Raw genomic sequence first — 63186 nt, 5'->3', positions numbered from 1 at the left:
TATGGTATTCTAAGAATAATTTTTTCGAGTCTTTCCTGCTATCATTCTTAATGTCTTCGTCTCGGAATTCCTTAATACTGGTTCAGTTCGGAAAGAAATAATGATGCTGAGGACATCGCGAAATAAAATAGACGGTGAAGTAGGAACTTGCATGGTCATATACAAAAAAATGGTCACCACCAGACTCCCTTTTCTTCATAATCAGCTTCATGGAATTTGCTCTCGTGGAAGAAGATAGAAGAGCAGCTAGGAATTCACCTTGCAGCAGGAGGAATCCTCTGGAGAACAGACTACATAATTCTGTAGCACAGAAGATACCATAATACGATAGTATTTCTTTGAAATCGGTCCGTAGTGTAGTGGTCAGCGCATTCACCTACCATGCAAGAGGTCTCAGGTTTGATTCCTGATATGGTTGGCATGAAACATTTATTTAAAAGGTGTTTTTTTCACTAGAATATTTCGTAGTCCCTGGACTGGCACCTGAAATGTAAGACTGATCATCATACCTTCGTTTGAAAAATGATCAAGATACGCTGCGATTTATATTCCAATGCAGTGCCCTATGCACCATTGGATTCGGAAAAGGAATGATGATGATGAATTAAAAAAAAAAAAAACTCTTTTTTAAATTATGATTTAGACTGCTACGGATGTTTATTTACTAAATAAAATAAATTTAATCAAATGTTTATTATTGCATTTTGCCTATTTTTGAACATCCATATTTGTGAAACCTTTTTTGTTGTGAAGAGATTTATCTAATCTAATTATTTCACATACTAGGCATCGCCAAAAAGCAGTTTTCTATTTTTTTAACTTCTTCCTGGATTATTGATTAGATTTTAAATTTTTTGACGTGTCTATTTTTCTATTTTTTACCATTTTTCGTATACCTGGTTGGTTTTTTAGCCATAAATATTTTAGAATCATTGTTTTACATCTCTAAAGTTTCTTTACTATCTTTTTGCCCGTTTTGGTGGCATAAAAAGGCTCTTAAAATACTAATTTCGTCTCGCCTCGTCCACCCCCAGTAACATTAAACCCAGGTGAAATAATGGCAAAATGCGCGCTTTCTATATACCTTACACCCTCCCTGTACATTAATTGCACCTGCGGTCACGGACATGTCCCTCGAAATGCAAAAAACCTAACCTATTTTGAATATATAACTACTTATTTAAGTCAATGTCGAGAAGGGGCCCTAGCCGTGTAACGGCTGTAGATTTTTCTTAATTTTAAAGTTGGTGTAAGTTATTTTCTGATTCTTGGAGTTTGGTCAAATTTAATTGAAACGGGACCCTTAGATTATTTAAAATTCAGTTTGGGAAAAGAAGTTATTGATTTTCAAAGTAGATATTTAAATATATTAAACGTTTTTTGCAGGTTGCTCATTTATGTTAAGAAGGGAAGATACACAGTAGTAATTATTTATAAACACTTTATTTTTTTTATTTTTTATTATCAAATCATCATCATTCCCATTCCGCACATAATGGTGCCTAGGGCACTGCATAAGTATATACATCGCAGCGTAACTTGATCATTCTTTGTTATATGAAGGTAAGGTGACCAGACTTACGATTCAGGTACCAGTTTAGGGACTATGAAATATTCTAGTGTAAAAACACCCTTCAAAATAATATTTCATATCAAGCATGTGTCGGGTATCGAACCCGAGACCTCCCGCATGGTGGAGAAATGCGCTGACCATTATAGCGAAAAGCATAGTTAAATACATAATAAAAACATACTAAAAAATGTAGTAAAAATATAGTAAAAAACATAGTTGAAAACTCAGTAAAATATGTTGCAAAAAATAATACATAGTAAGAAACATAGTAAAAGACATAGTTAAAAACATATTTAAAAAAACAATAAAATACGCACTAAACACAAAATACATTGTTAGAAACATAGTAAAAGACATATTTAAAATATTTTTTAAATATATTTAAATATATTTATATATACATATATAGCAAAAAACATAAATATAAAAAATACTTTTTTTAAAATATAAAACAAGATACGAAGTTAAAAAAAAAACAAAGTAAATGATACAGTAAAAAAATGTTTGTTTATTGTAAAAAAATTTTTTTTTAAAAACTTTCTAAAAACACAGTAAATATATCAGTCACCATCAACCCCTTAGATTATCTGCGACCAATTTCACTGAGGAAAATAGTCAGTAAATTATTTAGCTTGTGTCTCTTACAACATTTCCATAGTTTTAGCATTATATTATAATGTTTTTGTCCTACGTAAGAATATTGTCTCTGTGCCAAAGAAGTTCTAACCATTTTAATGTTTAGATGTTGATGTGATTGAATTTTGTAAAGAAAACGTCGTATTCCATGAACGTTTTGCTCAATAAACCACTCGCACCACTACGTCCCACTCTCCTGTCAAAGATGTCCAGCATTTCAGCAAACTTTGCTTCTAGTGTTCATTCCTCACATCGGTACGATATATTCGTTCTGATGATGGATTTATATAGGGTGCGAAATGCCTTGGCAAATATTTCATGCATTTCCTCATTAAGAATGTTTTCCTTCTGTGTTGCAACAAGTTTCAATATTATGTTACTTCAATTAAGAATATTAATTTTAGCTTTTCCTCCTGTTTCCTAAAAATACATGTTTCAGAAAAAGTTTGCGTCTTAACCAGCTTTACCAATGGTTTTCTCTAAGATTGTATTTTTCCTTCCAGATCACACCCTTTGATGGACGCTGCTGTTACCCATGAGAGTGAGAAGCCAGTTTATTACAAGAGGGACCTGTTCTTCATGAGGCTGGTGGTTGACAGATTTAAAGTGGACATGCTAGGGAACGATCTTGAGTACACCGTTTATTATGCTGGCACAAGTAAGTCATACTTTTATATTCCAGTATAAAGTCTCAGAAACAATAATTATTAATTTGGGGAAATAAACAATCCTGCTATATCCCCGTAAGAGTTAGCGGAGAAGATAAAACACCACATGACTTAATATTAAGTTACGGACCTAGCTTTCTATACATTAATCCATTTTCTAATGAACGCACCCCGATTATTGACTTGACATATCCATCTTCGAATATTTGTTGGATTTTGTCTTACCATGTCTTTCTCGGTCTTCCTTGTTGCTTGTATCTTAAGACAATTAAATTAATTTTCCTAGTTATTACTATAGATTTATCAAGTTACAATGTGAAATTATGGTTTCTATAAGGGAAGCCAAATAATGTTTTTATGAAATCGTAGTCTTTAACAATATACAAAGTCTAGAATAACAATTTAAAGAAATAACGCCAATTAATAACGTTTATATATTTATTATGGATGCAGGAGAAAAAAAAAGTAATGTCTCAGAAAATAAAAAAAATTGTCCCCTAATTTTTTCAATGCCGTAAATTATTTGAGTGAAAACAATGAATAAAAATAATCTTAATACGATGTTTTCGTTAATAGTTACTACAAATATTAAATAGGATATTCAATATTACAATTTGTAATAAAGTTTTTTATGAAAGTTACGTTATGTATTATAAATATTTCCATATATTTTGTTCGCAAACAAACTTGTTATTTCAAACAATTTTATTACTTTGTTTGTCTTTGCAATCTAGTTTTTTATTATTTTTGAGCAGTTTCTAGTACATTTGTTTCTTCACATAACTGCTGTTGTACAGTTTAGGCCGTAAATAATAAATAATATAAAACTAACATCGGATTCTTTTCCTATTCTTGCACAAATTAATATCGAACTGTATAGATGCCCATGATAACCTTAATGTACCTCGCCGTAACTTACGTACCAATCTGGTCTTTGCTGTGGGAAATTATAAAACTAACATCGAATTCTTTTTCCCTCTGCCAAGGATCCTCGGAACAGTGAACGAAATCTCACTAAACGGTACTGTCGATGTGTTCCTACAGCAAAGGCAGGCATTTAAGAAGCACGCGGTGTTGTGTCTCCTGACTCGCGATGTCGCACTTGCCATTTCCGCCTAGATTATGCTATGTTAATTATACACTTTGTTAATTTAAGCAGATTTTAAGAATATTTAGATTAAGTACTACTCATTAATGCCAATCTATTAAGGCTTACTTAAGCCTGTTGGTTGGCTTTAAAAAAAAATATGCTTAGACTTACACATTTGAGTAATCTTCGTTTAAGTATCTATCTATACGTAAATAATACACATTTATAAAAAGAGATATCTGTATACTACAATACTTCCATAAATATGCTATAGGTGAAAAAAAAGGCGCTATCTCGCACGACAAAAAACACATGCGACCAATTAAATGTAAATTTCTTACTTTGTACTTACAAGTTCACCCGTTTACACTGTAGGAAGTTAAGGCGTGTTTTTTCCTATCGCCCATCAATGTTCATGGTATGCAAAACGCGGGTCGCGGTCAGTTGCAAGCGGTCTGCTGATGCCTAATCAATCTTCATGTCAGATAATTATTTACGTATTAAACCTATTTCCGTGCTCCTACTGCCGGGTTGGGGTGTAATCCGACTCGTGTATCAGAGCGCTTAAAGTGCCATTAGTGATAATTATGGTACTGACAGAATAGCGTATTTAGATCAGTTCCGTCATTGTTAAACCCCCTTTGTGAGACAATAAAAAAATTGAATTAGAATTCGTATTCTATTTTGTTATTTTGAATAAATGTAAGAAATAGAATATCAGGATATTTGTTTCTGACAGTCCATTCTCTCTGCCTAATCTAATGGCGTAATGAAGTAGCGAGCGGTGTATTTTTATGTAGGTAATCGTCAAAAAATTAACCTAAATTTGTACTTATAGTAGGGCCAATTTAATAGGTCACATTTGACATTTGTCAGTTCTAGCTTTATAGTGAGGTTATCTGCTTAAAAACATCGATTAAAGTGAATGAATCGATTCAGACTTCAAACATAATATATGTGAATTGAATTCAGTTACTATGGAAGAAGTACTTATAGGTACTGTTATTTTATTTTAAAAATTATACGTCGAATCCCTGTCCCATTATTATTTTCTATACTAAATTTAAGGAACAAAATAAGATAAGTACAAAATTTAACAAAATTATCAACATTCGATTTTTCTGGGTAACATCCCTAGTGTTTTAAAAGAAAAAGGGTTCACTGATGCAACATTGTATCGACGTTTAGAACAGAAAAAGTTAACTGTCATAAAAAGTCAACTGTATAATATTTTTGAAAAATAGGTCTTAAAAAATCATGTTTGTAATACTGTTCATGAAACAGATAGTCTTTTAATAACATCTGTAATCTGACTGAGTTTATTTTAGGAAAAAATAACAGCGACTGGGTTTTACGAATTTAAAAACAGGCAGTTACATATTTCCATGAAGAAATAAGCTGAAATAATCTGGTAGTTTCTTCATTCACTGTGAACGGGCTTGGGCGCATTTTATTAATATTTATTTTTTGGGAAATAAATAAACGGTGACAGTTATTTATTTATGTGTGAGTGAGATTCAATCGGCCAAACGTTTTCACCTGCTAGGCAAAGCCTGAAAACATATTTTCAATTTTTATCCTCCATCAACAATGTTTTGAGTATGTCTTAACGTAGCAAAAATTTATACAAACTCAAAAAATTGTTGATTCAATTATATTTATTTATTTACTAACAGCCGTTACCAAATTGTGTGACGTAGTTTAAAAGTAGTATAATATTTAATACATATTCAGTTTATAAATCTTACATACATATTATGATGTACACATGGGGACATTATGCATGTTGTATACGTTAGTTTAAATAAATTGACTGTTAAATATTTGTAAACAGATTGATTATTGGTTTATTGGTTATTGTAGTAATAATCTCCTTATTTAGATAATGTAAAAATGGATTATATCTTAACAATCTTTGCAAAATAAATAGCATAATGAGTTCTTATAATTTTTCCTTTATGGTAGCATTTATTTTTATAATTTACAGTCGTCAACATATGATTTAATACGTTATTTAAATTGCGCGATAATTTGAAGGATTCGTGAATTTTAACTGTACTTAATCGAAGTTAGAGTCCCTCCCACGTACCTCGTATAAAATTATGTTAAATTATTAATCCCAGCTTAAACAAGCGACAAAAATTGAAATATTGGACTTTTAAGTATGTGGGTGTCCCCCATATTTTAGATACGCTGACAACATAATTCCATACTTATTGTTTTCCGCCTGAGATTAACCCTTGAAAATTCATGTGATTATTAAAGTCGTACGCCCATTTAAATCATTCGCTTATTCCAACAATTAAAATCATAATATATTATCATACAATTGTCTTTTCTATGTGTGTAACCAAAAATGTATTTAATAAGCTAAAATATTCTTTGTTTTAGTGTTTAACGATTTTTCGCGATAGTTGAAATAGGTATAATTCATTTTAAGAGCACATTGTGATGATTATACTTTGAATATGTCGATAGAAAATATCTTGTATTTCTTAATATTTACTCGTACATTAATATATTTTAAAACCAATAAATTTTATGCCGAAATTTGTAAAATATGCATTTTAAAACACTATTTCTTTTTAAAAAAGTATTAAGCTTAAAATGTCGTTTGTTCTTTTTGCCAGCCACGCAGGCAAATATATTTATATTTATTTATAAATATATTTTTCAAAATTAAACCTTATGTATGTGGCACCTACTTGTAGTTTAATGGTTAAAATGTTATATGTTATACGATAGTTATATGAAAAAAAACAAAATATGCATAAGAAACTGAATAAAAATAACATAAAACTATGTAGCAAAGACAAACAAGGGCTTTAAAATAATGGTAAACAATATATTTATAAACACGATCGACATGTAAGACTTTGAGCTAAGCCATATCCATCTTCATCTTACGCTGTTTTAGTGGCAAAGAGATCTACGAAAAGCCGGAAGATCTATCCTTAAAACATTCAAGTTGTGTGACGAATCGACTAATCTACACGTTCTGAACATTGGGGCATAAAAACTAAAATTTCTCTTAGAAGATTTGATAAATAACAGATTTCGACTTCTGGTGTCACGGTTGGGAACATGAAAAAAATTATAACAACAGAGATGGGACATCACTTATAGTATAAAGTGTTTTAAAATGCATATAAGGTCTATCTGAGTTCAACGTTTCTCCAATAAAGACTGATTGAGAGCTCTATTTCAAAATAGGAATAATTACCCCTTTGCGATCCGAGCAACCATGCCACTTTTTTAGAAAACGGTTTTGGTCAGACTCGAGATAGGTATTAGTCCAATAGAATGAAGATTTAATTTAAGAAGAATATTCTAGATGGTGTCGAACCTAGTGGGCAGTAAAGAATTTTGATGATATTAATATGTTTTAAATCCGTGGTCATGCAAATGTATTCCAGGTCAGAAATCCTGAAAGATCCAAATACTTATATGATAATTATTAATATGAAACTTGAAAGTTGTAATCCATCATTCATCATTTTTCTATCCGTACCCAGTGATGCATATGGCACTGAATTGGTATTTGAATTGCAGCGAATTGTAATTATTTTTTAAATAGAGGGTAAGTCTTAAGGCGCCAGTTTATGAACACTGAAATATTGCTGTGCAGAATCACTTTTAAAATCAAAATTACTATACCTGGATACTATCTTGTCAGGAATCGAAACTAGTACCTCGAGCGTGGTAAACGAGTGCGGCAACCATTACACTACGAGGCAGACTTATCTTCACTTTAGCCATAGATTCTAAAACATTCATCCAGGGTTCCGCTTCTATTTCACTCTAACTCTATTATTTATCTGCCTGAATAGAGAGATATTCAATTAATATCCACTATCATTTCAGAAAAATAAGCTTTATTATGATCCGTTTTAGAAAAAATATGTGTTTTTTTTTTTTTTTTTTTTTATACAAAAATTAAATATTATACTCCCTTAAAGAAACTCATTTGGGACCGTACATAAGAAAAATCATTTTTTTGACAATACATAATATCATACAAATGAATACATCCGAAATAAAAAGAAAACATTATTGTATAAGAAACATAAAATACCATCTTATATAAACTACATTAATAATTATCACTATCAAAAAGATTTAAGAAATATTTTTTAATTGCGACACTTCTGAATTTTTTATTCAGTTTTTCGTGTCTTAGCTCATCAGGCAATGTATTATATTCGGAATGGCCAATATTTTCCAAGGACCTACTGTCAAACTTTGTTGAGCGAAACTTAGATACATGAAGATTCAACGCGTATTGTAATTATGAATATATTACGACCAAATGTGTATTTTAAATTTGAGTGAGCAGAAAAGTTGATGATTTTCAAAATAGTATTGGTTATTGAATACCTAACTCAAAGTTAAACGTGTGAAATGTTTTTATGAATAATTTAGGCATTCAAATATCTACTTATAGCTGTGTTTTAGCTTAACTTGTAAAAGTTTAAAAAATCCATGTGGTTGTTTTTAAAAGTTTGTTTGTTAAACTGTTTTTAAGTTTTTAGCTTAGCGTCTTTTGAGGAGTCGAATAGACCCCGGTCGGCCATTTTATGGTTTGCCATGGTCGGTCAGGTCGGCTATGCTAACTCGGACCTGTGGAATTATCAAGACACCCTAGAATTAATGTAATAAATTATGTCGACCGTCTGGGAAATATTTAGTTGTAATTAATTCGGGTCCAACAGAATTTCCCTCGCATTATTTAGTTCATAGAAATTATACAAAACACATTTTACCGAAAGGCTATGTAACAGTTTGGATACTTACAGCTTAAATAGTTTCCATAGTTCTAAAAAATCATTTAAAAGGTAAATTTAGTGTATCGCTTATTAAATGCAACATTAGGATATTTTGTTGTAATGAAATTGTAAAATTTATGGTCAAACAAACAAACAAACCTTTACGCAGTTTTCCCGTAAACGTAGAAAGAGGATAGATCGCCTCTTTCATATATCTCATCCACACAGACCTCGCTTTTTCTATAATCATACACAATTATTTTACTTTTGACTTTTCAAAATGCAATTTCTCTTTAGCAGAGACGTCGACATCCATTAGGCTAAGACAAACACTAACGACAAAATCAAGTGAGGAGTTTCTGCTTTGGTTTGGACATGCAGAGCGAATGAACATTTTAAAGTATTTACAATGTAAATGCTGATGGATGCAGTATTTTAAAAAGAGACGGAAGAAGATATAGCATCACTAAATTCATCAAAATTGTTTTCCATCTAATAATTACCGAGTGGAACATATTTTGACTAATGTGAAACGTTTCATAGAAAGAAAGAGAACAAAGCAGTTTTTTTTTGTTTTTGGGGAATAACACGCCAAGCATCTGTTTAAGAATTATGTAAGCAAGTAAGGTTAAGAGGATAAAGAAGGAAGTTATTTAAAATACACTACAACAACGTTTATAATAATTAATTAACAGGATGATTAACACTTCAATGTATTTACCAAAATAATCCGATTTCAGGGCCATTTTCAAATTATTACTTTGGTGAATTACAGGACATTCTCAATTGAGGATGGTTTTTTTCAAAACTCGATTTTCACCCCGTATGGCGATAGAGTTTTTTTTTTTTATTATTTTAAATTTGTAATTTTGAATTCCCGCAAAAACGGTCATTCCATTGGCCACGCCCCTAATACGTAACGGTTTATGATTATTTATTCCTGACCATTCAAATTTGTTTATAACATTGTCTCAAATCTTGACGTCACAACTATCAAGGCCAAACATGTCGCGTTTTTCTAGTGACGTATTTTTAAAAAAAAGAAAAAAAAATTAACCATGAAAACATTTCTCAACAATATCCAAATTAATTTTGAGAATGTAATTTTTTATTTTATATCCATAATGTATACTTTTATTGGTATTCGTAATATATGATATTTCCCTATTACACTAGATCTCCTAAGAATCGAACCCGAAACTACTGTGTGTAAGGCAAACGTCGTTTTAAAAAAATAATCAGTATGAGTTATCAAATTATTGTAAAGCGGGGTATCTTTCGACTTCTGATACGTGATTTTATGACCACGGCCCCTACCCGATTGAAGATATTTGGTGATGTACCGCTAAAACAGTATGTTCATGCATTGAACTATTTTTTTAAATCAGTATTACCATCTGAATATATAATGCGACACTTGAAATATCATGTATTCTGCTATGTTGCCAGTAGGCTGAGAATCCCTTTTTCAATCCGGCTTTGAATATTTTTTCCTTGATATTTTGCGACAGGTATGAGAAAACGTTAGATACGATGAATAATAATTATTGTATTCACTCATGTACACATTGCTTTGAATTATTCTACTTTTCTTTTCCTATGAATAAAACGTAACCTACCAAGTTTACAGTATACGTACAAAAGTAGAATGATCGCATCAAGTTAAGCCTGTGGAACTCTACAATGTACGTAGGCAACAACGCGAAGAACTCCAAGCATGTTTATTTGTATTCAGATCATGTCTACATACGAGGAGTAACTTAGACAGGATGTTTCCTAATAGAATTAGCTCAGACTGTTTAGATGGCTAATGAGGCGGTGGAGTGATGTGAATTAATGCCTGAATACAATATGTCATGCTGTATTGCTAAAGATGCATTGTCTTATGTAAATTTATTTGTTACGTATTCAAGTAGGACTGAGTCCTCTTGTTTTTGTAAAATTAAATATCGCGCAACTCGGCCTATCGTGTTGAATGTGATGTTTATTTACAAAATTGTAAATCATCTTGTTGAAAGCCTACGAAATTCCGGATCAAGCCTCTATCCATAAAACTCATAATTTTGCACTCCTCGGCATTCGACTTATTACATTAAATATGAAGAAAACAGACTACCTACAATGATAATTTTAGTGCCATTGATATATTACACTGTAAATACAATAGTTTTTGCAGGTCTCTTAAAGACATCCTTGATTTACCTTCTGCTTAATATTTACATACGAAGGTTACAGGATATGAAGGGTGAATGCCAAAACAGGAAGTTTTGAGATATAACGTTTTTTAGCCGTCAAACCTCTGGGATATTAAAATACATCGCAACTCCATTTATCTAACAAAAATTGCTTGTCCCAATGATTGTCTTATTTTTCAACATGTTATCAATTGTTTTAATGAATGGTGCGACATCAATTGTCTTCAACTTAACATTGACAAATGTAAAATAATATCTTTCTCGCGACAAAAAAACCTATACAATTCAACAACAAACTAAATAATACTTCTCTTTCAATGGTTTCTTCAATAAAGGATCTTGGCATTACTTTAAATAGTAAACTCTCCTATCGTGAACACATTGATAATATTGTAAACAAATTTCTCAAACTTCTCGGTTTTATCAATAGAGTAAATATTAATACCATCAAAACTCTTTATTGCTCACTAGTTTGACCCCATCTAGAATACGCTTCTCCTATTTGGTCTCTATTCTACAGGACTCATATTGACCATATCGAGTCTGTCCAACACCGTTTTCTAAGAAAAGTGGCATGGTTGCTCGGATTACAAAGAGGTAATTATTCCTATTTTGAAATAGAGCAATCTCTTAATCTGTCTTCATTGGAGTGACGTAGAACTGTGATGGACCTTATATGCATTTTCAAAATACTTAATGCTATAAGTGATGTCCCATCTCTGTTGCAATCAATTTCTTTTCATGTTCCCAACCGTATCACCAGAAGTCAAAATCTGCTATTTATAAAATATTCTAAAGGCAACTTTGGTTTTATGCCCCAATGTCCAGAATGTGTAGATTAGTCCATTCATCACACGACTTGGAATTCTTTGGGATAGATCTTCCGGCTTTTTGTCGATCTCTTCGCGACTAAACAGTGTGGGATGAAGTTGGATTAGCATGGTTTAGCTCGAAGTCTTAGGTCTTTCGTTTTTATGAATATATTGTATATAATTATTGTTTTGCCCTTGTTTGTCTTTGCTAAATAGTTTTATCTTCTTTTTGTTCAGTTTCTTGCATTTATGTTTTTTCATGTAACTGTTGTAATTGGCTTAGGCCGTATATATTATAACTAAATAAATAAATAAATTGCAATTAAGATTTGCAATTAAATTTTATAAATCATTTGTTCGTAGTTTGCATGAATTTAATTATATAATATGGTCTCCTATAACGCGGATTGAATCAGTGCAACATATTTTTTAAAATCGTTAATATTTAGAATCGGATCAAATATTTTTATAATAAACTATTATGATCGTCTAGAGTACTTTCATATCTTTAGTTTAGAATTCAGAAGGGTTTTGGCTGATTTTATATGCTTGCACAAATTAATATCGAACTGTATAGATGCCCATGATAACCTTAATGTACCTCGCCGTAACTTGCGTACCAATCTTGTCTTTGCTGTGGGAAATTATAAAACTAACATCGAATTATTTTCCCCTCTGCCAAGGATCCTCAGAACAGTGAGCAAATTTTATTAAACGGTAATGTCAATGTGTTCCTACAGCAAGGGCAGGCATTCAAGAAGCAAACGGTGTTGTCGCTCCTGACTCGCGATGACACACTCGTCAGGTCCGCCTAGATTATGCCATATTTACCTTTTGTAAATTTAAATAGATTTCAAGACTGTTTAGATTAAGTATTACTCATTAATGCCAATCTGTTAAGGCCTAGTTAAGCTTATTGATTGGCTTTAAAAAAAAACAGTTAACCGTCATGCCGTTTTACCATAAAGGTAGGCAGAGAGGATATAACGCCATATTACTCTCTCTTCAAATGCCTGTCTCTCTACATTCATACATCTTCTCATGCACACGAGCCGATTATTCCAACTTTTGACATGTCCATCTTAAAGTATTTGTTAGATTTGGTCTCGCCATGTCTTTTTGTGTCTTCCTCTATTTTTGCATTCGTCAATATTCGCATTGTTAATATTTTTATCCTTCTTTCTCTGTCCATTCGCTCTACGTGTCCGAATTAACGCAGAGCTTCCTTCTTGATTTTGTCAATGATGCTCATCTCAACCTTACATAATGTACGTTTATCCGAACTCCAGTACCTAATCCAAATAGCCAAATAACCGGAAAAAAAGCAAGTGTTATTATAACAAATAACAAAAGAACTAACTTTGCCTGACTTATTTGAGTAAGTTTTTTATGTGATTCCAATAAATTCTAAATTTGTTGCAGCAGAGAGACAACATTTTTGAGAAGGAAATATGGAAGTCTAAGCCTTTACTAGGCATGACCTGCCATTGGCTGGTTTATGAGGCCACTTTACACTTTATTGTGTTTCAGGTCATGATACAGGTTTCACCTCTTTTACTTAACAAAAGTCAACATCTGGAAAGTTGAGAAAATTTTGTATGTTTAAACACAGGCAGAATAGCTAAAGTTACACAGTGTGTAAAGTAGCTACTTAAATCAGCCAACGACACGTCATAAGCCTTGCAAATACCTAGACTTCCATATTCCCTTCTCAAAAATATTTTTCCTCGGTTGCAACAAATTTAGATCTGAATAACATAAAAATTAAAATATCAAGATGCGATTATGGGTTGTGACAATATATATAATCTATTCAGTGGTTGTAACGCATTATTATTAAAATTAAAATCAACGACTCTAAAAAAATTAAGATTCCAACTCCACATAATTAATTATATATAATATTTAATCTTCAGAAATGTTCATTCCTGGGCCGCGATAACAAGCACTATCTCTTCATCGGTGCATATCGAGACGGTATAAAAGAAAATCTATGTTGATGTACGAAAATATGTTTTTTTAATGAAAATTCAAAGTATCTTCACCGGTAACCTTTGATTGAACATGCTTTAAAAAAAACTTGTCAACATCAAATATTTTTCATACAGAAAACTTAATTTTACTTTGTAGATAAATTAACTTAAATAATTTGTTTATAAGGTGGTTTTATACTGCATTATTTAACTGTCTTTAAACTGCCCTATGTACCACCGGGTGTGGATAAGGGATTAATGGTGATGGTGATGCACCTTTAGGCGTCACTAGAAATTATATGCGTTTGTGTATTATTTCTCTGTTTTAAGGTATTTATACCAATGTTATTGACAAATTGCCGCGTTGACATTTCTAGAATATTTTTTTGATCCAATAAAATCAACAATAATATAATTTCGCAGTAAAAAAATAGCAGTAAAACAGACATGTTACTAGATGAATCCAATCGCTTAAGAGGTAAATTAATACTGAATCAACCCTTGAATTGAGAATCACCCCTGTCAGTTCATGTCACATCCACAAACAATTTTAGAGTACTCAACCTGTCAGAAGCAACATTGCAGTAAAAGTTTAACTGTACCTCCACTGCTAAAGTCAAAATCTCCCTCTTACGGAGTGAGTCTTGATGATCCTAAACTTCCGTTAAATAATATACATAACGTACTGTCAAACAGGGTTATTCTGCCTACCAAGTGGTTATTATGCCTAGTTAATTAATTTAGTTTAAGTAGCTATCTGGAGCATATTATTGTTGCCAAGCAGAAGACGAAATATTTTTTTATAGTTTTAAATTATTAAAACGGTATTAACATCATTTTGATTAAATACATTTGACAATACTTTATTGATGCAAAACTATTTTAAATTGAATAATCGTCGTTAATTTTGACATCAGATTTAAATTTATTGCAACAGAGAGGGAAAATATTTTTCAGAAGGGAATATGGAAGTCAAGCCCTGTACTGGGCTTAAGGTCTGTCATTGATTGGTTCACGTGGCCACTTAAACCAGCCAAGGACAGGTCGTTAGCTCTGCAAATGCCTATACTTTTAATTGCCCCTTTTTTTTTTTTTTTGACAGCTCCCTTGGGGCGAAATCTTACAAACGAGTAGAAACAATTTATATTTTTAAAAATCTAAGGTGTCCAGATATGTATTAAAACTTTTGGACATACTCCAAATATTATTTACTACGTTATATATTCAGTTTATTCCGTATTACAAAAAGATTTTATTTATTCAAAAAATTTAATATTCATTATCGGACATATCGCGTTAAAATGTGGCTAAAATATCTTTTTTTTTTGTTGTGTAAAATGAATTGAATACAATTTACTAAAGGGGATTAATAATTTGTACATAACCACTTACCGACTTTTCTATGTCTACCGGTTTCGAATGTTGTAAAATTAACAGTTCAACTATGAGTAATTTTGCTTCTTTTGAAATGATGTATTTTTTGTAATCTTCAAACAGACACTTTCACACCAGGTTCAGAAAGTAAGGTTTGTATAAATATAAAGGATTTTAATAAAACAGATATTTATCCTTGCAATGCAAGAAACGAATATGACGCCAATACAGGAATAAATCTGTATCAGAAGGAGCTCAAAGATAGACAGAGACGCTGTTTTATGATCGGTGTTTGGGGGAAACAAATTCAGTCGGTAATTGGCAGTGCGCGGAGGTGCGCGCATATAATTATGATTTAAAATGAAGTTTGCTATAGCAGGGCCATATTTGTTGGCCTCGTTGTGTAATGGTCAGCACTTTTGCCTACCATTCAAGTTTGATTCCCGACATAGTTGATATGAAATATTTATTTGTTTTAGAATATTTCACAGACCCTGGACTGGTACCTGAAGCCTAAAACTAATCATCTTACCTTCATGTAACAAAAATGATTGAGATACTCTGCGACTGGTGTACAAATACAGTGTCCTATGTACCATTAGGTGCAAAAAGGGAATGATGATGATAACAGGGCTAATTTTAATTTATTTTTTTAAATTATAGAAAAGTAATTATTAAACAGTGTGTGTCTATGTTTTTTTTTCAATGTCTTAACTTCAGAATATTATTTTTTTTATTTAATTTTACAATACTCCCAAGGGGCATTTACAAAAAATATACAGGTAAGTACAAACAAAGTAAGTAATAATTTTAAAAATAAACAACACTTTTTTTTGTATTCATGTAGAATAGAAAAAGCATGCTGCAATGCAAAAAAAAGTGAAACTTTGCATAATACAAAATAAAAAAAAATGGATATAAGAAAATTGCAAATTTTAAATAACTTGTAAAGAATTTAAACAAAAAAAATAGTATTGACAAATTAATGTTAAAAACAAATAAAAAAAATCAATTTACAATATATATATAAGATAATAATATAATGTACTGTACACAAAAATATTTGATAAATTAATTTCAGTCATTTATGTCTTTTGCTTGAGGTAACACAATGTTACATCACCGCGTGCAATGGATTTTTTTACCACAGCCTCAAGAGTTGAGATGGTACATGGGTAATTTCACATTAGCGAAAATACAATATGAATATTTGTATTGTGGGTACACTCCCATCTTAACATTAACATCTCCCTCGCAACCTGTTCTATGGAACATTCTCATGTCTTCCTTCCTGCATCGTGTTAAATTATTAAGGATTCATCCCCCTCATAAACGTCTGCGTCTGTTGGTGGGGCACAAAGGACAACATATATTATTTACCAGCCCAGATGCAAGTTTATAGAGACGTGGCAAGATTAGAATATTTTCTTAACACCGGGCGTAAATTTTATAACTTACCTGACAGCCTTTCGTAAGGGTTAAACAGTGTTTTTATTCACTTAAATATTCAATATAAAATAAAGGGGTTCTTTCTGGCAATGGAAAAAATGTGAAAACATCGCAAATGTTGACTGTTTTTCTAAAAAAGTGATAAAACATAAATATTTAAGGCATCTGCTTTTACTATTATTTTTTACATCTAAGAGACGAAATCGTTGTAGTCTTCGTTTGTCGTCAAAATTTTAGTTGCTTAAATATAAAACAAAAAGCATTTTTGCTAAAAATGAGTCACCTTCCAAGATTTACATTAATCAACAATATTTTGAGTTTATACAAATTTTTGTAGACAAGGGCTAGATTCAACTCACTAGGGAGCTTCTCATATTAATATATTGCAACAAATATGAAAAACCTTCTAAAGAAGGTAATATAGAAGTCTAGGCATCTACATGACTTTTGACCTGTCATTAGCGGCGGCCTCCGTAGTGTAGTGGTCAAGACGCTTGACTCACGCACGGAAGGTTTCGGGTTCGTGAGAACACAGAACAAAAAAATTAAAATGTGATTTTTCTCAAGCCTGGGTATTTTTGTGATGTAATTCACCACTGTAATTGGGCCTCCTGGCCTGTTGTGGTGCAAAAAAAAAATAGCTAGTTTAAGTGATCACTTTACACACTGTGTAACATTCACCATTTTGCCCATATTTGAACATCTAAATTCCTTCGATTCTTTCATATGTTGATGTTTGTGAAATTAAAGAGTTGAAACCTTTTTTTATACCGGTGAGATTCATCTAGTTGAATTGTTTCACCTATATACTAGGCAACGCCTGAAAAAATATTTATTGAAAGGTCATAAGCCCTGTAGATGCCTAGATTTCTATATTACCTTCTTTAACATGTTCTTCATTTCTGTTGCAATATGTTAATTTACATTGATGTTTAAATAAAAAATCTTTGGAACAAGTATATCTAAAATATACATAATTGAAAACTTCCGAATTAGTAAGTATTTTTAATTTGTATAATTTATATATAATTTATAAGTTTTTACATAATTTAAAATTACCAATGATGAAAAACATCATATTATTGAACTAAGCATATTAACCCATATTAACCTGCTTACTTAAAGTATGTAGATACAACGCTGTGGTTAAAGTTTAATAGAAGAACAATAGTATCGCTTATACATAAAACATAGTTCGTCTTAATATTGTACATCTTATTATAATAAATACTTATCCCTTTTCTCTTAGATCAAGTTACATTGTTAAATTTTTGTTATTATTAATTCAATTTATTTATTGAAATTAAAAATTTCACAATTTCAAATTTGTTACACAGTGTGTAAAGTAGCCACTTAAACCAGCCAATGACAGGTCATTAGCCCTCTTAATACCCATGTTTCTATATTCCTTTCTCAAACATATTCGCTCTCGATTGCATTAAATTTTTACAAAAACACGTATTTTGAAATCATCTTTTATTTATGAATTAAGTAATGAGATCTTTACGAAAGTTAAAATCGATTTTAATTTTTTTATGTTGTGATGGAATCAAAAACCTCTGTACCTTTAAACACAAGCATCCTTATTGAAAGAGATCAATGATATTTAATACCTTTTAATGGAATCTATTACTGTAATTACATAAAACATATTTTATCAATCACAATATACCCCAACCTCAAACTTCCCGTTAAAGAATATCTCCTTATCAGTCGAAGGGATGAAAGGGTAGGATAAAGTAATAGGAAGAATGAAGGCAGTAGGTATTAAGAACACATGAACAGAAAATCCATCGTTAGTGAGTCAACATAGGAAACGGACTGGGCCGGAAGAAAGACAAGAAAAATCGACCTAATAAAGGCACCCCTGAATATGTTTACCTAAGAAAGGGTCGCGTCCGTTAAGGGAGGTTCGAGTTACATTATACATAAATTAACTAATTAGTTTATATAGTTACTAACTACGTTGTATGAACCCTCATTAACTATCCTAACGAGGATATCCATAATTATTATAATTAATTTGCATCATTTTGATATTTACTTGTAGACAAATAGATTCTAATTTATTTTTATGTAAATTTAAATGCTTAAACGACCACGCATTTTTTGCTATCATTTATTTCAATATACAAGTAATTTTTTTTGTTATATTGTGTGCAGTTCAGTTTTTTAGTTAAAAGCTAGTATAAATTCAAATGAGCTTTTTCAAACATTCACATTAGTATTTTTTTTATATGAACTATAAAAGTCAATCAAATCACTCGAATCAAAAAAATATCCTTGTTTGCTTTGATAGAATATACTGCGGAAATAATCCCTTTAAATTTTTCTATTACATGGCTACATTCATTGTCATTAATCAATAATTGTCGTATTGCAATTTTAGACGGTTGGCTCAGAATACAGGTCCAGATGAATCTACAAACTTACCTAAACTCCAAACTCTCCAAACTCGCAGGAACATGGCTGACGCCATTTTTATGTATAAAACTTTGAATAACATGATAGAATGCCCTAAAATTCTTTCACTTAATTCTATAAATCTTTTCAAAATTTATTTGTTAATAGAACCTGCAATATGTGTAATCAGAAATTAAATTTTATTGGTATTAATAACATATCCTAAACTTCCTTTAAAAATAAAATTTCCAAAATTAATTCAAGTTATGATGTTGCGCCTTGAGTCCGCAGCCTATATTATGCAGGTTATGTGCAGTTGTGTGTGTAGGCACATAATAAATGAACACTGTATGGTCAACTAAAGTTGTATTTTTTATTATAATGTGCATCTGTGTGACCAATATTCAAGGGTAGATATATTTTTAATAATATGTATTACATTTACATTTTTAGTTATATTATAAGTTTAGTATGATTTGTTAATTTATGTTATGTATAATTTTTATGTGACAACATTTACATTAACAATGTTATGTGGAGGACTCTAATTGGACTTTATGACATGTATTTATAGTATAATTGTATCTTATAAATTTTTAAATGTTTGTCGGCTTTCCAATGAAATGAAATAAAATAAAAATAAAAATAAAAATAAAAATAAAAATAAAAATAAAAATAAAAATAAAAATAAAAATAAAAATAAAAATAAAAATAAAAATAAAAATAAAAATAAAATTAAAATAATATTTGTACGAGTATAATATGGTCAATCAAATCAGTGAAAAACTTTCAAATTTTTGAATCGTAAATGAATTCTAGAATTAATCTGAAAAATTAATAACACTGTTCTTTACGCCTCCAATAAATAATTAGTTAGGCGTTTATCTATCAACATAATAAAACCTGTGTAAAAAACCGTGTTTTGCAAGCATGCACGAATTTGTAACATTTTAAATGCCTTCAATATTCTTGTACGCGACAGTAGATGTAAAAAATAAAATTTTAGGTCTTTATTTCGTGAACTACCCTATACGGTATCGCCATACGATTCGTGGGGGTTCTACGACAAAGGGTTCCGTATCGTTTGCCGGTAACGACCTCTGCATTACCTCCGTTTAAGGGTAGTACGCCATAAAGCCTCCTGGCAGCCGTTCTCAACCCGCGGCACCTGTGACTCTATGCTTCATTAGTATTCTTATTTTATGCCTCAAGTTGCGACTTATTTCGCTTTTGTTCTCCCGTTTTATTGCCTCGGATACAATTCAAACAGTAAACTCGTAATCTTTATACAAATACGTACCGTTTTCTTACGTCGGAGACAATGTTTCTCTACTACTTATGAATACATATTTTAATTATTATTTGCTAGTTTCTTGAAATGTTATGTAATTAAACCTTTAACAACGCGCTATTAGAGTAGTAAAATACGAAATTTTGCCTATTTACCGTAATTTTGTCACAATTATTAAAATTCCTATGTATTAAACGATATTTATTTATCTAAGTATACCATTTTCATCTTAACTTAACTTTAAAGGTAAGAATTCCATCGTTACTGGTACTACAGACTGAAAAATGGGATAAATACAGTGTTTTTGTCTATTTAAATTATTGTGATTACTTAAATATTTCATTTTAAGAAGCCATTTTTTTGGAAATGTATATAAGGTCTGTTCAGAAAGTAACGGGAGTTTTTAAATTCACGGGTTTGGAGAGTTTGATTGTCTTTTTTTTATATGATGTTGGTACACATGCCCCTAAAGTTTGCTATTTTTTTTTGCTGTATTTATTGTTTACTTTGTTCGTGGCCGCTGCTAAGGTTAGACGTGTTTTTATGAGCTCGTTGATTTTTATTTGTTAAAAAAATGGATCAAAGAATTTGTATAAAGTTTTGTAAAGTTTACGAGTCGTATAGGCGTATCCAAGATAGCCGTGATGATGTTGAAGATGACAAACGGCCCGGACACCTCAGCACATCAACAACCGGTGAAAACTTTTAAAAAGTGAATGAAATGGTTATGAAGAATCACCGAATTACAATCAGAGAAGTTTTTCTCAGCCCAAAATTGGTTAAAAATTACTCATACAGTAAGGGAGATAAAACGTATATAATGGTTGGTCACTGTAAAAAACACAATTTTTTGTTTTTTATTGGATTCTCTACTCCTGCATAATGCAGTCAATAAGTACATACTATAGAAAACGACTCACCACACGAACCCCCTCCCCTTACCCACTATCGCCACCCTAGTCCTTCTGTTTCAGTGACGTATTGATGACATTAGTTCGCTCCTCCGTCCCGCAAACAAAAAGCTATCAGGCGATACGTACATATTGCACCTACCCTTCGATTACCTCCCGTATATTAAATTTATTGCCTTCTTTTCTTTATACCGTACGCTCGTCGAGTTAAGTAATGCTTTAACGGCCGATAAAGTAGTATTGCACTCAACTTATCCAACAGACATTTTTTTCATTTTTTTTTTCGATTTCATTTCAAAGTCATTTAAAGGCATTTATACGGCTTATTACCTGTCATTGTTTTGTTTAGACTAGAAATAACTAATTCAAATGAAAATCCAAATGCAGTAATGTATTTGAATAAATTAGTAATTGTACAGATTTTTCTGGAAGATACGGGCACTACCCTTAGTAAAAATGGGTGAGTCAAATTAAATGTTGATTTTCTAAATAAAACAGTAAAGAGCTCTCATTTTCTGCTAAAATATATGCCACGTTTAACTAGTTCAAATACACGTAGAATGAGAAATATAATATAATCATAATACTTTGTAATGTGAAGTATTCAAAAAATATTTCAAATTTAACCTGATATTTTTAGATGAAATTGAGAATTACAATTATATGTATATATTTTTTTTCCATTTTTGATGGAGGAATCTACAGCCTTTAATATAAAATAAGAGGAGAATCTGAATATATTTTTTAAAAATTTAAGTACGAAGTATAAAATTACACGAGAGCATAAAAAAAAAGTTTGTGTTTAAATGTTTACAAACAGCATTTGTTTTTTGTGGATCTTAATCTAATTCTTTTCATAAATTTCGTACTATTTCTACCTATTAATTTCTTCTTGCTAGATTTAATACATTTTTCAAAATCGCAATCTTTAATAAAAGTACCCCTGTTGTTAACAGAGCAGAGTTTGGCGCTTAAAAAAAAACATTTATATAATGTTTAAGAATTTATTTTTGATAGATAAACCTGCAGCCTTATTTATTTAATGCACAAAATACACAATTTTATCATTGAGTACAATTAGATTTTTTTATGTCCCGACTTGCCAGAAAAATCCGTCTTAAGTCGGGACTCTTTTATATTTGAATCAAAAACATTTATTAACATATAAAAAAATATACAAAATAATCAAAACAATATACAAAATAATGATAGAAAAATATAAATAATTAAAATTTATACATGTCGAAAAATGGAATGCAGAAAAGTTATATAATAATACATGGTAATATGTTATTAATAATTTATTGTTATAATAAAATAAATTATAAAATTCAATTCGGTAATTCATTGATAGTAAAAATAAATTCAAAATAATACAATAAAGTAATAATAGTAACACGTCTACATATATGGTAGAATATGTAATTCAATAAATATAATAATAAAGTTTAAATACATATTTACAAATAATTATGCATCACTCTTAAGTTTATTCAAAGATGATATACACATATAAATAAATGGATAATAATGAAGACAGCATCGATATTATAAATTTATTCCCGAAGCAATCTTATACAGTGGTCTCTACCTCTCGATAAAATCTAATTATTGATCTTCATTTCAAATATAGACGTTGTTTTGGAGAACTTAATATGTTTATCCAAGACGTTGAACTCTCTTGGAGCTATATATGAAAAGTGTCTCCGAGCAAACATCGTACGTGTTCTCTAAAATACAAAATAAGTGGAGAATCTGAATTAAGAGTATTCAGATTTAAGTATGAAATATGAAATTACACGAGAGGCAAACATTAATAAACTTTTTTAATCGTTAAAACACGGGAAAATTTTGTTGGATTTTACAATATATTAATGTATAACTAATAATTTTACCATCTCTCGTTTTTACGAAACTTTCAAATCACTCCAGTAGGCGCATGAATGTTTTAGTGATGAGAACTATAACTGACAGAACAGCACAAGACCGTTTCAGATGGACGGAGACTGTCCACAGACGAGCCGTGCCTGGAGTCGGGCGTGATCACCATCCTCAGACATGGGGCACCTTCGAAGAGAGAGAGAGGCGCAGAAAAAACTTACAAACACGATTTAGACTAACAGCGAATAGAAGTTTTGTTGTCCATTACTCTTCATCATTGTTTTCACTATTTTCGTGAGTAAAATACAGTTTTACACTCCCACTCTCCTTTATTCATCCTCTACCACTCGGTTATTAAATTCGTTGATTTACGTTCATGGTTAAATAAGTAAAAACATCTAATTGGATGGCAGTCCTTATAGGGAAACATCACATACTACTGCTCTAAAAAATATATGTAATGGGTTTAGAAAAATGAACTGTGTTTTCAAAATCAATATGGAGATTGTGGAGAAATGTTTCCATGCATAACTTAAAAAAAGAAATCTAAAAAAAACACAACATCAACAAACCATCACGCCGTTTCCCCGTAGGGGTAAGCAGAGAAGATAGAACGCCATATCACTCTATCTTTGCATACAAACCTCGCTTCCTCTACATTCATACATCTTCTCATGCACGCACGCCGATTATTCCTACTCTTGACATGTCCATCTTCAGTATTTGATGGACTTGATCGTGCCACGTCTTTCTCAGTATTCCTCGTTGTCTGCATCCATCAACATTCGCATCGTAGATCTTTTTAGCCGTTCTTTCGCTGTCCACTCGCTCTACATGTCCAAACCAACGCAGCACCCCTTTCTTGATTCTGTCGATAATCCATATCTCGGCCTGACACAATTGACGGATCTCGACATTTGTGCACCTGTCATACATCGTTTTACCACACATTTGTCTGAGGGATCGCATTTCGACAGCATTTCACCCACTTTCATCATCTTTTTTCTAATTTCATACTTCGCGCCCATACATTAGAGTTCGCACTAAAACTCCACTGTGAACAAAAACGCGACAACGTTGATAATTGTAACGTCAAGATGTTCCATTTAAATTTAAACGATCGCAAACAAAGTTCCGAATTTACATGAAGTGTGACGTATTAGGGGTGTCGCGAATGCAATAATCGTTTGCGCGAGAATTAAAATTTATGTATGTTAACATATTTTTTATGTTACTTATTAAATTTAGTGTTTAAAAAAATATATTTTTAGTATTTAAAAAAAAAAGATATTTTCATATTATGTACTTTTTTTTTCGCTCTATGTATAAATACCTTTTGTAACTTGTTCATTTGCTTCCTAATTAAAATTATAAAAAAAACTTAAGATGCAATTAAATATTGCAGTCCTAAACCATATATTCAACTAATATTTCATTTCACTTGTGTCCTTATAATGTAAATAACTTAAAAATTTAGAAATTAATGAAATTTACTATGAATCAAAGACGAAACCTCTATCATGGTAGGCGATCTCGCCAACCACAAAACTATGGGGCGGGTTTATCTATACTTGATTTACCTTTTCAAGATTTTTCAGCTATCGATTTAATAAGTAAAATAATGAACCAATTTGCAGCGTTTTCGAACTTGAGATATATTTTCAGATGTAAATTATCATATGGGTATCGCATTAAAAAAAATTGTAATATCCTTTGTCCTCGACTTTAAAAAGTACGGTAAACTTCCGAACGTCTGAATCCTGGATTTATTTGTGTTCTCCGTACGCAAGTATTTCTGTGCGTGTTTTGTTTTCGACGTCTGATTGCCGTTAATTTGATTGGCCAAGACGTGATCTTCGTTCTGTGTTCTCCTTCGTCACCCCCCACTATTCCTTCCCCCTCTGCTCATCCTTTTCCCCCTCTCCACCTCATATCACCGCACAGTTCTCCCGAGAGAACTGTGTAACTTGAGGGGTTGACTTAACCTCTTAAATCCTTACCTCAAATAACTAAGATAAATCTATTTCAACAGATAGGGAAAACACTTTTGAGAAGGGAATGTGGAAGTCTAGGCATTTACAGGGCTTATGATATGTCGTTGGCTGGTTTAAGTGGCCACTTTACACACTGTGTAACATTCACCATTCTCCCCACGTTTGAACATCCAAATTTCCTCAACTCTTCCATCTGTTGACTTTTGTGAAGTAAAAAAGCTGAAACCTTTATCACTTGGCTGAGATTCATCCGGCTGAACCAAATCACCTACCAGGCAACGCCTGACCGTCCATAAGCCCTGTAAATGCCTAGACTTACATATTTCCTTCTCAAAAGTATTTTCCCTCTCTGTTAAGATAGATTTAAATATGAACAACTCCCTAGGGAGGAAATCCAGCCAGCTTGCAAGCATTTGGACATACTCAAATATTGTTGAATTAACTAACATGAATCAACTTGTTTTGTATTGTATTCCCAAAATATTACTACGTTTATTTTTTCTTTTTAGTTAAATCTCTGGCTTGTATCTAAAAGAGCCAATGTAAAGGGTTGAAGAGTGGTTGTTTTTGAAACAGATACAATTTCCTGACGTGTACAAGTTGCATAAATTACTTATATCCACCGTATTCTGTCTACCTGTACATTATTAATGTCGTGATCGAATTAATGAATTGCCTCTGCAAATAATGGTGTATTGCGTTGTTCTAATGCTAGCGTGAAGATGCTTCTTCTATTAAAATCATTTGATTACGTTGAATGTGAACTGAATTATTTATATCCAGGTTTCCGGAGAACTAATATTTGGCGTCTCATTTATGCCTTAGTTGTTTTGAAGACCTGCATTGTTAGGAAAATGTTGGTGTCAAATAAGGAATTCATTTAATTTTCTCTGGATACAGTTCAAATTGTTATTCATATATTTCCTTTATTATGCAGGGTAATAAAAAAAACAATTCATGTGTATTTATAATGGATTAAGAACAATTATTTCCGAAAATATAACTAAAAATTTGCAATACCAGATTTATTGTTAAAATTACAGATTTTTGTCTAAAAATTTGATGTTTTCTGATTTATATTTCTTAATTTCTCTCCCTGAAACAACAATTTTTTTGAACATCTAATAAATAGATAAGTGGTTACTAAATTTTGTTAAAAATACAATGTAAAATATAAACATATATTGTTTAAGGCAATGTTTTCTTTTATTTATTTATTTATTTATTTTATTTTATTTGGGATTTTCACAGCAATTACATAAACAAAATAATTAGAAAAATCTTAACAATACTAAAGCCAATTAAAAAAATCCACTGTAAATATAATGACACATAATATATAAGAAAATAAGTTTAGTAATTGTATTTGTGTGACGTTTGTATTCATGTGTATGTGAATGTGTGTATGCGTGAATGAATGAGGGAGAGGATACATGGCGTGTGGGAATGAATAAATCAATCAATCCAATCATCTCGAATTTAACTCATCATAAAAAATGTTTTTTTTTTTATTATTTAGGAATGTCTTAATGTCGGCCTCGTGGTGTAATGGTGTCGGAATCGATTCCCGATATGGTTGATATGGAATATTTAATTAAAAGGGTGTTGTCACACTAAAATATTTGATAGTCCCTGGACTGGCACCTGAAGCGTAAGACGGATCACCTTACCTTCATGTCACAAAATTGATCGAGATATGCTGTGATTGATGTACTAATCCAGTGCCCTGTGCACTTTTAATATATAAGATAAGAGCATGTAGGCGTTAAAATTTTGCTACTTTAAAAAAAAAATGTTATATTGTTTTTTCATCAGTTTTACTATCTTCCTGAATATGGTAAAGTTAACGGATACCGCTTTGCAAGTAATTAATTAATTTGTATTTCGAATTTTGTTTAAATATATATTTTATTAATGTTTACTTGTGTATGTATGGTGTATTTTACATTAATGAATTGATTTTTACAACAATTTAATTTTAATTTTAATTACTTGTATTGAAATGTAATTTGAATATATATTTTATTAGTGTTTACATGTAATTGATGAAAAACAGGTAGTGTCTTTTTTATTTGAATATTTCTGTTCATTATATTTTATTCTTCATTGTTTGTAAACCAAATAAATAAATAAAAACGATGGTTTTCATCCACCTGGACGCAGACAAAAATATTTGTACTTCTGCAGCTTCACTAAACGCTGGAAATGTTTCCGTGAGTTTGATGTAGTTTTTGTATCCGATTTAGGAATTTAATGCTTTCAACATTCCAACAGTAAACGTTATGCCCATTCACGCGATAAACTATTCTAAAACTTTTCTAATACTTGCCTTCATCTTCAAAGAAAATAAAGCGACCAGGAATTTAAAGAAATTAAATGAACCTAGCCCCGTAAATAATTACTTCTTTTTCCTAATTTGCACATAAAAGTTCACCGGATACTTCATCGGTATAATGTATATAAGCTGATCTGTCCCACGCTTTAGATCCGATCCTAAAATATGGCAGAGAAAAACCCATTTTATAATAAATGATTCTTCCTAGTATTTTAACAGTTGTTTTTCCAATCCCTACTGCAACTTAAAAAAACAAACCATGACGCCGTTTCCCCGTAGGGATAGGCAGAGAGGATAGAACGCCATATCACTCTGTCTTTGCAACTCACATAATCTTAAAGACAAAAGACATTATTTTTAACAAATTAATTCAAATCTAATCATAAAAACAAAATACAAACACCTGTGTATGTAAATAATCAAATAAACATAAATCTCAGTGGCAAATATTAATTTAACTTATTTATTTTAGGGAAAACATTTTTGAAAAGGAAGTCAAGGCATTTACGGGGCTTATGACATGTCTTTGGCTGGTTTAAGTGGCCACTTTACGCAATTCAACATTTACCATTCTGCCTATTTTTAAACATCCACATCTCCTTATCTCTACCATCTATTGACATTTTTAAAACATAATCACGATCCATAAGATGCACCCGAGTACAGCCGAACGTAATCCGACACATTCTGACCGCAGGTTTCGGCTGAGCCGAAAATTCTGCCAAATTTTGGCGCAAACCGCAGCCGAAATACGTTTTATTGGCCGAAACATCAATCGGTCACTAGTGATAAATCCGTTTGTATACACTATCACAAGTCCCGTGTTTAATTGATTCCCAAATTTATTGACTTGTTTAAAAACGCTCTTGGGGCTGTGTCCAGGCGGATAAAAAAAAGAGTTTTGTGTGTGGAATAGAACCATACTCTTGGACGACAGTTTTTGGCTCGATAGCTACTGCTGTCAGGCGAAAATCCTGAATAAGAAAAAATCGAGTGGACGCATTTGCTTTTTTCTTTTGAGGTCCTGCTCAATTCCTGGCAGGGAGGACATGAAATGTCGATTTTGAATCTTATTTAAATTGCAATATTTCATTGTTGACAAGTTGCAAGACTGGCACTAGACGCGTAAGACTGATCACCTTAACTTCATATAAGATATCATCGTACATTTTATGAATTTGGTTTACTAATGCAGTGCCATATGCACCACTGGGCGCGGAAAGGGGATGATGGTGATAATAATGATATGAAAATGATAAACTTTTGAACATTTCTTTATTTTTTTACTGAGGTGCGTGCATTAGACAGGCATAAAAGAAATCATTCGTTTTAATTACATTTCATCGATCACTGCAAATCGGTTGACAATGTCTATGTTAAAAAGAAAATTACGTCAAACATAGAAAATAATACAATACTACGCAAAATACCTTAATGGAGATAGCCAGGTTTTTAGTAATTCATTTAAATTTAAATTGTGACAGCAGCTTAATCATTTTAAACATCTAAAATGAAACGTCTAGACAGTTTGATGGACCTGTTATTAAAATAATTGTTTTTTGATTATTGTACCGACTTTTGCCTGTAATCGAATTATCAACCGGCAAAAAAAAAATAACCGGCGTTGATTTATCTTTTTTATTTTTTTATACTTTCTGTACATAATTTAAAAAATATCTGCGTACTTATTATTATCGTAAATATTTTAATTTTGGGGATCATTTTCAACAAGCTATACTTGAGTTGTTACTTGTTATTTCTGAAAAAAAAGTAAAACTAGAATATGGGCAGGTGAGTGAACTTTGTTTGCGAACGAGTTTTACTTTAGTGAGCGCTGGTGTGTGTTTAAGTGCTCCCCGTAAAGAATGAGTTTTTCTTATTGAGCCACTGTTATTTCCAGGGCGCGAAGTATTTTATTTTTTTTACCAATCAACAGGATTATAAGGGCCCTAATATATTGGCACTATTGACAAAAAACATTTTTTTAATTTTTTTATTTTTTTTAAATTTTACAATACGCCCAAGGGGTATTTACAAAAATTATACAGATAAGTACAAACAAAGTAAGTTTTAATTTTAAAAATAAACAACATTTTTTTATGCACTTAGAAACAAAAAACGTGCTGCAATTAAAAAAAAAGGTAAAACTTTGCTTAGTAAAAAAGATATATATGGATATAAGAAAAATGTTAGAATTGAAAAGCAATTTGTAAATAACTTGTAAAAAATTTTAGCAAAAAAAATTTGTATTAATGTTAAAAACAAATAATAAAAATTAGTTTACAGTTAGTATATATAAATAAGATAACTAGCGAACCCGACAGACGTTGTCCTGCCCGAACGTTGGCTTGTCTGCTATCATCTTGGAAAAATAATTTTCATCTGGGTACTTGTTTGTGATTATATTCCAATAATGAAAATGGTTGATATTCAAAAAATATTGAATTAAAGTAGGTACTTGCTTATTTTTTTTTCCTTTATTAGGGCCTTCTATCAAAACTTGATAACATCGGCCAAAAACAAGTTACATTAATAAACATAAGAAAAACATAAACAGAAAGGAATAACAATATGGATACAAACAATAGACAACAAAAATATAAGTACAAGAATTGCTTATGGTTGAATTCCAAAACATATAATAAATATTTTTCAAATATGGCATTATTTTTGCAAACGTCAAACTCCGGTGGTCTCACCAACAAAATGGTGTACTTATGTAGGAATACGATTTTTTAAAATGTATTAAATTTAATATTATTTTAGTGTTATAAAGAATTTAAGGAAAGAATCTGATTGAGATCCACAAAAAACAAATGTTGTTTGTAAATATTCAAAAACAAACTCTTTTTTCACACAAAATGCATTCTCCTCGAATGCAACCCTGGTAGATCGATGAATAAAACATATATGCTCCTAACCTTTTTTTACATATTCGATTGAAAATTTTAATATCTACGAACACGCACAGCTTAAAGATCTATATTTCTCTGAAAATTGCACGTAAATCGGTTAAGCCGTTTAGGAGGAGTACGGTGACATCACACGTACAGAGGAATTATATTTAAAGATAATAATTTAATATGGTAGACAAAAATATTTGATAAATTAATTTCAGGAAGAGATAAGATAATAATAATGCACATCAAAAACAGAGATTGAATTTAACTCATTCTAAACAATCTTTACAATATTGGAATCTTAGAAACTATCCCAGAAACCATTTAAAGTACAGTAGGCATGGTCAGTAGTCATGCAAAATCTTGGCAGAAATGGAAAGTGTGTTATTTTTTTATGACGTGAGCGATAATGCCGCTTGCTTGTTGAATGCTTACCTTTGCTGTATTCAATAATAAATTAATTAACCGGGTTTGACATATATTTGAAAAGAGATTAAGACATTTATATCCAGAGATAATCCTCTTGCGCCTATAAAGTGAAAACAACTACAGATAATTGACGTATAAAACCGAAGCATAAACGTAAAAAGTTAACCCCTAATGTCTCGATTCAGAGTTGTTTTATTTTCTCTTATACGGGGTCGTTACTCTTTAGTTGCTGTAGAATGTGCCGGCAATAATATCAGAGCGAATTATTACTTATAATCAATTTAGCTCGCGTATAGCCAGAAATTGCAATCACAAACATACGAAGAAATAACGTTAATTGGTCGTATTTGGATTGTAAGTATCGGACTGGTCTGCGGTCAATAAATCGTCGCTACTAAAACTTGGGGTGACTGGCGATAAATGTTTTAGCGGCACATACGCGTCGGTTATTTCAGGGTGGGTTGTTATTAGGGCGATTAGCAAAGCTTTACTGCAGTATCGGTAAGAAATATTTAATATTTAAAGAATTTTTGGTCACATACCGACTGACTATTAAAGGATGTATACACATGCAAACATTTATTTGATGATAGGACATTACTCCGAGACATTGCCACGGAGATAGACGGGTAAACTATATCTACAGAACAATAATAACCTCACCACCGCGCAGTGATCAACTTCAACTTTTAACTGGAAATTAGATTTTTTTTACTTTGCGCTAGTAGAAAATTATCAGAAAATATTTGTAAATTGTTACATTTGTGCCTGTAGTGTTTCTAATATATTTTTTTATTTGAACAACCAAAAAAAAATAGTGAAATCAAATAAATTGATGAAAGTGTTTTATTACATAACAGAATATTATAAAATTAATATAAACAAGTACAAACATTGGTAAATGAAACAATTGAAAGAAAAGTGTAATTTTGCTGAATTAAATATTACGAAATAAATATATATTGGTGGATTTTGATAAGCTGGCGCGTGCACAAACACATAAGCATCGCTTAGTATTCGTAAATAAGCCCATGGTAGGACATCGCACGGCATACGCATTACGAAAATAATCTCTGTCTCTTTCGCGCTCAAACGTGCTTATGAGCGTGACATGGACAACTATTGTTTTATCAGTTGCTAATGAAATGGAATATAATATACACAGGATGCTTCTGCGTTCGTCTGAATTTCGCGATGAAATGAGATTCTTAATAGTGAAAATATATTAATACGTTTAATACGTATGTACAGGTATTAAGTTTCGCCGAGCCAATTGGCAATAGCGCTTTACGCACTGCGTACAAAAATAAATTATAAAAAAATATTTATAAAAAATAAAAATATTAAGAGACATAAAATTTTTTATGTTACGTCGCTTCTTGCTTTATGTCAGTCAATTTACTAAAGAGGGGGAGAGGATGAAGAAATAAATTATTGGCTTCGCGAAATAATGAAATATATTAGAATGAAAAAACTTAATCTAACTTAGAAATAATCTTAAACATAAACTTAAAAATACCCTGATGAAGAGTGTGTGACGGAGGTGAGCGTCACGGCGCGGCGACGTATAACAGCTCGATGCGTCTTCGGCAAGTTTCGACTTCCACCTGCGACTCATGTGAGAACACACGGTTTTTATTTGAGAATATAATTTTATTTTTTCTGTTTCATCAGTTAGAGTTATTTCTAACTTCATGAAAATAAAATTAGAAACTTGTTTTATGGTTTTAATGGAGGTTGTTTTAGACACGCTTTTTATACTTCTTAATAATTCAAAAATATCTCTTCGTGTGATTACTTTCCGCCTCTCTGAAAAAAATTTTTTCTTTCATTATCTGTCAAAAGCCGTAAAAGTCACTTAACAGGTATTTAACCAATGAATGTCGCTATTTAAATAAATATCTTTTTTTGTGGTACTAAGTGGGACTTTTTTAAAAAACTCTAATTGAATATTAACAAAAAATCGAAAATATTATATTCTAGACAACATATTTCATAGTACCCAAAACATAATAAACATTTTTTTTTTCAATTTTTAAAAAAAAATTAATAAAGTAAACCGTACCTTCGTCAATGTTTTCAATCTTCAACACTTTACGTTAGGTTTATATTAGAACAGAATAACGTAACCTCACACCGCACTGTCTTCAACGATACAGATTGAATTCGACACTCGACAGAATTTGTAAGCACTTTCCAACGTTGCCTAATCTATGCGGATTTTTAAAAAAAAAGTATTTCTTTAAAGTGTGATATGTTTAAATGCCATTTGCGTACAATTATATTTTTTTGGGATCATGAAATTTATTCTAGTTTCAAGTTTACGTTCATACATATTGATCACTGTGCACCGCACTCGGCCGCATTGTCCTCGTGTGAACGCGCACGAACAGGACCTCATGACAATAGCGGTTTGCTCGACGCTTGCGCATCGCTTCTGCGTATTTTATCATTTAGTTAGTTCTTTGACAATTCCAATACATTTCGGTTTTATACTATTCATATTTTTCGTGAACTCGCTCATAATAAAGGCCGTCGTGTATTCATTTTCGCTGCGCTCACGTGTGAATTGCTGTCAAGTTTTCGTAGTCCCAGCGCGTCGCAGCGTTCTGTCCTGCGCGGTCGAGACTGTTTACAGAGATGGTACAAGACAACAGTATCATATCTATTATATTGTCTACGTGTAAACGATACTTTAATGAAGTAGTATACATTTATAACTACTACTACTACTACTACCATCACGCCATTTCCCCGTAGGGGTAGGCAGAGAGAATGGACCGCCACACACGTCTATCCTGACATACAATCCTAGCCTCTTCCACATTCATACATCTTGTCATACATGTCCTGCGGTTCTGTCTGCTTTTGACATGACCAGACTTAAGATTCTGGTTTATCTGATTATGCTACGTCTTCCTTGGTCGTCCTCGTCTAACGTTGCCGTTCATTTTTGCCATATATACTTGTTTTACCATTCTCTCGTCGTCCATTCGTTTTACGTGACCAAACCATCTCAGAGACCCTTTCTTAATCTTATCAATTATACTTGTCTCAGATTTACACTCTCGCCTGATTTCATCATTCGTAACCCTGTCATACATTGATTCCCCACACATTCGTCTAAGAGATCGCATTTCAACCGCGTTCACTCGGCTTTCATCCTTCCTCTGCCAGTTCCATGTTTCACTTCCATACATAAGTGTTTATAACTATGTAATTAATAGGTATACTAATTGTTTTTTAATATTTAAAGCATTAACTTTGTGGTCAAACATTCAAATAAATTTATATAAAATATTTGTTTATAACCGTCTACCGACTTCTTTATATCTTCGGTGTCAAAAAATACATTTCTCTTCGTCAGGACACTAATCAACTTAATTCAAAAAATTAATTTAACCAAATAAAAGGAGCTTTATGATTTTTTTTTGCATTCTTTTTCAAACAAATGATTGGCGAAATTCGAATTATTTTTATTTTTGTACCAGAATTGTATTATTTCTTTAACGCGTGTTTAAAAAGCTTTACCCGTTGGCCTACTTAACATCTATTTTTCCAAGAATCTCATAAGCCTTACTTCTCTTAAAAGAAAAAGATTCGTTCTAATTAATAATATTTTAATTTTTCTGAACGTTGTACATTTTTGAAATTATATTCAAAGCTGGAATCAATGGTAAAATCCACTGGCTTGAAAATCTTAATGACTTCATTACTTACACCTGGATGTTTTTACTATTGGAAACAAAAATCTTTCTTTTATTAAGAAAAAAACCTGGGATGAGGCAGCCCTCTCCCTTAATTTAATCTCCTAACAGTCTAGGATTAGTTCCAAGGGTGGCTTTACGTGGTATGAGAAATAATCTGGTCGCTTGGGAACCTGGAAGCCTTAGAAAACGGCCCTTGAATTATAGCCTCACTTAAATTTCGTTTCAAATATAAATTTGTATCTTCAATTTTAAATTGAACATAGATTTATTTTTACGTTGGAACTTGTGACCTTTGAAGCCTAATCTTCACTTACAAAAAACTTGAAACTCATTAAAATGTTTTTATTTAAAAATAATCTTTTAAAAGTTATTTTTAAATTAGGTATTATAATACTGATCAAATAAGGTATTGACATCTATAAGTTGAGTCCGTTTTTTTTAAATTTAAAAATAAGAATCATAAGTTAAACAAAATGGTAAAGGCTATTTGTTTTCTCCTTTATATCCATAATTGATCGCAAACAGAGGGAGGTGTCTAAGTTGCACAATGTGTTCTACCCAAAGAAATAAATTATATATTACAAGATAAAATTCATATTCAAAGCATTGACTTCGCAGTCAAACATTTTAATAAATGTGAGTAAATATTTGTATGTAACCATTTACCGACTTTTCTATTTCTACCGGTTTCGAGACCTTCCTGTCTTTTTGTCAGGACACTAATTACACTTACATGCAACACTTCCCTCCTCTCTTCCCCCTTTTTGTGAAGCATTGCTTTTTAAGTTATTTTTTTATTATTAGTTTTCAGTATTTTATTATTAATTATATATATGTACGCGTATGTATGTACATTTTTGTATGCGTATATGTACATGTGTGTATGTGTATGTACATATATATATATGCATATTCATGTGCGTATATGTATATTTGTTTGTGTGTGCGTGTATATATATAAAGGTAGAATTGGCTCTGCACTATGTAGCTATTTTACTTTAAAATATATATATATATATATATGGATGTGTGTGTGTATATATATATATACGTATGTTGTAAGTGTACATTTATGTTCCTTTTTTTTTCATTGTTTTATATTTACTTACTATTTCTTCTTCCTTCCCTATTTTCCCATCCCACTTCCTTTCACCCTTAGCAAACTGTACCTTTTGTTTTTTATATTTTTGTTCCCAAATGAAACCCGTCATTGGTCTAGTTATTTGTTGATATTTTGTATGTATGTATTTATTACTATGACGATGTTGGTTTAAAAAAAAATTGCGACTACAAATTTAAACATTTTTTTATATAATCTGTGCACGTTGATGCTAGTTAATTTTTGTGCAACAACTACGGTGAAGGTGTATAGTGGGTTTTGCATGCTGGTTTAATTAGTGTCCTGTCGAAGAGACGGGAACGTCTCAAAAGCGGTAGACATAGAAAAGTTGTTAAGTGGTTATATACAAATATTAAAAAATAATTACTAAAGATAGTAGTCTCCACAATGCATGAATGCCGCGATGAGGAAGATCTCAACCACATATTCCTCTGCTGCTCCAAAAGAGATGGATTCTCTTCCTTTCTTCCTAAAATATCCATACACTCCCATCTTTTTACAGTGCAAATCCTTCTTCAATCTCCTAAACTTCATAATTTAAAACTATTATCGGATTTTTTTTTAACTAACCATATTCGTCTGTGATATTCTCCTTACTTCGCTTCATAAGTTCATTTTTTTATTATTTGATATGATACTGGCAAAATACCTTAAAAGTGACGCGCCATCAAATAAAAAAAAAATGGCATCAATTTTATATTCAATCACTCATTTAAGGATGCTTTTTTAGTGAGTCATTGAAATTAAATTAAACATATTTTTAAATTAGATTTTAAGGGGTCTTAGGGTCAGCTGAATCACCCCAGAAAATGAATAAAATATAACACACACGAAGGGAGTAATAGAGAAACGACACGGGGCGAGCTTTTTAGGGGGAAATCGGGCAAAATGGCCATTAGTTTCGGTATTGTTTCGTGAACGCTACTGGGGATGCGTCCATTTTTCCGCATTTTAATATTTTATTAGGGCAATAGAATGTCTGGCGGAAGTTTTTTTTTGATTTACGATTCCGTCTGAATTCACTAACTCTTGCGCGGGATAATTCCTTAAGTTCGGGTTTTTGGAGCGTAACAATGCGTGCTTCGGTGCAATTGTTTATCACGTAGGCGTAGGGAAGCTTTAGTTTCGTGACCAAACCGATGTATTCTTACTCAATTATTATAAAATAATAAGGCAAAGTTTTAAAAAAATATTTTCACAAAAAGATATAATATTATTATTTAATGGGTGAAATATTTTGTTAATTTATCAAAACTCACTTATGAAGTTTCGTTTTACAAAGAAACAAAGTAATTTTATGGAAAATTTAATACTCTCATCAATTTGTTTACTTTTATTTTATACATTTATTACATAATATAAGTAAACATATTTGATAACAGGGAATCTATATAAAACTAGTAAATAGAAAATAAAAACGAAGCGTCTTCTGTTTAGGATAGTCTCCGTCTAACATGGCTCAGCCTGTTCTAAGATGTAGATATTTTATCTTTTAAAGTACAAGCAGTTCTACAATAATATAACAATAACAAAAAAAACTAAAACTACAAAATCTTCCAAATATTTTTTAATGCATCAGAAAGAAATAGGTAGAAATGAATTTATTAAAAAGACACGAATGAATTATGTTGTGTACATAAAACCTTCAAAACACAAAAATCTTTTTTCTTAGTCTCTAAATTCGCGAATTCTGATATCTCAAAATGATTTTATTCGGGTAAGTAACTTTTGCCTGAACGTCGACAAAATTTTTGAACGTTTTTAGAACTTTTTGGAAGAAACGTGATTGTTTTAAAAATTTTATCGTTTTTTTTAACATGAAATATAAAATTGTTGTAATTTACGAGTATTAACTCTTTCAAAAGCAGAAAACGAAACAAACTTCATATTTGCAAATTTATAACACTTAATCGTCCGTTTCCAATTTGTAAAACTACATGAATTTGCTAATGATTTCAGAAATGTTCAAGAGTTTTTTTTTTTTCAGATGATGGAAAGGTGCATAAAATAGTTCAGTGGATGAAAAATGGAGAAAGCAAATCGACTCTTCTAGATATATTTGATGTGACTCCAGGGGAACCAATACAGGTTAGTTCTATACATGCATTGCATATAAATAAATGGTTATCAAATTCGCAATAAAAATAAATAAAGTTTTATTCAGTTGACACTATTTTTAAAATCGTTTGGATGATCAGAGATCTTGGGATAGCTTTTGATAGAAAACTCAAATACAACCATCAAATGTTTAAATGAGGGCATTGGAAGCAAAGATAGCAACCTCCAAACAATTTTTTTTTTTGGTTATGCTGTTGTTTTGTAGTTTATCAACTTTTTTTTATAAAAACCATGAGTTAAGTTGCAAATGTAGTTTAAAATCGTACTTATGATGGTTTGAAAATAGTGTTTGGAAGCATAGCAATATCCATCACCCACTTTATTCGAGGCTTGAAATTTAAATTTTCAAAATGGCCGTGCCATACAAATATTAAGAAAGTTTTTTGAATTCGTGTTTCTATTAAAGCTAATTTATTAGTATCTTAAAGTTTCATTTCAGTGAAAATAACATTTCTAACATGAAGACTCTGCAATCCTAGCAAGACTATTGCAATCATAATGTATAAATTGTGTGTTATCAGCATGCTTGAATTCAATTCCAGAACACATTGCCTCTTAATTTAAAAAATCACAACATGAGAATTGAACCAGTGCATCGTTATTTGTATCAATCTTTGATATTAAGGAATACTCTGCATTCTGATCATCTAGAATACATTTACGTTTTGGCTGGTTTTATATTTTAACCCATTACCATGATATACTGGTAGACGTCCATGATATGACATCCTCGCTCAGATTGACTTCAACATTTTATTTTTTTTTGCACCACAACAGGCCAGGAGGCCTAATTACAGTGGTGAATTACATCACAGAGCACCCAGGCTTGAGAAAAATCACATTTTAATTTTTGTGTTCTCACCGGGAATCGAACCCGGAACCTCCCGTGCGTGAGTCAAGCGTCTTGACCACTACACCACGGAGGCTGCCACATACCTCACCGTAATCTGCGTACAAATGCTGTCTTTGCTGCGGAAAATTTCTGAACCAACATCGAATTCTTTCCGCCTCTGCCGAGGATCCTCACATTTTAGGAAATCTCTTTAAACAATATGTCGACGTGCTCCTACAGCAAAAGCAAGCATTTAAGAGGCAAGTGGTGTTACCACTCCTGGCAAAGATGACATATTTGCCTTGCTATTACCATACATACTTTAAAATTGAAAATAATTTCTGATTATAATAATAAAAATGCTTCATAGTTTTATTCCACTTTTATTTATAATTATTTTATAATTTTTTTACCAGTGACCAGGTTTCGTCGTGACCGACATCGTCAGACTGGTGGGGGACTAAACAAATTTCTATGTTATATACAATTGCAAGCAGGGGTTGTAAATCATGATTTTATATAATTATGTAAATAAATTAATTTAAACTAAAATCATTTAAGTATAAGGTAATAACAATTAATAATAATTATAAATATATATAAAATAATTAAAAAATAAATAATCATAAATAAAAGTGGAATAAAACTATAAAGTATTATTATTATTATAATTAAAATGCAGTTCCACCAAGAACTGTCAGTGGAAAAACTCAATATATTAATAATTTCTGAGTTTAATTAGATTTAATTTATGTGGTGTATATTATAAGTTTTGTGAATAAAAGATTTCAAATATTATATGCAATTGTAAATCATCTGACAGAGTGTTTAGATTAGATATAGTGATTAGATTACACAGAGTAGATTCAATAAAATATTTTAAATGAAATAATCAAATCGAACATATTAATAATAAATTTAAAAATAAATATACTTTTTTAAAACAAAACAAAATATAATCAGGTTAAAAGAACTTCTAAAAATACATAATACAGTTTGTCAATCAGTTTTGAAATATGTTATACTTGGATGGGGTTGTGCAAATGACACACTACTCATACAACTTATCATTGCAAAAAAAGATTTGATAAAGATTACCATTAAAGTAGTGGTCAGTACAAGTTCCCTCGACATATGCAAAAAACTTAAAGTTACGACTCTAAAATAAATTTACGCAAATATTTAACTAATTTATACAATTATCCAATACCTTCAATGGCACTAAACACAACTACTTGAGTTACTAGACATTGCACTCTGATGCTGTAAAAACAGTCGAAAATCAAAACAACTTTCGGTCAAAGAGGATTTGATCGCCATTTAACTGTACAATATACTTTCAATGTATATAAGGACAATTACTTAATACTGTCATTATAAAATTGCTTTTAAGAAATGGATAATGGAAGTGGGATGCGCACGGATTGACGATTAGTTTAGGCCAAATAGGTATAAAAATGTTTTTTCTTTTAAGCGTTTTTATTTGTGAGTTTTATGTGTTTTCATTATCTTTTGTAAGTATTTGATATTATGATTTAATTATGTTTAAATTAAATGTCATGTTTCCCTCTTCTTGGGACAAGACTTTTTTATTGTACGCTCTACGTAACAAACCTTTTATTTCACATTTGTCACTCTTTTTAATGAAATTATTAAATCTTCAAAATTTAACTAGCCTGTCGAGACAAAAAATGTTATTCCTATCAAGCATTGTCAACGTGTGAGTAAATAATCAAAACACACTATTTATTTATTTATGCAATTTTTTTACTATTCCAGGCCATGGAGATTTCCCGCGTCCACGGTTCCCTGTACGTCGGCTCTGACCAGCGCGTCCGCCAACTACAGCTGGTCATGTGCTCTAAAAGGTACGACAGCTGCCTGAGGTGTGTCCGGGACCCCTACTGCGGCTGGGACAAGGACACCAACACCTGCCGATCCTACCAACCAGGGTATGAAAATACTGAGTATTAAACTATTCCCTCTTATACTTATTTTTAAATAGTCATGATTCTAGATTTACAAAAAAATGTATTCGGTTAATTGGTTTCACAATCTAGAGTTTTATGAGTTTTACAATTATCTATTACGTAATAAAAAATATTCGTTCAATTTACATTGAAACATGTGATCTTTTCTTTTTCCTCCTTATAAAAGTCTTACGTATTTACGCCTTTAGATTAGGTGCAGGTTTTTAAATGGGATTCAATTAAAATTATTATATAAATGAAACTTTTTTATTAGTGTTACGTGATTTTATTATTTAACAAGAACACTTGTATAGTTTCTGAAAAGCACTCCTCCCGTTGACGGGTGTTATAAAACTAATATAAAACAAACATAATATTGTTCACATTGTCATCATAGAATCTATATGGAAAAAAAACCAACAAATCGTGTAGTACTCAAGACGCTTGACTCTCGCACGGAAGGTTCTAGGTTCGATTCCCGGTAAGAACACAAAATTTTAACTTATTTAGTGTGTAAACAGTTAGGTTAAGTTCATAATTGTTAGAACTCCATATAAAAATTTCGTAAGGTAAATTGGTTGGTATTTTTGGAAATTAAAAAAATATTTTAAAAAAACAATAAAAAAAGAAAATATTTTGTCTACCAAATTACTAAATGCGTTTTTTCTCAAGCCTGGGTGTTTTGTGCTGTAATTCATCACTGAAATTCGATCTCCTGGCATGTTTGATGCAAAAAAACAGTTGTTCAACTTAAACATGTGACTTACCTAGGACTCACAATGAACAGACAATTAAAATGGTCAAAACACATAGACGGACTCACTAAAGTAATGGCATCACTACATAGCCTCTTCTACAAAATTAAAGATTTTATCCCAAGAAAGGAAAAAATTATGTACGAAGCTTATGTCAAAAGTAAATTGAGTTACATGATCGCCTTCTGGAGAACTGGCAACAAGACAGACATAACAAGAATACAAAGACAACAAAATAAAATTCTTAAACTAACATACAACCTACCCTACGACTGAACTGTACAAAAAAACACACCAGTTTGACATAAACTACTTGACTAAAATTGAGTCCTTAAAAATTTTGCACAAAATAACACTGGGAAACATACAAGACGACGACATAATATTAGTCAAAAATGCTGACATATACAAATATAACACCAGACAACAACAACACTATCATATTGAAAAAGCAAAGACAAACACAGGACAGTCAAAAATACTACATAATGGACTTAAACACTACAACGACCTACCTTACTACTTGAAAACTTTTACTGGAGACAAATTTAAAATCAATCTGAAAAAGCACATAATGACTGAACTAACTAGACTAGACGAGACATAAAATGACTAGACAATATTAAATTTCTAATGTAACCCTAACGGGTTTTTTTAAATTGTAAATAAATAAAAATAAAAAAACAAAAACAGGGTGGTTATTCCTCTTATCTAAGGTGTTGCAGGTTAAATAAACTTAATTAATTAATTAATTTTTTGACAGAGTTACTTTGATTCATATTTTGTTTATTATTGTTTTCGTTTGATTTGGGAGTGTGCAGTTTTTTTGCAGTCTTCTTTTTTTGTATGCATCTATTGAGGCAAGGTAAAGCACCCTGTCATATAGTAAATCCCATTTGAGAGGGTGAAGAGTGTCAACTTTCTCAGTGTGGAGACATTTAATAAGAAAAACTTATGGAGTATTTATTCAATCCAGTTTGTTCGTGCACTTTTTAATGTCCTCGTCTCATATATCCCATTTTGTCTTTATAATGAAGTTCTTATTGTATCTTTTGTATTCTATATCTTTCCAAGATTTCCCAGCAAAATTTATTTCTCTCTCTTCAATTTCAGACTTCTGCAAGATGTGGCGAACGATACCGCTGACATATGTGACTCCTCAATAGTTAAGAAGAGCATCACCGTGACCTGGGGGCAAAGCCTCCACTTGGGTAGTTTTGTGAAGATGCCTGAAGTATTGCAGCCGCAGGCCGTCACTTGGTACCACTACTCCAAGGAAAAGGGGCGCTATCAAATCGTCTTCAGGTAATTTGTCAATTCTTGAATCAAACAATAGTGACTTCATATTTTAATAGTTATATTTGTCAAATTTAGTTGTTTTATTTTTATTTTGTTAAAATAAACAGCAGTTAGTGCCTTATACACGTTACAAATACAATAGTAAACAAACATTTAAGTAAATTAAGTAAAAGGTAGCATTTTAAACAAATTAATACTAAACAGTTATTTACTAATTTGGAAGTCTGAAAAAATAAACGGTATAAAAATGATGTAAACAGTTTTGAAAATATTGACACAAAAATTTATTGGGTGATACAAATATTTTGAACCTGTAAAAAAAAAAAAACAAATATTTTGTTGAACAAAATCATTATTTATTTATTTGACACTTTATATGCATACACAATATATATATATATACACATAAGGGCGGGCATATTGCCTTAAGGCAATTTCTTCCTACCTACCCAAGCCGTTCAGTTTGAGAAAATTACAAATACATGGACATATTGAATCTTACAATTTTATACAAAAATTAAAAACATAGATTAACAAAATCATCGAACGCCGTTATAACATAAAGATAAAATACTTTGGATACTAAATGCAAGAAGCAAAGTTCAAAATGATCAGAATCGTGTTTTTAGGAAAAGTTGCAGTTATATCTGATGAAAATGGTCTGAAAAAGCAGTGTCTGATGAAGACAGATCTCTTGACTTTTAAGCCTGTAAGTTTTAAAACTTAAGAAAAAGGCTCCGCTGTAGCACTAATTTACTCACACGCCATTATGTTGGTTTTATTTCACACACAAAACCGTATTCTTAATCCGCCTGGATCTCAGGTAAAAATCCTTAAAAGGGGAATCGTGTGGGGATTAATCGGCACCGATTTCTGGAAGGGTCGATGTTAAATATTTGTTTTAAAGTAATATTTAACTATCCCTGGACTAGTAACTGAAGCTTAAGACTGATCGCCTTACGTTCACGTAAATGATGTACCCTGCTTTTGCTGTTCCAAAGCAGTGTCCTATACACCATCAGGTGCAGACAGGGGGACGACGATAATGATAATGGAACACTTTTCGTTTTTTTTTGAGTGGCCGAAGACAAAATGGAAATTATATAGCACCATTAAAATAAAAAGACGAAAAGTCAAAGCTTAAGTTATGATGGGTCAATGCAGAATTCAAAATCGTAGGTCATTAAGCATTATGTCTTACTATGCATTGATTATGTTCCAAATAAAATTTATAATTTATCGAATAGTATACCTACATAAACAGTTCATCAATCTCAACATTTTTAAGTTGAAAAAACCTGACTAAATGCGTTGGGGGAGTATAATTTAAATGTTTGACAGTTTGAAATTATGTTCTGAAAAATGAGCGTTGTCACGTCAACATTGCCGTGCGAAACGCGTAGAGTTAAGACTTATCGTCTTAATGCCTGTTGTAAATGCAAAGCTTTATTTTTTGTCTTTTTTTATTAATTTATTTTACATGAAACTTTTTCTTTTTTATTTATATATGAACGCCTGCATCACTGGGCATAATCCGTGTCCAAGCTTTCATTTTCATTAGTTTTATATTATGTTCTAGTTAAAGTAGTTGGTATCTATAAAAATATAAGCGCATACATATACACACATAAATGTATGCATAGATGTAAACATACATATATTCAAAAATGTAAAAATAGTAATAATAATTAGAACTACTTTCAAAAATAAAATATTGTTTTTTTCACCGTAATATGTTTTTTTTTTTTTTAATTCATTGAATTAATCGTCTTTTATTTATTTTATAGTTGCTTCTTGTGTGTTTTTTCTTTTGCATTTAAGCATTTATTTATTCTTATTTATAAAAATTCTTACTTTCTAGTTACTTTTAGTTAGTTTTGTTTCATTTTAATAATATTTCCACTCACGTTATTACTGACTCAATATTTTTAAGATAACTTTTTTACTTTTTAAACTACTTTTAGCTATGTTTTTTTCCCTTAAAATATTATTGAACCCACTGGAAAAAATAAAAACAGTTAATTTACAACCTTAGCGTGTAAAATAATATGGAAACTTTACCATAAAAGTCAAGTCTAGTTTTGTTTACTATAAAATTATGTAATTATAATGTTTACTTCCTGAATAAAAGGAAAAAAAATGTATACTTAAAAAAATATATTTCAACAACGTAATTTTATCTACGTCTTTGTTGATTATAGTTTTTCCACCATTTTGTTATAAGAAGTTTTAGGGGTTTCGAACCGTCAGTAGGGTCGCAGTGAGTCACATCTTGCTGGAGGGTGTGATTCTATAAAATGCTGCGGATGCCCAGTTGCATTCCACCGGCAACACTACTGACTAGTCCAACTCGTTAGCGTCTGCGTCACGAACCCCTGGAAATGGAATCACACTCATAACGTGCGATCACAGCAGATATAATGAGAGGATGAAAGGCGAGTTTCTGGCGCCCCCAAATCAGAAACAACCAGCTAAGGAAATGAGAAAGAACAGAAAAATATATCAGAAAAGACAACGGGAAACCACTCCGGTCATCTTTTCTCAGGAATCACTATGGCGAGTACATCCAATAAGCAGTTGTCCTGGCCTCGGAGTAGCGCAGGACCGATATGCTTTCGCTGTAGTGATCGCCAACGTCGGGAGAACCTGATAAGGCACCGCAAGAAGATGAAGAAGTGTCAGTTCTGTATTCATCCGATTATGTTTCGGTTTATTATAATTAACTATTGTTTTTTTTTCAGGCCGGAAAAATACATTGAGACTTCAGAACACGGATTGCTGATCATTGCTGCCTCAGAAGCTGACGCTGGAAGATACGACTGTTGGTTGGGGGGATCCCTTCTCTGTTCCTACAACATCACTGTGGACTCTCACAGGTTCGTTTTCTCAGCTAAATGTAACTCACTTTAAAACCAGTCCATTCTCCATTTTATTCTTTTCTCAATATATGTTTTGTTGTAGGTGCTCACCGCCTGAGAAGAGCAATGAATATCAAAAGATTTACTCAAATTGGTGCCACGAGTTTGAGAAATATAAATCCGCCATGAAGAGTTGGGAAAGAAAACAAGACGTAAGTTATATTTGCAAAAGAAATAATTATTTTCATAATTATGTATTTCAATTTAATTTTCTTAATAATAGGGAAATATCAAATACTACGAATACCGATTGAAATGTATTGAGAATAATTTATAGTATTTTCGAAATCAATATGGATATTGAGGAAAAATGTTTTCATTCATAAATGTAAAAAAGACATTCAATAAAAATACGTTCGTAGAAAAACGCGACTTGTTTAGCCTTGGTTATTGTGACATTAAGATTCGTTATCACATTATCATGTTCTTAACAAAATTCAATGGCTAGGGACAAATAAACATGAATCGTGACGTATTAGGGGCGTGGGCGAAGGAATGGCCGTTTTTGCGGGAATTCAAAATTACAACTTAAAATTTATTTTTTATGCTACTAATAATTAGCAAAAACATATTTTTACTGGACAGTATTTTTTAGACCTTTGTTACTTTAAAAGTGTTTAAAAAAAACTGATATTTCTTTATTATTGATGAAGAATATATAAATGGTGTTAAGCTAATGTGTCAAGTCACACAAACCTCTAATTGGGTTATTGATTAACATCAGGTGTATTATTTAAGAATATTATTATTTATTTAGCTCGGCTGTTATAATCGTGGTATAATGGTCAGTGCGTTTGCCTACCGCGCAAGAGGTCTTGGGTTCGATTCCCGACATGGTTGATATGAAATATTTATTTAAATGGATGTTTTTACACTAGAACATTTCATAGTCCCTGGACTGGTACCTGAAGCGTAAGACTGATCATTTTATTTTTATGTAACAAAAGTGATCAAGATTCGCTTCGATTTGTGTACCAATGCAGTGTCCTATGCACCATAAGGTGCGGAAAGGGACTGACGATGATGTTAAGTTTAATATATAGAAAGTGTAATATAACTAAAGTAGATGATAAAGTTTTTATATTTATTATTATTATTTTTATTATTTATTAACCAAACGTTCAAAAAAAAATACAGACCCCAGTTTTTTTTCATGCAGCCATAAATATTTATACAATAAAAAATAAATTAATCATACAAATAAATTTGTTCGCTTTTTAATATAAGTAATATAGGTATATAAACATAAATGAAATATAAACATAAATACGTAATGTATAAATTTTGTTAATTTTATCTGTATATTTTTAGTCTTCTTTGTATATTCTCATTTGTAAATTATTTTTTTAAAGTATATTGTTAAGTGTCCTCGGCACGGGTAACCCCACCTCAGTGAGGTCACATTATTTTTATTATTAATCATTGTTTACCATATGGAAAAAAATGAATAAATAAAAAACAAAAAAAAAAAAAAAATAATCTGCATAATTTTATATTTTTAATTCTTTGATAAAATAAGATAATTAATTTTCAATGGCGAATATTATAATTAATTGTGATTTAATCATTGTATAACTTCTTTGTCTTCCTAATATTATCAGAATAATAATTATTTGGCAATTTATTATTAAGAGTAGTTTGGATTATCTATTTTATCAAATTCCAATTGAAATTCTGTATGAAACTAAGTTTAAACTTAACCTTTACTCTAGTGGTCTGACTTTGAAAGTCATATTAGGGAGACTAAATCAAATAACCACAAATTAAATGCGGCTGAATTAGAACAAAATAAATATTTACATAATAAAATATTTAATTTGCTTTTTAATTAGAGAGGTAGCATTTAATCAGAAAACACCGGTTAATTGGTGCATAATACAAAAAAAAATGTTTTTAACTACGCGGTGCGGTGTATTTTACAAAATATATTTAGTATACTTGTCTTTTATTAATAATCATTTGAATAAATTCTTAGCATGTGGTGGAAAAGTAATATGAAAAAGTACATTATTTTCTTAAATTAAAAAGTTAAAATTAAATTTATATCTTTATATAATCACTTTGTAAAGCGCCCTTGAGGTAGTATATTACGAAAATGGCGCTATATAAGTTATCCATAATCATTATTATTATTTATACTGTTTGATGTATTGTTTGTTTACTATCATAAGTTCAGAATCAAATTAGAGATAAAAATATTTGGGGTAGCTTAGTAATATTATTGCCTGGACTGCTATTTTTAACGCTCTTGCGGCCATCGAGAACGTATTACGTAAAAGCGTTCTCAACAGCTTCGGGACCGTTATAATAGCCACCTTGTTTGTTTTATGATATACCGCTTTGTAAAAGAACAGCAAAAATAATGATGATTTGTCGCCCTTAAAGGTTTTTTCTTAAAACAGTTTTTCAGCAGTATGAGTGAAGTTTGTACACCTGTATATTGGTATATGAATATATTTACAATTTCAAAATAAAATAGGTATACTTTGAAGTTGAATATGGCATACGCCATAATATGTTGTTCATGCGCGGTCCGTTCATAGAACGCATGGAACCATTGCTTCTCCTAAATTTAACCGAAAAATGTTTATTAATATTATTTTATTTATTTTATTTTTCTTTTATTAACATAAACGGCAAATCTGCCTTTTACAAAAACATACAATACTAACACGTGTGGCTTAATATAAAAAATAAAATAAAAAACTTAAATTTCCTTTTATTTAAGATTTATAAAAAAAATAAACTGAAAATAACACTTCTGTGTATAGACGAAGTAGGAAAAATATAATGTTTTTCAAAAGAGTAATTTATTTTTAAAAAATATTAATTATTTTATGCCAAAAAGTCGCATTTTGATGATTTTTTCAGAATGTGCTCCGAGTCACATGGCTTTTATTTGATGTGCAACGACGATATAGTACTATGTTTGACTTTAATTTCTTAAGGGTAGTGTATATTATTTATTTATTTTTTTTTAAATTTTTTTATTTATATATTTATTTATTTATTTATTTATTTATTTATTTATTTATTTATTTATTTATTTATTTATTTATTTATTTATTTATTTATTTATTTATTTATTTATTTATTTATTTATTTATTTATTTATTTATTTATTTATTTATTTATTTATTTATTTATTTATTAACGGACATTGTCCATGTATACAATTTATAAGGTTTAAATATTACAATAAAAGAGTAGTTTAAAACATTTAAAGAAAAAAGAAAGAAGCATTGACAAACATAAGGGACATCGAGACAAGATCTAGACTATTTATTTAGTGCTCGTTTAAATCGTTGTAAACTTAAACCAAAAAAGTCCAGATCCTGTCTTGAGTTAACAATACGACAAAGGCGGGTCATTGGAGAATTTGGGCCATACTTTGTTCTATGCTGATCAATGAACAGTACTTTATTGTTTCTCAATCTACGAGTCGGAATATTGAATTTTACTTGTCCCAGTAATGATGGAACATCGATTATACCATTTAGTATGCCGAACATATATATGGAGTCAATATTAGTTCTACGTTTTTGTAGACTAGAAATATTTAACATTGACTCTATTTCAGCATAAGAATAATTATCTCTCTCTAGTCCAAATGTTATGTACAAATTACCCATATATTAACTGTTTCCCCAATCCAAAACCCCTCCGCACGCTCCTGATGATGTTATTGTATGTATTTAGTTATATATATTTGTTTTTTTCAGCAATGCGCAAGACAGAACGAGTCGAATCAGAATACACACCCGAATGAAATAGTGTGATAGCTGCTGCAGTTCTTCTATCTGCTCTTTGTGTCCGTGATCCCCGTTAGCTGTATTCCAATTCCCTTTGTGCTGAGGACCTTCGAAGTTATAAGTGAACAATAAACCTTCGAAATAATCCAGTGAATGAATAAACTTTAAAAAAAGGGCAATAAAAAAACATTTTTTAACCGTTTGCCGAAACATACTTTAAAAATTATGTGCCACGAAAAAAAATAGTATATATTGAATATTACTTGCCACAAAAAAGTGGGTGAACTATAGTACCGGGGGTGCATTCGAAAATCCTTTTTAAATTATGAAAAAAATATTTCAACGAATGAAACAATGTGAACAGTGTTATCGTGAACAAATGTGATTTTAATGTTTTATTTTCATAAAAGACAATTATCTTTAATTTTATCAATCGGTCTTTGTCGAGGAGTGCACATATCCAGTTATCGTATAAAATTAAAATCCTCTGTCGTATAAATAAGATGAAAGATATATTATAATAAAATCAGTTTTAGGTTTTTAACAATTGATATCGCGAATTAGTTTTTTTTTCAGGAATCGACTTATGAATTGTGTATTGTTCAACTTCAATTTTATTAATAATTAAAAGAGTTTATTTTCAATTTAATTTGTATTCCAATAAGACTGTTTTAAAGTTTCTTGTAATTAAGATTATATTATGTTCTTACAATTCATGAAAAATATATGAACCAATGCTATGAATAAATTAATTTTTAATTCTTATAATAAGATATAGAAATGAAGTGCATCATATTTAGTGTAATATCACTTGTAAAAAATCATTCATTTTCTCGCTTAGAAAATTTACACATAAGCCAAAAAGAGTTTTGCATAAAACAATCATTGTCCATGTATCATTTTTAATTTTTTGATATGTATAAGCTGCATTGAGGTATTTTATCAATATGTAAACAGCAGTTTAATGTCAAATTATTAAGTAATTTTGCAAAAGTATATGATAAAAGAAGCTTATTACTTCTAGGTAGTAAAAAGATGAAGAGTCATCTTATAAGTATAAAGTCGTAAAATATTATTTGGGTAAAATATTTTGATCTCTTCAAACAAAATCAGTCCAGTTATTAAAATAAACAGTATTTTAGTGTACTTATTTTTATAAAAAACTTAATGTCTATTGAACGACCTCCATTTGAAGTGAAATTTTTGACAATTAAGAATGTTTACGGTGTCAAATTCATTTATTCTCACAAACGTTGGTATTGTTTTACTTTGAAAAATGTTTTCACTTATTATTTTGAATAATTTCATTTTTATGAAATATTCTGAATTACGAGTATTAAAAAAATACTGAAAATGTGATCTACTTAAATTTAATAATAAAATTAGATTTTAACTTAAGATAAATAATAGGTTGTAAATAATCTGTTTTACTTGCTTATTAAATTGATAAAATATTAAATAATTTTTAAATTAACTCATTTCTTCCTACCATAAATTTTGAATCAGATTTTATAAAATAATTCAAATTGTAATGCCCAGTTTTCCTTTTTCTCAGTATAATGGATTGCGCATTATATTTCAAAACATATTTGATATTGTGTGAGTATGTATTTCTAAATAAAGTTAAAAAACAAAATATTTTAATACTTATAAAACATGTTTAATATAAATAATGAAAGCATTTGTAAAATGAATTCCTTGCGCAATAATGATTAGATAAGTACTTGAAATCATGTTAAGTAATAAGTAATGAAAAAACCTAAAAGTACTAAGAAAAATGTAGAAATCTGTACAGCTATTTTTAATTGCCACGTCGAAGGGGTTATATACATTTAATTGTTTATATATTTAGCGATATTAAATACATTATAGAAATATGTATGAAGAAATTTGTTGAATAAAAATAATGATTTTTCTGGCGCTGGGTGCGCCACTGGCCATTATTTATAATTATGTATTTCGAATTATAATTTTGGCTTTTTCACATTTTCGATGAATAGGGTGCTAAATATGTGAAATGGGATTTGCTTTGTTCTTTTATAAACATTTTTATGTTGAAATTGAACCAATAAATTTATTAAAATTAAATCCATGTGTTTAATTTCCTTACGAAAAGTAATCCGAATAAAAATTATAAGAATCGAAAAAATGATAAAAAGTCCCGTAGGTACTTTAAGCCCCAACCCAAAAGATGTTATTTAGATAAACACCTCACTGAAGACGAAGAAATTACATATGTAAAAAACACCAAACTAAAACTACCAACATGATCATTTGATTATTTTTTTATTTATTGAGAAGAAGTTTTACATTTTATTTGGTACACCTATACCTATATTTTTCATTATATATCAAATGTTTCTACCTCTCTGTAATGGAACAAGACTTTTCTGTTTAGGGAGTGAGTTCGTTTTACTATTTTGATATTTGTGTTTTTTTGTAATTTTTTTTTTAAATATTTTATTACAAAAATCGAAAAATACAACATAAAAGTTAAGATAGGGTGGTTTTTTCGTAATTCATCCTATTCACATATTTGTTAAGGATTTAATTATGAAGAAAGAATTTTAAAAGAAGTTACATTGTTCGCGTTAACAGTGAGGTTTACTAAACAATCACAAAAACTGGTCTGTAAAATTGGACTTGCACTTTATAACGGTCAAAGCGTAGGTACAGACGAATTTTTGCCGTGTGCCACACGTCGGCGTCGCGTCGATCAACTTTAGCTCCAGCGCGCAACTGCGGGGTCAAGAAAGCGTGTGTCTAGGGTCACGCCGCACAATGAGTGACTACGGGAGACAAATCAGCAATCACTCCATATTTACAGAGGTGGTATAATTTAATTTAATTCATTTTTAAATATAAGAAAGGATCTACCATTATTTTGTCATACATTCGTTCTTCATGACCAAACCATCTCAGTGACCCTTTTTTAATCTTATCAATTATACCTGTCTCAGATTGGTATTTCAAATAAGTGAACATATATCACACATCTATTACAGCAACATTTTATTTGGCGTAATATAATTTTATTGCATATAATCAAACTCTGATATCATCACCTCCCTATTTACGCCCGGTAGTACATAGGGCAATGCATTGGAATTCCAATTAAATCATATATGGATCATTTTTAATACAGATAAATGGTACAAGGTAATTAGTTTCACGCTTCGGTCCAGGAACAATAAGATAATATTGCAGTTTAATGCACCAACTACTACACTGCTAGGGGGGCTTACCTACTCTTTTTCCTTTTTCAGGTTTTTTTACCTTAAAGCAGGCATCAAGTCTGCAAAAACACTCGTCCAGGGTTTTGATTCTTATTCACACACAAAACTGTATTCTTTATCGGTGCGGATAAAGGTACTCTGACATACGAGATGTTAATTGTTAACCTCTGTGGTCTTAGCCCAAGACAGTTTATATAGTACCCACGACATTTAAAATCAAGACATTGCAATAACGCCAACAAATGAATAATTAATGATTCCTGATCTTCTTCGTTTTTTAATGTCCTTTTCACCTCTCAACTCGGGTGTTCTGGCTAGATTCTTAATCAACTGCGTTATCTTTATTTTTAATAATCTAAGTGTATAAGGTATAATGTATCGCAAAGTATCGAAAGCCCTTCACTCTATTAGCGAATGCCAAATCAGAATTAACGATGTTGTCACATATTGGTTTGAGGTCACCACCGGAGATCGCCAAGGTTGCGTCCTTGCACCGTTCCTTTTTATAATCTTTATGGACTTCATCCTTAGAAAGTCAATTCCACTAGATCGAGGAATATCTATCTCCCTTTTCCAGAAATTCTGTGATCTAAAGTATGCCGGTGATGCGGTTATAGCTGACGATTTTGTCGGAGGTCTTCAGGTTACTGTAGAAACGCTTAATAGGTACTCCGTTTGCATAGGTTTATAAATCAATATTGCAAAAACCCATACTTCGTGCCTTGATGCTCGAAATCCCATGACTCTGTCAAACCAAATCATCAAAAGGGTCGAGAGTTTCACCTGGAAGTATATGTTACAGAAAATGGAAGCTTTCAAAAAGAGCTGGTAGCGCAGTTAGGAGTAGCAGGCACTACATTCAACAGCGTAAAAGCGTGCAAGAGATCGGAGTGCCTTTAATGCCAGACATTTTAGATATTTTTTCACGTTTTCGTGTAGATTAAAATCCTGAAAGAGTAAATCGAGTCAAATTCGCCTCTTTCTGATCGGCCTACAATACTTATTTTTTATTTATTTTTATTTGTTTTTATTTATTTATTATTTACATACAATATTACATTTTTTTTTTTTTTTAAACATTTTTTAAATGATTTTTTTACAGGACTCACAAAGCCAATTAATGTGGCTTGTCAGTAAAGATCCTTTACATGAAAACATATTATTACACTACATAGTTGTATAATAATAATTACTACTAATTTAAATATAAGGAGCGAGACAGATGATCAAGTTACACTGCATTTGGAGTAGTTATTATCCATGCATAGTGGACCATCGGGTGCGGATAAGGGGATGATGAATTTATTTCAAAGTAGAAACAGCGCATTTTCATAAATTAAAATAAACATAAATTTCATAAATTTTGAAATCCCCCTTGAAGTATTAGAAATATAAGAACGCACTTTATTTTTTGGATCTCATCGGGATCATATTAGTTGCGGGAGATTTGCATTATTCATGCATATCATGCGGTCACCCTATCAAAAGGGAATATGGTTAATTTATGCTGATGCTTTTTTCAAAGATGAAAATAATCGTGTGCCATCTTAGGTAGGTGAACAATTATTATTATACAGATGAAAATAGTTATGTGCCATCTAGGCCATCGAAAATAGGTAGGTACACAATTATTTTCAGACACGAAAATAATTGTGTGGCATCTCGGCCATCTCAACCTAAGTTAGGTACAAAATTATTTTCAAAGATGAACATAATTGCGTGCCATTTAGAGAAACTGAAAAAAAGAGGTTTCGCATTCCCGTTTTCCGCAACCTTAAACTGAATTTATTTTTTTAAAAATGAAAGAAGAGTATCAGAAAGTTATTTTTTTTGTAACAGAATGTTTTGCTTTTTTTGAAAATAGTTATCATATTTTCATACCGTTCGTACATCCGAAAACGGTAGATAAAACTAGGCGCTTTTAATGGGTTCTAGATGGTTCTAGCTTCTTTGAAGGACAATTTATACGAATTAAGAAAACTATTGGGACTCGGCCAACGGTGGATATCTACAATTGTACAATTTCATCGACCTAGTGTCATAATCCATGGAGAATATACGGAAATACGAAATTATTTAAAGGATAAACAGACCGCGAGACTTCCCTATTCTCTAAAAATGTACGAGTTAAACTGCGTCATTTTTTCACTGAACAACTGTGTGCCTCAGGTATTTTTCTCATTTTTTTATATTTTGTTCTCTAAGTACTCCACTTTGACAACAATTGAAATTTTCTACTATGAAACAATTGACAGATAAATATTTATTAAATTGGCATTGGAATAATTGAAAAAGAAACATCAAAAAAAGTATTTTTTAATTTGTTTAAACTAAATTCAGTGGAGTTAGGACCGGTGTCTCAATAAATGTAAATGTAATCAATGCTGTGGAAAAATTAATAAAAAAATAAATTTAACATGACTACCACCCTCCCACTTCCATCCAACTAAATCCAAAAAACAACCTGTTTTTTTTCATTAATTTAATTTAAGTGATAAAATTCAACTTATTTTTCCAAAAGCTCAATTTGTTTCACTGGAGTGAATTTTAATTAAATTTTTAATTTTAATTGAAATCGTAGTTGATTCAATTAAGATACCTTATGAAGTAAATTTATAACAAACCCACATTTTAGTTAGAAATTATTGAAAAATAACATGTTTTGTATACGTTTGAACTTTCATTAAAATAACAGGGATTTGAATTTCATCGTTGATTTGATAAATTGATATTTAAAACAAAAAAACTCAATCACAAAAAAGCGTGGGAAAAAAATTTAACAAACCAATTACGAATTGCATATTTTATTTTGCTTAATACTTTAACTTGGTTGTTCATTTAAATAAAAAAAAAATTTAAGGTTTATTTACTTATATGGTTTACTAACAATAAAAAATAAAACATAGTATATAGAAATATTCTAATACAAAAAAGACACTACTTATTTTTCATTAATATTACATGTAAACACTAACAAAATCAATAATATAAATGAAAAAAATTGAAATTTGGTTGTTGTAAAAATTCATTCATTAATCAAAAACACATATCATAGTCATCATCATTCCCTTTCCGCTCCGGGTGCCAGTCCAGGGACTATTTACTGTTCTGGCGTAAAAACACCGTTTTAAATCAATATTTCACAACAACCATGTCGGGAACCAAACCCGAGACCTTTTGCACGGCAGGTTAACGCGCTGACTGACACTACGAGGCCGAGATTTATTCGCACCCGTAACTAGGCGATATAATAAAAATGTGGTTTTGTATTCCTTGTATTCTTAGATACATCTCTTTTTTTACTTTCCAGTGTTATCGGGACCCAGGTCTCTGGTTTTAGGTAAAACATATCTTTTTTTGTTGTTGTGAAAAACCGTTAAAAGTTTTTGCAAGGCAATGACCCAACACTTCCCCCCTCCCCCACTTTAAATCGGGACTTCAGATTTAATAACATACAAGTGGGTAGAGAGTTTATTCATAAAAAGGGAGTGCTAAATCAAATCCCGAAAACGGAGATGTCATCTGCACTACAAACTACAAACCCAGTGTAGTAGAAACATTCATAAATTAAAACCAAAAAAGCGTCTCTCATAACTCATAAGTACGGCTGTTACATTTATGTTTGCAATTATGCTTTTTGCAGTGGTTTTTAGGAATAAATAATATTTTCCCAACATCAGCTAGCCATTTTATTTCTTAGGCAAAAAATGGTGATCAATAAAATGTATCCTCTTCATCTGTTACATGAAGGTAAATTGTACCTACCGGAGATGGGTTCAATTAGACCCAGTAGTATTGTGTATTATAGATTATTTGAAAAACAAATTTATACGTCATTTCTCTTAACTAAATCATAAAAAAATGTACCCATAACTTTACCACGTGTCTTCATTATTCGGAACATATTTTATGGTAGAATTATATTATTGAACCAACAAAAAATGCCTGAAAGGTGACATTTAAATTTAGGTCTAATTTACCTAACACCGGCACGCACAAAATTTGTTGAGTAAACTGGCTGAGCAAGAGTAAAGTAACATGTCTGTTAGAATATTTGTTCCGGCAATGAAGGTGCTGGGTGTAAGACAATCTACCACCTAAAAGAAGCATTGAAAAACTTCTGAATCAGGAGAGGCCTGTCCAAAATATTTGTACAAGATTTGGCCAGAATATAAATTATGTTATACTCTAAACCGGCACGACTTTTGTATAGAGGCACCTCTTCTTTATCACAACGAGAGTTTTATTGGTGAACTTAGGCACAGATCGAATGACGTGTTGTGCGCCCTTATACAGGTGCATTTAGTACCTCATACATAGACAAAAATTTACTGTCGTCACTCTATTCCCTGGTTCTCAAACCAACATTGTAAAACAGCGTTTTGACGAAAAAATTTATAAATGTAAATTACATATGAATTTTGAGTAGAATATTTTTAGTAGGATAAAACCGACTTTTAAATTAAGCTTAAAATGAAGAAAACTGAGCCATATCAAATATATCCATCGTTTATTATGATAACTTATTTTTTAAAACCGAAGCAGTCCTTAATATTGTTACCCTTTCTGATGTTAAAAAAATCCTAAATTTTCTGTTTCTTTAACTATTTTTTTTTCTTTTTAAAATGATTGTACGATCCGCCAATGTATTTTGTGTATTACGTGTCACAGACGTCCCTAATATTACAAGTTCTGGAATAAATCAAACGTGCATATATTATTTATATACTGTACAGGTCACCTTTTTGGAGAGTCCATATTTAAAAAATAAAATAAAAAATATCGTTCTGAATTACTTTTTTTTAAACGTATACAAATCATTAAATTATCTCCAGGACACCTAAATTTCTGCACTGAATCCTTTTTTATAAATTATTAAAAGTTTAAAAATAGATTTCAATTTCATTTATAGTTTGAAAAAGAAATTAACTAGTAGGTAGGTAAGTTTTAATTTCAATATCGGTTGTGGGATTATTATTTCAAGGAATTAAAAATTCGAGCAATAATAATGCCACAATAAACATTGTGCCCTTGTTGTTCCGGAAAGCATTTAACACTTAATGAAAGAACTTTAAGTTATGCATTTGTTTTTCAGAAGTATGTGAAACTTAAAAAAAAAAAACACCCAGAATTTTTATTTTATTTATTTTATCAAAAATGAATTCTACAGGTCCTGTAGAATTCATCTACAAGTCCTGTAGAATTCATCTACAGGGTATGTGTTTTGTACAATTATTAAAAAAAAAAAGATTTTATATAAATTTGATCCTATTGACGAAGGTCAAAAATTTTTTTACTAGAAGAAATGAATCGAAAAAGGAAACGTATGTAGTCATTCCCAATTTAATGATAATGAATATGTTAATCAGCATCCAAATTTGAGTGTTTTTTTTATTCGGTATTAACTTAAAACTTCATAATACTTAAATAAATCAAATAAATTGCAGAATTGAGGAAATTTAGAGCCCCAGAAAACGAATTATCATATTTTAAAATAATAATATATTTTTTTTTTTACATGAACTTAGAATGCACTGCTCCTTTAAAAACAAATCAAAACTCTAGAGCGATAAAAAACTCAAAAATATAGATCTTTTGGGACTTAATTCAGCCTACCCAAAATATTTTGCACCCTCGGTAAACACGGCAGTCGACGTCTGATTTAAGACCATTGGTATATATTATAAACTAAATTGGTGCCGAGCTCTTACCCCAACTATACCCTACTAACTACAAACACAAAATAGGGGACTACAGACTACACCTCCATATGGCCTACCCTACCTTATTTTGTATTAGTAATGGAATTATAATTAGCATTAGCATCGTCAAATCGTAATGAAATATGAATAGCACTAGCGAAAAAATACGAATATAAATAAAGCATTAATAGCATTATGTTAATTTTAACAAAATAGAAAATTCGGCCTTTGGTGACTGACATTTAGAAATTCCCACCCTTTGGGCCTGACAATGTATTTTTTTTTCTGAGCGATCAAAAATTCAAAAGCAGAAACTATCACTTAAAATAATACTACCATAATTTAGTAGGTGTAGTACACAATAAATAAACATATTTAAAATAATTACTTGTCATCATTATTTTTTTTTTTGTAAAACGATAGAAGATTTTTATTTCGGCCTCGTGGTGTAATGGTGTAATGTTCAACGCGTTAGCCTGCCTGGTACCTGAAGCGTAAGATTGATGACTTTACCTTCATGTAACAAAAATGATCAAGATACGCTGCGATTGGTGTACCAATGCAGTGCCCTATGCACCATAAGGTGCGAAAAGGGAATGATTATGGGATGAGGGAATGATTTTAACAATTCTCAAATATTTCGGCTTCGTTGATTTATATATTACTATCCCTGGTTATACCGGTGGGATATCGAACTCCGGGGTAAGTAATAAACAGCGGCATTAGCAAATGAAAGCTATAACTGGAAGAAACCATTCAAAATTGTACCTTTTGAATTTGTGTCACCATTGTGGACAACGATGGAGCCTGTATTTTAAATAATAATTATTTTGTTTATATCAAAGTTACCAGAATTAACTAATACAAAAATTTAAAAAGGAAAATAAGAAACAAGAAGACATTAGTTTTATAAAAAAAAATAGTTAAGTGTTTTTCTGTTATTTTGTTTTCATAAGAGTACATTTTGTTCAATTTTTTATCCCCCGGGATGAGTAAACCATCACCTTTAATAGTAAATACATGTAAGTATGTTTAAAAGAACCTTTTGAAAATTCGAAACTTTCAGAATTAAAATTTATCAGACCATTAAATATTAGTTTAGCAAAAAAAGTGCATTCGAAAAGGGCGAATAAAATTTTTTCAAACAAATTAAATAAAATTTAGCATAATATGTCATGCTACGCTATTTTGGTTAGCATGCCATAAAAAAAATTAAAATTGCACGAATTCTCATCAGTACCCCGCGTATAGGGTAGGATGTTACTTCAACTCTCAAAGTAGCTTATCAAACGTACGAATTCATTTACCAATTCGATGTGGCGAGGATTACATCGCGACATATGGCGAAATCTTTTGTGCAATTGGATCCATTTTATTCAGTACATTTTAATGGCGTAATTTTTCTCAATTCAATGGCAACATCTGACAAATACTTTATTGAAATTGAAATAAAAAAATTGAAAAATAAACAGAAAATTTAATTACAGTCAGAAGGGAATAGCGGTAAATTTATGAAATATAAAAATACGCAATTAAAGTTTTTTTGTGCATCCTTCTTTTGGTGGAATTGAACTTAGATCCTTTTCGTAGTAGCTAAATACACTATATTTAACTTAACTATTAAGCCAAAAGAGTTCTTTACTTTTGTTTTTACATCCTTGTTGTGTAATTTCTTTTTTTAGTTTTAACCTTTTAATTTTATTTTATTTAAAGATATACGTATATATTTCATTTTTGTAATTTCTTAATTGTTATTAAAACATAATGTACCTATTCATATTGACAATGTTTTAAGCTTGTCCAAATTTTTGTAGACTTCGGCTGGATTCAATCCCCTAGGGAGCTGTCATATTAACATAATCCGACAGAGATTAAGAACATTTTAGAGAAAAAAATATAGAAGTCTAGGCACTTACAGGGCTTATGAATCCACCTGGTCCAACAAGAAGTGTGTGAATTGAAAATTATTTTCAGGCGTTGCCTAGTGGAATAATTCAACTATATGAATCTCATCCGCAACAATAAAGGTTTCAGCTCTTTAACTTCACGAATGGTGAATGTTACACAGTGTGTAAACTAGCTACTTAAACCAGCCAATGACAGGTCATAAGCCTTGTTGATGCCTAGCCTTCTATATTCTCTTCTTTTCTATTATATATAAATATTTCATTATACACTATATCTGTTTGTTAACTATAAATATGTATGTAGAACTGTTGATTTCCTTAATCAAATAAATACATAAATATTACATTTGAACCGGTATTTTTTTAATCTAATAAAGCTACTTTGAATACATATTTTCCTGCAATCGTCAAATTGTTTTTGTTAACTGCCTATTTTAAATTACGAGCTTTTATCTTTATTTTATCATAAGTATATTATTTTTACAATTTTTCTAGTCAATAAACACCATATAACAGCATTGAACCTGAATCATTCTGGGTCTTACTTATAAACCTTGTATAAAATTACGCCTAAGCATAGTAATAATATAAGGACGGTTCAGTAAAAATTCTTACTTATAAACCACGCATAAAGTTTTACCCGGTATAGAGCTAGGATTGCGACCATAGAAACTTATTCCACGTAATACCTGCGTCCGACGTGGTATAAAACTGGAATAAACCTGCGATCTGTCATTTATCGCATTTTTCATTACTAAAATGGATCGCATTTATCTTGAATTTAAACAATTTGGAAAACACTCTTTTTAGAGATTTCAAGGTGAAACATCGTTTATGAGTGCAAAAATTATCATCAAATCAACATTAAATTCAGATAAATTTTATTTAGAATGTTTTTGTTATATTTTGCAGTCAAAGATTTATTATATTACATATTTAATTTAATTTTATAAAAATACATTGTATGTAATTATTTTTTTATGACTACTATCAATTTGTGCGTGGTGTAATATCTATGAATCGTCTTTCTTTATAAATTTACATTGAATTATCCCCCCCCCCTCCCAAAAAAATACAGTTAACTTACAGTTTGTTCTTTTAGAAGAAATACCAAGTCTTAAACACCATAAAAATAAAATAAATCATTAAAAAATAAGTATTATTATCGTTTTTGATTGACTCGGATTTCGTAAGTTACGCTAGACATTTGTTGATTTAGTTTTGTTTCGTTAGAAAGACTAATACGGTGTGATCATAAATGTACGCAGTTGTATGGCATGGTCAGAAAATTAATTATGAAATAATATAAGTATAATTATACTAGGTCGTAAATGTTTTTAAAAGTAACATATTTCTTATACCGCGTATAAATAGTCATACCGGGTATAGTTATTCCTTGGTATAAGCAAATCTAATAAGAAAAGCTTTCCGTTATTCACATAAAGTTTTTTATTTTTTTAGAATCAAATCATACGAGCCAGAAAAGTATTACTGTATTATTTATTTTATTTTATTAACATAAACGACAAATCTGCCTTTTACAAAAATTTATAATACTAACATATCTGGCTTAAAAACATAATTTCCTTTTCTCAAGATTTTTGAAAAAATTAACCTTAAAATTATGCAAGATTTATAAAAAAAAAATTAACCTAAAAATTATACAACATATTCAGTAGAAAGTTTAAACAAATTTAGAATAAACGAAAAAACAAATTAAATAATAAAATATTTTAAAGTAATAAAACGAGAAAATCATACAGCTGGGCAAAGTGAACAAAAATAGTATATTCATGAAATGTATAAATAAATGTAATTACCATTCACCATCTTTGAAAAGGTTCAAAAGATTTGTTCTACAGAAAAAAATTACGTTCACTAAATATAATAATTAATAACTATAAAACCTAATAATTATTTATTACAGCTCAGAATATATGAAAAGCAAACATTAATAATATCGAAACATAACTCTCGGTATTAATTTTCGTACAGTTATTAGGGGGTTCATAATAGACGCAGCGCAACCTCCCCAGCCCACTATACCAAAGGATTTTTTTTTGTCAACTGACTGGAAAACAGCAAAATACACAGTTCTGTGCCACATGGTGATATCGTCATATTATACCTCTAAGCTGCAAAATGGAACCTTTATAGCAAAGTTCAATCCAGGGACTTGCAAAGAAAATTTAAATATATTTTTTGTGAGAATCTCTATGCTGTAAAATGAATATAAATCAATTTATATAAATATTTTTTCCAACAATCTTTTGTGCCTTTCATTCCAAAAAAACGCAGCAAGTTGGCTACGAACTGACTTAAATCCTCACAGGTCATGGTAGTTTTGCGAGCAATCTTCACCATTTTAAGCTCTCAAAAATCAATAGCTGTCCATGTGATGACGAGACACCTTAAGATGTTCCTCATTTGTTGATGCATTGTCCAATTTTCAGCTTACAGCGAATACAGCTTGAAACGCGATGTGGATGAGGACATAGAATATATCGTAATAGTTAAAAAACAGGTTTTATCGCACAAAGTAATATCATACATGGTTAAAATAGTAAAGGTAATTTTTGGAATAAATAAAAATAGGTCACAAAATACCGAACACTCAAAGTGGAACGGAGGGTTGGTTGATGTCTGTTAATAGTCCGGCTTCTCCTGAATGAGTTTTCTGTGGTTTCTTCTTCTTAAAGCAAATGCCGAGAAGTTCATTCACAAGGCCACAGCCGATTATTCCACCAGATCCTCAAACTAGAGTTAGAGTTATTAAATTGACTGATTAGCACACATTAGAATATCCATCCAGTTAAGCTGAAATAATGTAATATAATAGCAGAAAAATCATCTTTTTGAAATATAAACCTTGTATATTATAAGCAAGGTAAAAAATAATGCCTCCCATGTGAAAAAAATTGATAATAAAAATAAAAGTTATTAGAAAGAACATACGAGTACATTTTGCAGTTAATTAAAGCCTTTTTCATAATGAGCAAGGCAAAAAATAAGCAACTTTATTTGAAAAAATAAAATTTAAAAATACTGTGCAATGTTAAGGCGATAATTTTGAAAAAAACAGAAAAATCATAATTCTTGTTCTTGTGGATAAATCTTTTCAAATATGGCTTGAAGTTTTTCGATTGTTCAGTACATACCGTTACATTGAGCACAATCGGTCGCTTCG

At 30.7% G+C, this 63186-nt stretch overlaps 1 protein-coding gene across 1 annotated transcript; it reads left to right on the top strand.

Moving 5' to 3' along the window:
• Nucleotides 1-2712: 2712 nt before the first annotated feature.
• LOC148272181 (semaphorin-2A-like) lies at nucleotides 2713-51242 on the top strand (the record flags this gene model as incomplete). Its single annotated transcript, XM_088240406.1, has 7 exons — nucleotides 2713-2867; nucleotides 37498-37598; nucleotides 40240-40412; nucleotides 42299-42490; nucleotides 45226-45360; nucleotides 45446-45554; nucleotides 49125-51242. Coding segments are annotated over 7 exons (922 nt in total), but the record flags the coding sequence as incomplete, so codon positions are not given.
• Between the last annotated feature and the right edge of the window lie 11944 nt (nucleotides 51243-63186).

This window comes from Micrasema longulum, unplaced genomic scaffold (assembly GCF_059751315.1).
Source record: "Micrasema longulum isolate JH-2025_06_02 unplaced genomic scaffold, ASM5975131v1 h1tg002447l, whole genome shotgun sequence".
In the NCBI taxonomy this organism is placed as follows: domain Eukaryota; kingdom Metazoa; phylum Arthropoda; class Insecta; order Trichoptera; family Brachycentridae; genus Micrasema; species Micrasema longulum.
Note: the sequence above shows the minus strand (reverse complement) of the source record. Positions and strands in the feature narration are given on the sequence as shown.